We start from the raw sequence: 71760 nt of genomic DNA, 5'->3' as shown, positions 1-71760 counted from the left end.
TCTTTCAAGGCACGCATGCTCTATCTTACTGCATAACTCTAGCACTTTTGCTGCTAAATTTTACAGCTGTTGAAAGCCAATTTTTTCTTCTTCTCTCTTCAAGGAGATGAGGCACAGGACTGCAGGTTCTCCAAATCTGGCTCTTTGGACTACAGCGAAGTCCCTCACTGTCAAGTCCAGAGAAAACGGAATGACCTGGCAGTCAGTCTTGATTAACAGATCATGAATATTACTCTGTTCAGGACATCTTGCTGAAGGTGAGATGACTTGCAACAGTCAGTAAACGCTGCGTGAAAGACAGAACATTCAGCCTGGGGAACAGGAGCAGCTAAAAATCGGGAGGAGGGAGGCCAGTTCCCTACATATGCAAGGCAGAGGAGATGACAGGAGAGGGCAGAGGCTGGGGAGGGGTGGGGGGGGGAGAAGACGCCCGGGCCGGGAACGCCGCGCTCCAGGCACCGGCGCTCCGGGCTCCCGCCCGCCGGACCGTTGCCCAGCAACGGGCGCCCAGACCTGCCTGACAGGGCTCGCGCGGCGGCGTGTCGCCTACCACCTCCCCCCCGCCCCGAGCCCCGCGCGCGCCTTTCTCCTCAGCCAATGGGAGCCTCTGGGGCTGCCGGGCAACAAGCCCCGCCCCGCAAGCGCCTGAGGAGAAAGAGCAGCGGTGCGAAAGCGCGGGCGGTGCCGTTGGCGCCTGAAATGGCGGGTGGTGCGCGCCGCCGGCCTGAAATGGCGGGTGGCAGCGCAGGCTGCAGCAGCCTCGGCAAGGTGAGTGGCGCGGGGGGCGAGGCTGGGCTGCACGAGGGCCGGGCCACCAGCGCCAGCCCCGCGGCTTCCTCGCACGCCCGCCCACCCGCCCGCAAGGGCCGAGCTGTGCACAGCAGCGCCTTGGGCCGGCCACGGGGCCGCCTTGGCAGCTGCTCGCGCAAGTGCTGCCGGCTCCTGCTGCCAAGCTGCCTGCTCTCTCGCAGCCAGCCCCACTCACTCTCTGCTCTCCCATCTCCTACAGGCCATGGCTGTGTGTCTTGTTCTCGTCCTGGCTGTGCTGGGCATCGTCCAGCACCCGCTCAAGGTCAGTGACCAGGTGGATCTGGGCACGCAGGAGCGGGTGCAGCGGCGCGTGCAGCACCTGAGGCACGAGATGGCTCGGCTGCAGCAAGAGGTTGAGCACCTCATGCAGCAGCAGCAGCAGAGCAACGTCAGCCAGGAGGAGCTGGTCTTTGCTGCCAGCTCATGGTGCTGCCCTCCTCCCGCACCTGCAAGCTCCAGCTGGGAAATGCCTCCGGGAGCACCCTGCTCATCGACATCCTCTTTGGCATGCAGCAAGGCAACCTGGGCATTTTCTGGCCAGCTAGCGAGCCCAGGCTGACCTCTCCAGAAGTACAGCGCTGCTGCAGAAGTGCACTGCGCCACACAGGCTCTTTTGGAGGCGCACGACCACGCATGCCTTGCAGGGCACATGCCACCTCCAGCGTCTGCGCCGCCTCGCCTCTCTCCTCCACTCATCGCTGCTTTCCCCCTTCCGCTTGAAACAGCTGGAGATACACCTCTGCAGGCTCCTGCCTCTGCGGCAGCACCTCTCTGAGATCCCCGCATGCCTGCATCGCTGCCTGCTGGACACATGCCTCCATGGCTTCCACTCAGGCAACAGGAGGGTGCCTGTGGCGGTCGCTGAGGTGCTGGCTCTGCGACGCCGGGCACCTGCAGGGACCCCTAAGCAGCCTCTTGCACTAAGCATGCTGAAAGAGGTCTTCCTGCCCAGAGATGCAGTGGCAGGCTTCACGCCACCAAGCATCCGGAGCCCTGCAGCCAGAAACTCCCTTGCCCAGGGCAGCAGCACTGCTGCCACTAGCCCAATAAAGGAGCTTTTTGCAACAAACGCCCAGTGCCCAGAGTCTTTCTGCAGCTGCTCTGCTAGCAGCCCTCAGCTGCCGACGGGGCAGAGCTCCTGCTTAGGAGGGCAGCCCGCAACCCATTGCCAGGGCTGCACTTGCCAGCAAAACCTTACTGAAGCTGCTCAGTAACAGCATGCTTCTTGCTGATGCTTGCCTCTTCCACGTTGGCGCTCATCATGAGGCCGTATGCAAAACCCGCTGGCTTTAAGACGCGCACCCTAGCTGCGCTGCCAGGACGCAATAGCAGGCAGCTGATGCCCTCCCGCCGGCACGCATGGCTACAGGGCTTGGTGACTCCTCCTCCTGGTGCTTCAGCTTGCTGCGCCTTGAGAGCTCCCTGCTCTCTTTTTAGAACTTACCTCTGCGTGCAGTCTAAACCTTGTCTGAATCCAGTCCTGGTCCCACTGAAGTTAAGGGGAGTTTTGTAACCAGTTTGACTAAGTCTTTGGATTTTATGCTACTGAGCATCTTCTCTTCTTAAGAAGGGAAGAGCTGTATTTTTTTTAAATGAAAACAGCTGTTTTCCCTTTCAGAAATGTACTGAAATGGTTGAAACGCATTGAATGATTTTCAAGAGGAAAATGTTCTTGATCTCCTTTAGAGATTTACCTTATTAGTGCTTTTTTGGGAATAACAAACTGTAACTGCTGGCTGGACAGGCTGGCTATTAGAGCCTTATAGGTGTGAGGCTGAAATGGTGTTTTTCTGCTAAGAAAATATGACCAGCAGAAAAATTCTTAACTGTTTATTTTCTGTGCATCATTCTGTAAGACTTAAACATGCAAAATGATGTAAATTATTGTAGTCTTGTAGTCTAAGTTGTCAGTGTGACCAACTGTACATCCCGAAGTTCCAGTGTGTTACAAACAAAAGCAGGGACTGTGTTATCCTTCCGAAACATGGAGGCTTGTAAAGCTAATAAAGGATTTTTAAATGAGAAGCTGAAATTGCAACAATCCTGAATGATATTCAGGATCCTACACAAAGTGTGCTTTTATTACTCCCTAAAAAGGTCAGCTTTTTATGTGAAACGCGTTTGCCTTCAGCAACTCTGAGTTCTAACACTGAGTATTCCAGATGTGCAGGACTATGTCCTGTCATGCACGATTTCTGCACAGGGAAATGAGGATTGTCTCTTTAAAGCAGAGAGTATAACATGGTCCACATATTCCAGAAGCCCAGGGGCACAGGAAGCTGACGTCTACACGATGTTGCACTGGACCACACGTGTCCCTTGCACCCATATAATTCCTCATCAGCTTATACGAATCTGCAAAACATCTGCACCTTTCACCGCTGTACCCCCACTTTTCAGCTACCTAAAGTGGCAGAGGTATTGCAGAGATGTGTTCCCCCACTTCCCTTAACCGAGAGCTTTGCTCTCTTTCTTTGTAAGATATTTCTGTGCTTCTCCAGGAGCTGAACTAACAGCCCGGTGATTGATAGCAGCTAGTTATGATGTAACTCAGTTCGTGTGCAGTGCCACTTTGAGTGGTTAAAATACTGCCTTTTAAATACAGTGTAATCACTAATTCATCAAGGCCAACGCTCAGTTTTTCTGAGCAGCTTGTGAAGACACAAACTGCTTTTATAAATAATTCAGAGAGTTTGTTATTAGGTGCTTTTACCAGCTGTTTATATGTAAAAGTATGCACTTTTACAGACAGCTGCTAACACGGAGCAAAATGAATCTCTAATCAGGATGGTCTGTACATGCCCCCTTCTATAGGGATAGAGGGTTTTCTCTTTCTTTCTTTCTTTCTTTCTTTCTTTCTTTTTTTTTTTTAAGAAAAGCCCCAAGAACTGGTCAAGGGATGAGAAGAGAAAAAAATAAAGATGTTATTAGCAAGTTATCCGTAGCAGAGCCGTTCTGACAGGGCACTGCGAATGAACTCCCCCAGGATCACCCACTGCACCCACGTGGGGAAGTCACAGCGAGTCCGTCGTAACTAACATCACTCTCGCACGCTGCTGCCTTGTTCCAACAGAATTCATAACAATTTCTTACTTACTAAAACCTCCTCCAAGGCCTTTTGACAGGAAAGTTGGGGGTGGGGGGGGGAGAGCAGGGGGGAAGGACAGGAAATAAGCCAGAAGAGAAAAAAAAAAAATCCCTGCATCACTTTTTTCAGTCCTATCGCAACTTTTTGCTTTGACAGCCTCATCCCAGCTTCGCTTGCACCACCGCTGGGAGCCCTGGCAGACATGCCCTTCTTGCTAGGGCGCTGCAGCCCTCCTTCCCAAATGCGTCCTAACACCAGCTCCAGCCAAGCACCAACTTGGGCTGCCGGTCGTGGCAAACGACCCCTCCTCATGGTTTCCTGGCACCGAGACTCCTCACCAACTTAACCTACAGGACCAAAGCTGACATGAAATGTAGGCTGGCCTGTTGTCATCATCTTTTAGTTTTAAAGAAAAAAAAAGAAAAAAAAAGTCAAGCCTTCACTTTGCCACAGGGAAATAAGAATTAAGTTGAGCCACAAATCAAGTGTATTTAGGCCCAGCGATTTACCCAATGGGCTAACACCCTCTGCACTGGACAGCAAATCTGAGAATTATATTTGCGGCACCCTTGAATGGTGAAAACAACCACCCCTTTGCCCCCACATCTGCTCGTTCAGGCAGGTTTCTGTGCAAGCACAAGAGGCAGCATCAGTGTGGTCTTCAGACCTCTTGGTTTCCTTGCTCTGTGCAGCCTAACAGCAGAGCCACCCTCTGGCCATGAGGCTTTCAAAAGCCCAGCCAAGGCACAGCCAAGGGAAGGACAGAGCTTCCCCGCTGCCACCCCTCTGGGAAGGGAAGAGCTGAGCAGCACGGGGCACATCCACAGCAGGCGAGGCTGCAAGCGAGCTAACCAGCTTACAGACGTAAGCGATGAAGTCGCTCAGCCTGGCTTGGTTTTCTTCAGCCTGTGCAAAACAGCTCGTCTTTGGCTCACTCACAGCGCAGGGTTGAACTCCACGCTCATTGCATGCTTCCTGTATCTCTGTGGTCTTAGCCCAGTCCTGGTGATCACCTTAGAGCACAACTGGTCATCTCTAGGAGCAAATCTTCACTACCGTCCTTGGTTCACTTCCATGCAAGCAGGTGCTGTTCTTGCAGCAGCAATACCATTGGCAAGACAGTCTCAAAAAGCCCAATTCTGCTGCCAAGCTGCAATTTGTTTAATGTGAGCTAGTTAGACTGAGGTGACCTGGGTTTAGAGGTCTCTGTAGAGGGAAGAATCAAGGCTGGTATTTAAATATATGGAGTTTAAACTTTGGACCTTAACTCGGTAGAACTGATGTAATTGCACTGAACTGTGTAGAGCAAACTGGTTTACTTCGGAAAAACCCAGTCCGACAGATGCTAGAAGTCCTGTGCCTTAATGGAGTGCCATGTAAAGTCATGTGAATTTAGGTGGTCAGCGGAAGAGCTCTACCTTTGAACCTCATACAGGTTACCAGGCAAGCACCTGGTGCAAAAGTCAGATCACTGAGAGTCTTTCACACCCTTAAGTGAAGGCTGAAGGCCACACTCACCCCAGTTCCCCGGATCCTCTGCGTTCCTGGGATGACACAGAGTTTAAAAGATTGCAAAGGATCTGGAAAAAGTCGAAAATAGAAAGAGATGAGAAAGGTTTGTGCCTGAACAAGTAGGTCTTTTCTTCTGTACTGGTTGAAAAGATGCCACACATGCACCTTGCAGAGAGGGGAAATTACTGTCCATGCCCATTATAGCCATTGCTATAACCTCTAAGGGCATGCACACCAGAGTCTGGTCACTCCAGCAAGCAATGCTAGCTGCCTGCTCAGGCATACAGACACACAGGGTCCCATGGGCAGGGACATGTCAACACATTTAAGACATGCAGGCAAAGTCCTAGGCAAGTCTCCTGAGATGATCTGCTGTGTGTTACTGTCTGCTACAGCAACTTGCTGCACATGCATGCCCCTTGAGATCGACTTTTCATTTCAGTGAAGAAGGCTTCATGTTAACTCACTAATCTTATATGTACATTTACTGCTTTGCATTGCAGTAGGCACAGCTGTAACTCTGGGACTGGCCCAGGTCCTGTTCGTGAGATGTCGCTAGGCTCCAAGAAAGTTGGAGCTCTTTTCATGCGCAGTAGCTGACAGTGATCTGGGCTACATCTTTCTGTGCTAACTGTTCCCAAATCTCGCTAGGAAGAGTGAGAGGATCCAGGAAAAGCACCTGGGCCCCAACCTCACCAGGACCTATTGGTATAGTTGCCTATTGGAATAGTGCTCTGAGTTTGAGAGTCCACAAAGGTAACAGTGCACAAGAAAGTAGCATTTGCATGGAGTTTGGGACAATGCCAGGTAGTGTCTGAGGAGCCTTCAGCCCAGGCTCAGCACGGGGGCCATCTGACCGTCTCAAAGCAGAAGTTCCCATTTCAGGTACAAGATTCAGTTTTTAAAGACAGCTCCAGACCTTTTTTTCTCCCTCTGGTCTGCTCTCCGAAGACTTGAGGGAAGAGGATGAGTTAGTGATGGCAGTAGCATATTGCATGATTTTGTCAGCAGCTGAAAACTTCTCCAAGCACAGAAAGATAATCTCCACTTAATATCTCCATGGTGCAGAGGGAACGGTGAACAGCATGTTTGCTTCTTGTGCCTGCGTGATGAAATGACTCTTCCCAGAGTCTGAGAGCATGGCTACTTCAATCACACAGCAGGGAATATTTTCCTCTAAGCCTGATGGCTGTAGTTTTCAAGGGGACATAAGTACCCCAAATCCATTCAATTTCACTGCACATCCTGAACCAAGGATTAGCACAGAGTTTTACTTGTTTGTCATAAGCATGGAGAGAGAGAGAGAGAGAGAGAGATAATGTCTCCCCAACTCTAGTATGCATTTAAAGTAGTTCTAAACAATTTGCACAGCTCCTAACGTGGTTGCCAGAGGATGCTCACTACACAGAGACCCTGTATAATCCAGTTAAGGAAGAGAGGAAAGAGTAATATCCATGGGAATAAAATAGGTAGAACGGAGGTTGTTGCTGGTTTGGAGTACACTCCTGAGCAAATCTGGCTTGCAGAAAAAGTACCAAGTAATTTCTGCATTGAGGAAAGCAGCAAATGACAAGTCAGAGGTGAGAATCAGATGATGTGTCTGGAAATAACATTGTCTTCCCGCTCAGGGCTCATGACTAAGCCAGTAGTTTGCAATGGAAAGATAACCTGTAGTCAGCTGGATGACCTGCTATGAGTTGTGGTGCACAGAGCACTGAAATGGATGTCTGCAGTGCTTTTCACCTTCCAGAAAGTTGAGTGAGGACAGGTCAGTTACCAGTCCTCATTTCTCTCCTTAATGCAGGCTGGATTTGGACAAAGGATTTAGAGGAAAGGACAGATTTTAAGGAGAGCTCGTTTCCCTTTGAGGATGGTGAGGAGCTCACCCTTCCCGCCTCGTTCCCTGAGAGAGGTGTCAAGCCTTCCTTTCCATGCCACTGTCCAGGACAAGAGGGACCTCTGCCCACTCCCTTTGGCTGAATTCGCCATGGGAATTATGGGAATTATTAATAGCCGGAGGCTAACCCAGCGACAGCTGGAAAGTCTGCTGCTGTTCAAATAACAGCCTAAAGCCACAGTTTGCAGGTGGGATTGACAAGACTGCACACCATCTTCCCTAAAGTTCAGCTGAGACTATGTGGGAAAGAGTCACTGGTCGCTTTGATCCCCACCATATCAAGAGAGAAAATAAAGCGGTAGATTGCAAAGCACAGCTGGGGTGAGAGAGGATCGCATCTATGTAGAAACCTAGACCTGCAGAATAATTCAGCTGGAAGGGATCTCCAGAGGTCACCTGGTCCAAACCCCCTGCTCACAGCAGGGACAACTCAGTTCGGTTGCTCCTTGTGCAGTGAGATGAGAAGATCTCCAAGGATGGAGATGCTACAGCCTTGCTGAACCCTTCTCTCGGGAGGTGAGCCACCCTCCTGAGAAAAAAATTCTCCACTGGTCCCCTGGCAATGCCCCGTGTTGTGACTTGTGTCTGTTTGGCGCTGTCCCTGTGCACCTCCTGGAGGAGTCTGGCTCCATCATCTCAGTGCCCTCTCACACGGGAGCTGGAGAGAGCTAGGGGAGCTCCCCTTCACCTTCTCGTTCCCAGGCTAAAACCAAAAGCGTTTCTGTCTGCCTCTCCTTGGACATGCCGTGCTCCAGGCCCCTCCTCGTCTCCATGGCCTCAGCTAGACTCACTCCACGAGACAGTGTCTGCCTCGTGCTGCCCTGAGGAGCCCCAGTGGGACACATGACTCCAGAAGTGGGGGGGCTCAGTGGGGCTGAATATAGGTTGTCCGTAAAGGAGGTTGCTGCTTAGTGTTTTCTTCTCCTCTGAGACAGGAGGTTTGGGGTGTGGCGGGAAGCAGCCTAATGTAGGGGTTCATATTGAGTTTCAGAAAATTCATTCCATAATTCTTAGCCATCTTGTGCCCTTTTCGGAGAAGAAATTCCTCATCTTGAGCCTGCAGGGTGGTGAAACACGGCATGTGAGATGACGGATTATTTCTCCCTGAATATCGTGCCACTTTAGAAAAGTCATCAGCACACTCAAATCTAGCCTGAGGAGGAGCGGCTGGAACAATAGGAAGAGGAAATAAAGAATGAAAGAAATAGTTGTTAGGTGGTTTGCAGTTGTCCGAGTTTCAAGTTGAGAGCTTCAGAGCTGGCAAACAGGCAGCAACTTTGAATTAGACCCGTTCTTGTACAGGCATCACATACCATCGACAAAAGGGCCTAGGAATTTCAGGAAGTCAGAGACTCCTAGGCAACCCTGAAGGTGCTCCTCCAGGCGGGACAGAAGGAGTCCACATGCACGTGCACAGCCCAGACACACATGCTAGGAGCCAAATCACTGCACAGCTGTCACGGCTATCCATGTATTCCTAGGGCTCATTTCCACTGTAGCCAGATAGAAAGCTAGTTAAAAAAACCCTCTCCAAGGTCAAAATGTATCTATGATTTCTCAGAGAAACAAAAGCCTGGTTTGCCCTTGGATCCCGGAAAGCACATCTTGTAAACAAAGGAAGGGGCTTGCCAAATCACACAGCTAAAGCCGTCTCTCACTGCTGCAGATTCACTCCACTGCAGCAGATTTGGGGTTGAAGGAGCCACAGGATATCCAGGAAATTTTCAGTAGTCCACCCTAGCTAAGGCTAGGACTAGAAAGCATTATTCATGGTGCTTTCATGATTGCTTATTGAAAGCTTCAAGGTCCTCACAAACAACTGCGAAGCAGACCCTTCCCCTCCTCCCCAGTCCAGGCTCCTTCCGAGCTTTCCCATGGGCTTGATATTGGTGCTTGGGCTCATCCCTATGGGTTAAGTTGCCATGCAGTCGCTCTTCCCTGTTTCAGTTGGCAACACCTTCCCACCAAGCAGCTGTACGAGGTTTAGCCCAAGGGGGCTCTCACCCCCAGTGGGACCTTCCAGCTGATACCACAACACAAAGTTAAAGTATCTCACACATGCTAATTAATGGCAACTCCAGTCTAAAGAACTTGGTCAACGTATGCAAGGTACCCGGAATATCTGTGTCGATGGGAATTACAGCTAGGTTCTTCCAGCAGGCTTTCAAAGCTCAGGATTTATATTTCTGCACCAAATGAGGTTTTCTCCCTTTCTATCCTTCAACTCTGCCTTCAGCTGGTCGCTTCAAGGCAAAAGACATGCCTTTCTAAGGAAGCCAAGCAGCTACCCTGCAGCATACCCTCTGCAGCAGCGTTTTGTTCAAGGGCCAAGCTGACTGCCAGCCAGTGATGACACCAGCCTTTCGGGGACAGAAGGGCATGCAAGAGAGCAGGCCAGACAGCATGGGGCCATTTTTCACTTTTCAGGCTCATTCGGATCTCTTACAGCAGCAAATGTCTCACACGTGCAGACATCTGCTCCTGAATCACAAGATGACAGTTTTACTCCACCTGGACACTTGGGACACCAATTTTGTTTTGTTTGCACTGGCATAATTTCAGACCGTTATACTGGAGTTACCAAAGGTTTGATCCCAAGAGGCTAAAGTCAAGTCCAAATCAAGTTCTCCCATTGCCTGAAAGTGCCTTATTTTCACTGTGCTTCATTGCTCCTCTTGGTGAGGATCAGAGTCAGTCAGTCAATACCGGTTTGCCTGGCAGAGTACAGCAAGGAAAGCCATATGTTTCATACCCCCGCAGATTCCAGCAAAACCAGGACTCCAGGCTTGTACCTGAAGAAGAGGTAGTTGCTTCTGGCATCCTGAAAACAGGGGCAGATCAAAACTAACAAACACTCAGGCATTATTAAGACCCCGTGACATTCAGAAACTGGGGGAAAAACAGCCCTTACTTCATGATACAGCTAATATTCAGCCACTAGATATGCACATAAGCTAATCTGCACTGAATCAGCCAAAACAAAGCACTTCTCACAATTGTGAGTGCCCTGCGTCAGGTATCTGCAGACACTTGTTTGACTGGCCACAAGTCTAATTTGCTCCGAGCCAGCGATTTCACTCATCAAGACCATCTGAAAAGCAGCTTCCATTTTCAGAGTGAAATAAATTCAGACTCCCTGCTGGGAATTTTCACGCCTGTATTTAGACTTCCCCTTGTCATTGAAGACCTAGACTACTACAGCCGCAGACTTCTTAGAGAAGTCCCTTGATTGCAGTCACTTGTGCTGCCCAAAACCTCCGGATTGGCACCAGCCAGCCAGCAGCACAGCACCTGCCACGCAGGCCAACAGCGCGTTAAGCCGGGCTCGGGAGAAGCTCAGCAGCGCTCCTTAAAACAGGGCTGAATGTGGTCCAGGGGAGTTTTAGGTAAGTTTTGCGCCCTGAGCAGGAAACCATTTCAGGTCTTGGGAAGGCGTCTATTCACATCTCCCAGCCCTCTCACCTTGCCCACGGGCAACAGCTGGGGCTCAGGTGACGCCGAAGAGGGCGGAAGGTGCCACCGACGAATGAAGAACATTTCATTCTGAGTACTGTTGCTGCTGAGGATGGCTGTGCAGAACAGCTTGCAGGTGGACAAGGCTGCCCTTCCAGAGACAAAAATGCATCCTTCAGGAAGCAGCCAACTCCAGGACAACCACCGCTGCAGCTGACTGTCATGAAGAGGAGGGGGAAAGATCACTGCAACACCTTTGGACACACTGGCTGGTTGGTTTCTGCGACACGGCCGTTTGGAGCATTTTCACTCTGACCTGACATCTGCATCGCCCCGAGCTGTTCAACGCTATCACATCTGCCTCAGGAACATCACGTTGAGGCAAGGGTTTTGAGGCAAGGTCCCTCACCTGCGACTTGTGAAAAAAGGAATGGTTTTTTCTGCCTAGTAAAGGCAAGTCTGTGACGAAAGTATATTACCTAGGAGAACTGCGTTTGATTTTATGGTCTGTGCCATTTCATTTACTGCTCCTCCCCGCAAAATCCCAGCATAGCTGGCAAGGGTTGCTGTGACGTGTCTCAGCTAGGTGAGTCCCCCTCCGCTCCTCTGCTCCTCCATCTGCTGCTCCCATGCTGCTCTACGTCTAGTACTGTAGCACTTACACTCGTATTGTATGGAGCTAATGAAAAAAAGCAGTACACTAACAATACAGGTTTTTTCCCTTTCCGATTCTGTTCCAGAGCAATGAAGCAGTTTAGATAACTACTCTACATTGGAGAGGTATGCCAATGTTGGTAATAGCCTAACACACGTCTCTTCACCTCACACACATATCCTTGTCTTTAAAACACCTGCACCAAGCCAGCAGGAACCACTGAAAAAATAATCCGTTCTTTCACTATGTAATGGCCTATATTCTCTTTTTAGCACGTTGTCATGTGCCTCAAGTCTCTGAGTTGAAACCTTTTGTCACATACCCTTTAATACCCATTTCTACTAGGAGTCCTTTAACTGGTATAATCAAACAGAAATGGCCAATATCAGGAAGATTAGATACAATTTGCCTAGGAAAATATGGCATTTCTTAGATTTCTCTGGGTACCTAATGAGTTTTGAGCGTAAGACGCAGAAACAATCTGCACAGTGAGAACCAAAGATTAGAATCGAAGATTATGCAGAAGGGAAGTAGATTAAAAAGAGGTTTTAAATGGGAGAAGTATTCAAATACCCAAACACACAAACATGCACCACACACACGGAGGCTTGAGGCAGCTGTTGCCGTGCCCTTGGTTCCCGTGCGAGTACTCTTCACCTAGTGTGATGGCATACGTTTTAAAGCCAAGGACGCTGAAAGAAATAATGCATTTGCAGCCCCAGACAAAAGCAACAACCCTGCACGTAAGAACAAAAGCAGATGGGACACATCTGTGTCTTTGGGGATTAAGTGACATATGGCAGTGAGATGCTTTACGTTCTCCGAAATCTGCAAAATACACAAACTAAGGTGAATGCTTTCTTATAGCTACCAAAGCAGTAAAGCACGCCACGTTTTGGTAAGAGATACTGCAATTTCAATTATTTATGCTGATGAAGTTGCCTGTGAAATAACCTGCATTTTCAGTGATATTACCCCTGTTACTTCCCCCCATAATTGCTTATTGCATATAGTGTTTATCTCTCTGTGACCATTCCACATGCATTCCCGAAGAAATAACTAAAATCCCTGTAAGAGTTCAGTGATAAGCTAAGCAGAGGTAAATAATAGAGGGTTAGTTACCTCATAAAAGTCTGCAGGTTTTTAGGAAAATATACGAGGTTCTAGGAGTTAGACAGCTCTGATACCCAAAGGTTTTCCTCATGCTTTTTTGCTGTGTAAATGTTCCAGTCATACTGAGATTGTAGGCATTCATTATACAACGAAACATAATAAGATCTATGAGTATAAGGACACTGGTTTTCAGAAAAGGCCAGAATTCCCCTCAATTTCCTTTAGGAAACAGTAATAAAAAAGAAAAGAGCAGCAGGAATGTGGCAAAAGAACAGTACAGAGAGAGAAACAAAGTATGCAGATGTGGTGGAGTATCTGCACAAAGTGCAAGGGGAGTGAATAAGTACCACAACAATGATATCACAGGAACTGAGGAACACCATGAACAAGAGAAGGAATGATCAATAAGTACAGTTAATGTTGCTCAGAACATCTTGGGAATCCATGCCCTTCCACCCAACCCCCTGGTGACGTTGCCTTATTTAATAAATACTTGTGTGCAGCAAGCCATTTTGTGAGCCACACCAGTGACGCTCAGTCAAGGAGCAGACCACTTCTGGAACGAAACTGGGAAGCTGGCAAGAACTGGACTTTTGCCCCAGGGCCCAGGGAGGTTTTTATTAAAAAAAAAAACAAAAAACAAAAAACAAACCAACAGAAAAAAACCACCCCAAAATTGATTTTCAGCTGTGCCGCCAGATCAGATACCTGAGTCGCATCAAGATCATCATGCCTAAGCAAGCCACAAAGCATGCAGGCCAATTGAGACAGCTCTCCTCACCATCACTGGCATCAGGGCATGGGGAGTTTGGTCCAGACTTGAGCTTGGGCACGCCCAGCTGCTGACTTGGAGCTGACATCAGCCAGCTCCAGCTTGACCTAATTAAACTGCACTGTCTCAGAGAATTCAAAACCCTTCATAGATAGCACGAAGGCTCAAAGTCACTGTGAAAAACTACCTGCGCAAGCCCCATCAGAGACACCTCTCTCCTTCTAGTTACTGATCCACACTTTACCCAAACAGCTGGATGCAAGTATTAACCTGCTTCCAGGTTTGCTCTAAGGAGGTCTCTGCAGCTCAGCTACCAAAGCTCTGCTGATTTTTTTTAAGACACAAAGATCCCACGTTTAACTCTTCCTCTCTTTGCCTAACCCTGGCTGGACATTGCAGCATGTCCGCATTTGACGAAGATGATGAAATCCCCTGTGCAGACCAGGCATGTGGAAGGAGAGACAGCCCAGACTGTAAGCTAACAGCAAGGTGGCTTGCTTTCTTTTCTGCCCAAATAATTCAAGACAGGCATGATGCAGGGGAATGAAGGAGGAGAAGGACAGCTATTCACAGGCGTGTAAAGCAGGAGATCTGCACCTCAGAAATAAGCCCACAGGGAAGCTGCCACCTCCTGCTTCCTTGTTACAAGTTCATCTTCCCTATCACAGGACTCCCTGATCCAGCAGAGGCCACAGCAGCATCCTCCCTGCGAAGTTCCCTGGTCTCACAGTAATACATTTGGAGGGGCCAAAATTTACCTGGTAGAGAGGAGAAGGTAGCATACTGCAATAGAGAAACAGTTCCTAGGAGGTTACCTTGCTGTGCTACTCACATCAACTCCGTGCTAGAAAGAAAGACACAATTCAATAATAGCATGTGTGCCCAAGGGATTTTGAGAGCAGTTTATCGATCATGTCGCTCAAACAGTGGGCATCACAGTGTGGGCTTCTTGCAGACTTCTTTGCAGGAGAGAGAGAAGAGATTCGAAGAGGTACCTAAGAAATCAGTCTGCTCCATGACTACCTCTACTGTTCATAAAGCTCTTCACACAGCTGTCTGGGGACCCCATGCCTGCCATGGATTAATTAATTGGCCTTGTGCCTTCCAGTTGTCTGCAAACTGTAGGAGCAGTTTAGGGGATCCACCACTCAGGTTAATCAGAGAGTAAAGCTGGAGGGACCTGATGCGCTGCCTATCTCAGGCCATTGCATGTCACCTAATCACCCCATAGCTAGTCCAGCAGCTTTTTGGTTTAAGCAAATTCTCAAGAAAGACATCCAGCAGCCCTGATGTGAGGACACCAAGACGGAGCAGCCCTTTTTCTAGATGTTTGCTACATTTTCTGCTAGAAATGAAATCTGTGCTTCATGTCCAGCTTCTTTTTTTTCTTTTTTTTTTGATTTCAGCTCCGAGCCACAGATGGCTTTGATGCCCTTTCCACAAAAGTAGAGAGCCCTTTAGCATCCAAAGCACATTACTGCAGAGTCTGTCAATACTTGCTATTCTTCCCACTAGAAACAGAGCTCACCTCACTCTGTGACAGGAGGCCACTTTTGCACATGCTCATTACCTCTTAGACTTACTATAAGCAAACTCTCTGAGGATGCCCTCTGCCTTGACACCACTGCAGCCACGCTGGCCATGTGTTATTCTGAGCACAGCTCCTTCCCCAGGCTCTCTCTGCCATCAGCAGGCTCATGCACCTTATGCTACCAGGTGTCCAAAAGGAGTACAGCAACAATCACCACCTTTGCCCAGAGAAAGATAACAGTAGGTAGAAGCCTTGATCAGACTAGATTTGTTCCTACTGAATGGCCTTCGCTGCTGCGATGTTCACAAGCATTATCCAAGAAAAAGATCTGTATTAACAGTCAGTTATTTCTTTATTTTAGGTAGAAGGTTACAGGATTGGGTTTCCACCCCGATGATGTTTTGCCAGGGGTCACTCTAGTTCTTCATCTTCTCTCTTTCAATTTCTCTTTACGTGCAACTTGTCAGACTTCAGTAAGCCAATGCTAATGAATCCCTCCGCTGCAAGGCCAGGAACTCCAATGTGCAGAAGCACCAGAACTGAGGCGACTCCCATGGCATAAGGCTAGGAGACACCACCAAAAGAAAATTTTTACATAACCACAGATTGGCTGAGGTTGGAAGGCAATCCAAGGCTCTTCCAGAGATTGCCTAGTCCAAACGCCATGCTCCAAGCAGAGGCAGCACGAGCAGGTTGCCCAGGGCTGTGTCCAGTTGGATTTTGAATATCTCCAGGGATGGAGACCACAGAACCTCTCTGGACAACCTGTTTCAGTGTTTGATCACACCTACGATAAAAAAGCTTTCTTTTCCCTACGTTTAAATGGAATTTCTTGTGTTTTGATTCATGCCCATTGTCTCTTGTCACAAGCATCACTGAGAAGAGCCTTGTTCCATCTTCTTTATATTCCCCATCAGGTATTTATACACATGAATAAGTTCCCCCCTAGCCTTCTCTTCGCCAGCCTGAACAGTCCCAGCTCTTTCAGCCTCTCCTCATATGACAGATGCTCCAGCCTCTTCACCATTTTCATGGCCTGTCACTGTGCTTGCTCTGCTGTGTCCGTATCTCTCCTGCACTGAGGAGACCAGCACTGGACACAGTACTCCAGATACGGCCTCACCAGTGCTGAGTAGAGGAGAAGGATCACCTCCCTTGACCCGCCGGCAATGCTCTGCCTAATGCAGCCCAGGATGCCATAGACCTTCTTTGCCATGACTGCACATTGCTGGTGCATATTCAACTTGTTTTCCCACCGGGACTCCCAGGGGGGCCCCCAGCAAGTACTGGTGCATGGGGTGATTTCCCCCCAGGTGCAGGACTCTGCACTTCCCTTTGCTGAACCGCATGAGGTTCCTCTCTGCCCATCTCTCCAGCCAGCTGAGGTCCCTCTGAACGGCAGCACAGCCCTCTGGTGTACCAGCCACTCCTCTGGGTTTTGTGCCATCTGCAAATATGCTGAGGGTGCCCTCCGTCCCATCATCCAGATCACTGATTAAGACGTTAAACAGTATTGCCTCTAGTATCAGCCCCTGGGGGACACCACTAGTGACTGGCCTCCAGCTGGGCTTTGTGCTGCTGCTCACAACCCTCTGAGCTTGGGAGTTAGCCAGTTTTCATTCCACCTCACCACTGTCCATACTTCATCTCTTTGTCAATGAGGATGTTACGGCAGACACTGTCAAAAGCCTTACTAAAGTTAAGAGAAACAGCATCCACTCCTCTTCCCTGAATTTTTAATGAGATATAGTTTTTTTTTTCCTGCTGATTCAAAGCTAATTCAGCAATAAGGGGGGCACTGGCTGAAGCTGTGGGTCATAAGAGGCTCTCTGCTCCTCAGGGGCCTGCATCAAGCAAGCATTGCTTGCTAATGCCCACCAGCAGTTATTTGCAGGTAAAGACTCTCTCACAACAGACCTAGGCAGGTAAGTCTGGCATTGCTTTTGGGAGACTGACTTGGCAACCTTAAAAATTGGCTTCCAACTTCCAGCCTCGTTTAAAATTTCATATCAGGCACCAGGGAGCTCACAGTGCCAGGGACTGAGGTAGAGATTTCTGTGGCTGGGGGGTTGGCAGCAGTAATGCTTATCCTGTCGCTGCTCCCGAGAGGCCTCGGCTTCCCCATCACCAGCAAACACTCCACTTAGCACTCAGAGATGTAATGTCACAAAGCACTAGCACAGGCATTAGAGGGATAAAAAGCAGGAATCTCTCCGGAGTATGAAACACTAAGCATTTTAAGATTGAAAGAAGTTTATAAAAACACAGTTTTGACCTGTTGCCCTTCTCCATTCCTGCTCCAGAGCCACTGCAATGGGGATATAGCAGCCTGATTAGACAAGCGAAGCCTTTGCAACACCAACAGCTGCCCCGGCAATTTGCCAGGAGACCACAAAGGCTCCACCGCTTCTGAACCTACGCAATTTTGTAAACAAAACCAAAGAGCACACAAACATATGGCAACGAGCACCAGCTCAGCAGGCTCAGAACAGATCAGCTGGACTATGTTAACAGTTTCAGATACAAGAGGTCACCAAGTAACAGGACCACGCTGCAGAAGGGAGAAGTGAAGAAGGGGTGGAGGACCGGGTGCAAACATCTCGTGCTGGGTTACTTCAGCTCGCAAGGTTTATCGGGGCAAGGGGCCCGGTTACAGCACGGCTGGAGCACACAGCGCAAAGTCAGCTGCCCGGGGTACACAGCAAAGGGTTGTGCCCAAATCTCCCCCGTCAGCCCCCTGGGGTGGATGGTTTACTGCACATCGTCAGCGATGGTACCAGCTGCAGCGGCGACCTGAAGAGCCTGGCAAAGGGCACGTTTTGATAGTAAAAGCTGAGGTAGACTGTTTCAAAGGGAGGTTAAAGGTGAACACGACAGGAGTGCTAAGGATGAGGGATGGTGCAGGTGGTCATCCTTTCCCTGAAGCACAGCAACGTGACATGGTGCAGGGAGAGAGAGGGCAGCGCGTTGGCTCGGAGCATGGGCCCTCTTTCCAAAGGAAAATGTGATGTGATCTTCACCGGTCTCCTTCCCACACAAGGACCTTGCAAGGGAGGCAGGGGGTTACATACTAAAATTATAACAGAGGATCTAAATAATTTCCTAGCAGGGAAGTTTGCCAGAGCTGGTGGAGTAGAGAAACTGTGGCCAGGGCTTGTCTTCAAAGAGAGTGAAAATGTTGGAGCAGCTCTGTTACATCTGCTTCTCTGGTTCTCCATGACCATATAATATATTATTCAAAGGCATAAAAGGCCCATGAAGATGACATGTTGGTATAACTCACCAAAATAAATAAAAATACCCTCCCTCCTTGCTAACTAGGCACCGTCATACTGGAAAGCCACAAAGATCCCTCCAGCATCAGGAACACTGAAGGGAACACTAATTAAAGACATTTATAAACTGAATGATATTATTAATTTTAAAAGGCGTCGCTGCTGTGGTGGAGAGCAGCCTGCCCCAGGTTGCAGGGCTCGCTGAGCACATCAGGGGACCGGGGAAGGAGGAACTGGTTGTTACAGTTTGTGTGGATTGTCAAAAGCTATTCATCTCACCACTGTTAGAAGAGTCCCAGGGTCACTGTGAAAAGCTCTGCTCACGTGTTACAAAAAAGTCACACACAAGACTCTAGGAGCTGCAGCGCATAAGAAAAAAAAAAAAAAAAAAGCTTTGTTCCAAAGTAATAATAATACAAAGTGCAGATTCCTTGGCAGGGACAACTCAGGGAGTACACACTCGTGCTGGCAGGATGAATTTGGCCTCAGCGAACATGCAGCCTCTGAGCCTCACCCCGTTTGGTGCAGCTCTTAGGTAGAGCCCGGGTAGTCACAGCCCAGAGCATCTGCACCTGCACCCATTTTGGGGACAAACCCTTGCTTCCTGAACATGCACGGAGAAGGGCTCCAGGTACTAACAGGACCTGTCAGTGATGCTAGGTAAACACAGGGTATGTTCAGGTAATGACACCAGCTCCGGCTCCGTGGCAGCTGGTTTCTGGAAGCAGCAAATAAGAGCCCTCTGGCCGCTTTCCAAGAAGGTGCCCTTTGGCTTCAGAGCCTGGTCTCCCTGCACCATCAGCAGGAGGGTTCCCGGTTGAGTCCAGTTTTTCTGTGTGACTGACGCACGACAGAAAAGCTCTGTCAGCACCCCTATGGGCAGAATTAGAGATCCTTACTTTTCAGGAAACCGGTTTCAAGTTAAAAAGACATTCAGAGACATTTTTTCAAGCAAACAAACAACATGGACTGTGTGACCATCTGAATGACAGATGTTAACCATCTTTCTTTTCCCTTAGTCTCTCAGCAGGGTGAAGGCCAGAGACGCTTGTACAGAGATCTGCTGAGAAACTACAGTCGTCTTGAACGACCTGTGGTGAACGACTCCCAACCTCTGGTAGTTGAGCTTCAGCTTTCTTTGCTGCAGATAATTGATGTGGTAAGTCCCTGGCAGTTCTGCTCTCTATTGCACCCATTCGGCGTAACAAATCTCATCTCTGGTGTAAAGACCACGCGTTTCCTCTTGGCCAGACTATCAGAGAGAAAAGCAGACTGGATTTAGCCAAGCATCCTCCCTAAGCGCTAGAGTACGTGCTTTGACACTTTGGAGGAGTGAATATCCTTCTAAACTCAAAGCCATCTCTGATACAACATGAGCTGCAAGCAGATTAATTATGTAGTTTTTCCATTCATTTTAAACAGAAGAAAACCCCCAAACCATTTCAATAAATTAGAAGCTATGTGTTACTACAAATTAGTAATGGCATGTTATTCCTAGAACCATCCAGGATGCAATAACTGGAGACTGCGGGCAGTCTTCAGAGCTACCAGCACTGCATTTGCACCTTTTCATTAGACATTACAATAGTGCTGTCCTCTTCATCCATCACACCTTTACCATGCACTGCGGTTGAAGGAGCCTGCCCTGAGATGAGGTTAGGAATCACAAGAGCGTGCACAGAGCAAAATCTGGAGGCACACCCTGACGATTGTCTTGACTGATGCCTCTGCAACATGCTTTTGCAGAACTGATGATCTGACCCAGGGAAAATTTTAACACAGTGATCCGAGCCAGGATCCCCTTTTCATCACAAAGAGGATTTTATATGACAACTCATTGTCTTTAATGGCATTTCATTCATATACATGCAAAAACCAATCCAGAAGAACAGGTTTGGCCACCTTTAGCTGTCAATACAACAAACTGCTGAACATCTCTTTCTCCATCTTACCATTCCTGCAATCAGTGGCGTAGGCTCTTTTCCCATGCAGTCTCACTGCCCAGGAGGGAAGAAGGAAGAGAGAGAATAACTTTCCAACTTTTGGACAGCTTCAACCCCATTTGACAGAGGACCCAAAGTTTTAAATTTCCTACAATCTTTCTGAAAGTCTGTAGGAGACCAGATGCTCTCCCCAGAGGGGAAAGCTGGCCCCTAAAAATGAAGCTCCCTAGCACTGGGTAGAGATGCCACGTGAGCACGAGTGGCAGGACCAGCTAGTTGTGGTTCTCCTGGCAGCAGGCAACAGCCACTCAGGCAGGACAAGAAGCTTTCTGCTTTGAAATATTAGATATCGCATGGAGCTGGAAGAGAGAAGAGTGCAGTAGTCCCAACCGAAGTCCCTCACATTCATGGCAGGAGCTCACAGTCCTCGACTTGAATGAAAGAACAAAGAAACCCCCCAGCCAATTTTAGGTAAATTTCACTGGGTCATTCCAGGGTTAGCAGAGGCTAATCTTAAATCTCAGCTCAAAAGGTCTTCCTCCAAACTCACTGTGGCATTTTCCTTTTTTGCTGTTATCTTCATGCAATAATTTGAGGGCTGGAGTAGTGTGGAGGGCTTTTTACCATTAGAAACGGGACTATGCATTTTCAAAGTCAGTTAGGAGGAGGAAAGAGCTACATAAAACCCACTTTGGGGGGATGCTATGCTGGATCTACAGCTGGGTTTTCATGTTCCCGCATGAAATATTTCCTTTCAACAGACAGCATTTTTTAAGCTCTTTACCTCCTTTACGTCACGGTTGTCCGTTCCAAAGAATTAGATTTATCTTCTCCCTTTTGGTGATTCAGAGTAGGAAACAGGTCATCTAAATGGACATATGCACCTGCAACAATGCTTTGCTCCCCTCCACCTCTGCACACACCACGGATGCTAGAAGTTCATCAGCTCAAAGCGGTAATGACTCGTTCCAGACTCATGGTCTTGCATACTGCGGTCATGGTGTCTTTAAAAGCCAGCTGGAGTAACCTGGGATGTATATCTTACACTATGTAAAAAAAGGTGCTTCTCTCCTCAGGGCAGTGACAGAAAATCCTCTGTATATGGGCTAAACTACAGCTTCCTCCTTCATGCCATACAATAGTAGTTTAATAAGGAGCCCATACCAGGGACACTTCCAGTCCAGCACAGGTTGTTCAGCATCACCTGAGCTATATGGGCACATTTACAGGGGAAGTGTAGTGTCCTGGACAGCTGTCTGGTCTGGTGTGGGACATATTTTAGTTTGAGGCTAACTGAAGGACACGTTCCTCTCTCTGCACAGGGTGTTGCACGGGCTCTTTCTCCTTGTTGCCATCCCAGCAGGTGCACCATGCACCAACTCCAGCAGTGGAAATGTTGTTCAGGACATTTGAGCCAGCGCTGCTGGCAGTCAGTAATCTCTATTAGCTGACAGACGGGGAGGGAAACCAGACGGACAAATTTTCAGACAGACACAGATCTGAGGCAGGAGCAGCAGCCTGCGGGCTAAGTGTAGGTTGGGCAGAACTTTTCTGAATTTAACTTTATCAGAAGCAGGAACAAACAGAGTTATGATGAGGGTAATGGTTCAATGTGGAAACAAACTGCTATTGCCTGTCTAAGGAGGCACCTTCTCCAGATCCTACCTGTGTTCCCCAGCACTGCAGGAAGTCATGCAACTGGGGAATATTTCCTGGTGGTGCCAAGGAGAGCGTTACCTTGCAGCACCACAACAGCACAGGGTGCTGGGCAAGGTCCCAACCTTATGGGACTTCACGCACCATGCCCCCTGGGGAAGGAAAAAAGAATGCCACACTGAGGGGAATATGGATATTAAGGTCTAAAGAAGACATGATATTGTACAACGTTACTGCTGGACTCACGGGAACGTTTTACAAGTACTCACCACGACAGGTGCGAAAAAGTGAGGCCTGGACTATTTCCCTGTGAGAGGAACCAATATAAAGAAGAAAAACGTAAAGAAAAAAAGCAGTCCCTGCTTGCACAGAGGGACTCTCTCTTTTCTCTTCACACAAACAATCACTCTTTACTCTTGCCAAAGTCTGAAATCACATCTACCGTACACAAATCTAGGACAGGCTCCATGAAGTGGCTCCATGAAGTCTGTTTCCTAAGCATACTGTCTCATAACCTAATCAACTCTGAATTCATCTTCTGCAGCCAACCAGCTGAAAACAGCATTTATGACAATCCAGATTCCTTTTGCTGCACAGAGAGGGAAGGTACCTCTGAGGTCCCTGTAGTTTGCTGAATAGCAATATCTAGTGACATTACCTAAAATTCCACCTCCTCTTCTCCCCTCCATTCAAAGCAAATTTCCAAGCATGGCTTCCTTAGGTTACGTTTCCTGCTGGCACCTGCCTGTATTGGCCTGCATGGGATCCTTTTTTGCTTTTTAGTGCTCAAAGCCAGCCATCACACTCAAAACTTTGAGGAACAAGTTCTCTGCTTGTCAGATAGACCCTAGACAAAAAGGGTAGATGAATGGTAGGTGTCATTAGAGGTAGAATTGTTTCCAAAATTGTCTTAATTCACAACTAGAGCCAAGACAGAGCTCTCACTTCCAGTAAGCTCAGGGAACAAATGAGCAGAAGGGGGGCCAGTATGATCAGCTCTGCCAGAACTCCCGTTTCCAATTCCTGCTAGATACCATGCTCCAGCTCTTGCTGGAGAGGTATGTTTTAGCCAAAGCGTGTGACAGTGCGAGACACTTGCATCCCATTGAATAGCCTTCATTGCTACAAGAACTCCTGCCAGGTCACAGAAGTGCAGAGGTGTGCTTTTTTTCCCCCATGCCTTAAGAAAGTATCTAGACAACGATCCTCCTTTTAAACCCCAGCGGCATATGGGAGCAGACACACAGAGAGCAGAAATGGCTTGTGGCAGTCACCCCACAGCAGGGCTCAGCGCAGTTTGCCTTGTCCTCTAAGCATAGGTCAGCTTTGTCTGGAGCTGTCTCACGCGTACACTGTTGCTGCGGGCCGTTTTTGCCTAAGGTTTGTGCCCTGCCCCTTCCTTGCCTGAGCAGGGATTTGCCTGGTGGTCCCTCCCAGAGAGCCCCATTGAGCCCTGATGGCCCCAGCAAGTGTGCAGCACCTCCAAGAGCACCAGGAATGGGACTCCTGTTCTTGCTTTGAGAGCCGAGCCAGGCCATCAGGCTGGAGTAGTCAAGAAACGAGGCATGACAGCAGGCCATTTTTCCTTGGCTCAGTGTGATAGCAGCCTGCTAGGTAGCAACCATTCGTCATCATGAATGATGGCTTGTTTGCTCCTCCTGACATTTGTAGGGGAGCTTATCTGAATTGGTTTATATCCCTTATGTAGAATCACTAATGAGGAATTAAAAAAAAATACAGTTTTCATTTTCCAGCTTTCTTTCTTTTAGGGATATTATTCACTGTTACCTTTGGGTCAGTGCCTCAATAGACACCGCAACAACAGTCTTACTGCCCTTGATTCTCCGCAGGAGAAAGTTTGACTAGTTTTCAAGGCCACAAGTCTCCCCAAACTGCAAGCTTAAATCTACAAAGAGAAAAAAAAAAACCAACCAGCCAACCTACAGAAGAGTATCAAGAATAAAACCCCAGCCTGACTGTGAGTGTATCGCATGTTTTTAAAGACCCCTCTAAATAAAGAGCCTAATTTTAAGAAGATGGCTGCACCATGCTGCAGAGATAATAAATTCCTGAAAAGCCCTTTCCAAAAGCAAACACGTGGCTGAGGTTTCCAGTAATTGCTGCACTGTCAGTGTTGCAGAGACCATACTCTGACAAGCATGCTCGTTAGCCTGGTGCCCTCAGTGCTTGCAGAGTTCAGGGACGAGGGCAACGCCATCTCTGCCCAGCAGAGGTGGTGGCTCCAGGGCTTGCTGTGAGCCCAAGCACAGGTGACATCCCCCGCACCTCTGGCAGCCGGCCCTTCACCCACGGCACCTCGGCACAAGCTGTGGCTGCCGGTGTCAAGAACCGCTCAGCCAGGCAGCGAATTCGGGCACAGGGTACCTTGGTGCCACCAGCGGCAGGAGCACCTCTGGTGCGGGAGCTGGACCTGCTCAGGGGTGGGAAATCTCCGAGGCTGAAAAGTGGGGTGGGCAGAAGGGAGAGCTGAGGGCACAACTGGGAGAGGAAGAGAGAAGTATTGGCCTGACAAAATCATAGCAAAAAGGGGGCTGAGAGAGGCGACAGGCATCAGCAGGCGTCCAAGCGGATGCAAAGAAAAGGATTCTGCAGGTGAAGAGGGGACTGCACAGAGCTTATTGCAACCCAGAAAGCCCCTGAGCAACCTGAAACTGATCCAGGAAACACGAACCTGCCTGCAGAGACACGGCGGGTGAGAGGAGATTCATTCATAAACCCTTTCTATTTCTGTCCTCTCTCAGCTGGTCTCTTTGAGTTCTCTTTGGAAAGATTTATTCCAGTTTATATTCTATTGAGACCTGCTTCTTTGAGCTTGAAAGTCCTTTTGGTCTATTTTGCTCATGAGACGGAGGAGGCGTGGGCAGAGCCACCCCAGAGGTCAGGTTGTGCATCTCCCCTTGCACGGCTCAGTCCCGTAGCGCTCTTCTCCTTCCTGCTCACCTCCCACCCCGCTGTACCCCAGCGGGTGCCGGGCTGCCCAGGTACCTAACACACCATAGTCGTTCAGGTGCTTTTGTGGGAATTTCCTCCTGTTTCAGAGGGAATCACAACTACAAAAAGGGACTGCAAGTCCCCAGTGGGAAGCCACAAGAATACGGGGGGGAAAAAAAAACAACAAAAAACAGCCACCCACAGTAGGTCATTTTGCACTTCCAGAAGCCCAAAACCCCCCCATTATTTTACTGTAGCAACAACCCCAAGGCAAATGCTATATCTGGAAAATTCAGCGTGCACTGTTTTGCTTTGATTACACAGTGGGTAACATGATTGCACATCCTACTGACACTGGGATTATCTCAGATGTGAGATACAAATCCCATTTAAACTGCAGAATTTGTCTCTGTGGTGCGTCAAAGCTCTTGAAAGGTTTGGAAAGCGGCAAGACAAACTCACGGAAGAGTTGACTGGGACAATGCAGAGCAAAGATTCGATCTATCTCCTGAAAACCAAGTCTTTGCATTGCCGTACAGGGAATCCAGCAAAAAAGATCTGCGCGTACTTGCCCTAAGCACGCAGGTGCGGTCATTACTGTTTTAAGCAGACTACAAGGTTAGCTGGTCTGACCCAGTGCAGCAGCCTTTATCTTCTCTACCAAGAACTTACCAAACTGCTGGGTTCAAGCTTTAGCTCACACTGTTTCTCCCTAAATCGGAAGCTACAGCTCAGCCTTGCAGGGTTTTTTTTCTTTCTTTTCTTTTTCTAAGGAAGCGATTATTGGGGGGACCATTTTTCACAGCAGGCAGCTCTCTTCGTCAGAGGCGCCTCACTTTGCCCGCTGGGCTTCCCAGGCGACGTGCTGCTCGGTTAGCAGGACCCTCGACCCCAGCCCGGGAGAGCTGGCGAGCAGCAGCCTCTCGGCTGGAGCTTGCACGATTTGAATGAAATTTGCCAACGCCGAGGGCTGCCGGTCGGCAGGCTCTGTGCTGTGGGCTATGGGCCTGCCCTCTCCTCGAAGGCGAGCTTAAGAGAGAGGTGAAAAAGCAGGGGGAAGCGCAGGCCACACGCGTGGTGCACACAGCCCCGGTAGCCCCAGACCACCCAGACCATCGCTGAGAAAAGAGAGAGGCAGAGGGAGAGCGAGATGGAGAAGGGTCCTGTTAAATTCAGCTGACTTTGGAAAGAAACCCGGCCTGTTCATCGGAAAATGGGTTTATTCGTTACGGAAAACATTAATACAGAGCAGGCACTGGGATCTCTTTTCAAAGTGTGGCTGCAGGTGAGAGCTACTGTACCGCTGCTGGGTATGTTTACGTACAACATTCACCCTCAAAACGATCCTGTTCCCTAGCACACGGGTGTTTTAGGGATGGTATGGCATGTGAATTGAATGACCAAAAATTTCAAGGGTTAAATTTTTGGCTCTAATTCTCCGTTCCGTTCCTAAACTGGCTTTACAGCAGCTAGGTCATCCTCCCCGCCGCCCCCTCGCCCCTGTGTCCTCACGTGTCCAGATCTCTGCACTGGACATCATGCAGCAAGCCCATGTCAACACACAAGTGATTCGGAGAAACAAATATAAATATGCCAGTACATACATGCAGCCGTTCACGTATTATTCCCAATATAGCATCGCTATTCACTAGATTAAACCATAATCCTTATAGTACATCCTGTACAAATCTTTTCTGGATTGATAACTTCCAAAACGTAAGCTTGACTACTTAAGATTGAAATACACAAAGCATGTGAAAGAGACATAATAATGCGAGGATTATTCTTATAGTTATTCTATATTTTATGTATTTTTAAAGTATTGATGAGTGACAGGGAGATAAAATGACTCTTTCAGCCCTTCTGGATTAAAAGGATCTTTCATCCCACCCCCACCCTCCGTGGATGCCCCTGCATTTATTTGTGGGTTTACTGAATAGCCTTGGAAGGTATGTTTGCTCTGTTCCTCCTGGTATGGAACTGCCTCTACCAAAACACGTTTCTCTTTCCAGAAAGCTTTTCTCCACCATGCATTGCGTTCTTATCCTGCTATAAAGCAAGAGCAAATTCGCTGAGACCAGAGCAATGAAACTGATGCAAACCGAGATGGGAACCGAGATGGGAATCAGGCTGAATATCATTACATATTCTGAAAATCAGTAATTAGTGATCACTAGAAATAGTTATTAAAATTTCAAGCAGAAAAATTACAGAAAGGTTGACAGACCAGTAGATTCATCAAAGTTAAATCCCAAACTCTCTCTCCCTCTCATAAAGTTCGCTTACTGTGACCGATTTGGAACTCTGGGAAAAAAATTTAAACCAATTGGTCCCTTCATTAGCATGGAAGCAGCTTGAAAAATGGGAATGCTGGCGCCGACTGAGTCATGAATTATTATTTTGGCTGCCTTCCAAGTGTCAGTGTTATCAAATTTCAGACCCCCTAATAGCTACAATGTCTCAAAGAAAAGGTCACTGGAATTTTTAAATTTGTATGAAAATATATTTTTCCATTGCTGAATTCACTGAATGGTTTGTGTCGCCTAGAATATCCTGACTCAAAGCACTGGAGTCTAGCAAAGTCACAAAAAATTGGGAAGGACATCCTCACAGTGGGAAATGTCACGGGGTCCTGACAGCACACAGTGGCACCAGCCCTGGTGGTGGTATATAGATCCACATCTTCTCGGTGGTACCAACAGAGCATTGCGCAGGGATTCAGGAGGTGGCCGTGCCTTCCCTCCCTCCTTCCACAACGGGTTTTCTCTCGGCATTGGGGCAAGCAAGAGCATTGCCTTGGCAAAGAAAGGAGGTGCCCAGCCATGCATGCACACGGGGCAGCAAGGCACATGTCCTTAAGCTGCTTCTGGTGAAGCTCTCTGTCCCCAGCACCCCAAAAACCTTCTAGGGTGGCTGAGGGTCCTTGCCCTGGCAAAGCCAAGCTGATGAGAAGTGAGCCTAATCCCGTGATCCCTGGCTGTCTGATGTTCTCAGGATGCCTGAAGGAATTTGAGAGGTGTTAATAATGCAAGTGATATGCACATACCAATCTGACTCAGTGTCGGTGAAGAGAGGAGGACTAACAAACGCGGTGTTAAAGAACCTTGGAAAGCTGAGGAGAACAAGGAAAAGTCACTTCTACTGGCTCTTTTAGAATGAAAGGCCTATGAATAACTCTTTTCAGGCTGATCACAGGCTTTAAAAGCTCACTGGAGTTTTGGGACAGGCCTATATCACACTACTTTGCTGTGCTGTCATAACAGTACATAAATGCAAGAAAAAAAAGCAAACCAATTGCAAGTAGACCAGGAGTTTGTCTTTGATAAGAACTCAGGGCTGACCTATTCAGGACCTTTCTTTGCCTTCCTCCCGGTGCTTTGCCTGTGATTTTGAATGCTGAGAAAAGCAATGAATAATGAATAACTTGGAATAACGATTTGAGTCTAGTCTTCTTTGTTGAAACACCTGCCAATTGTGCTCAAAACACATGGATGGCTATTTCAGGATGAGACCTTCACCCTGGAGAATATGCAAACCACCTACATGCTATGTGCAGATGACTTGTGACTTTAATAGAGGACTGAGTGATTTTGGACTGTGACATAACACCCCTTCCCCAAGGGTGCACGCCAATTCACCCAGGCAGTCGATTAGAGAGCAGCACTGGGCTGGAAAGCCTTGCGAGCCCTCTGCCCCAGCTTGTGAGGTTTCCTAAAGAAACTTACGTGAAGCAGCTGAACAATCTGGTGGCTTCACAGCTCTCCCCAGGACCCTGTACTGGTTTGGGGAGGAGGGATCCACTGAATTTGTGGGTCTCTCATGAAGGGCTGGAGGCCCAACAGACTCACAGCCAATGCTGGAGACTGTAATGTGATGTACTTCATATCAGTCTTGATCTGCAGGCACTGCTGAGCAGCTGCACCCCGGAAAAAGCCTGAGGATCCTGAGACGGGCACCCGCAGCCCTGTGCTGTAGCTGACGGTCATGTCACGTGTGCAGGGAGGAAGCAAGTCTGCGTGACGTGGCCTTTTTCACAACAGTACCAGTGAAGACTGGGAAGAGCAGGAGATAAGGGAGACGAGGCAAAAATCTGCAGGCTTGGCAGGCTCTGCGCTGTGACCCAGTGCAGAGGCCAAAGGCAGGTTGTGCTGTGTGAATGTGGATCACCCTTAGGTGAAAAGCACTTATGAGAAATTGCCTACAGCCCTTCATAGCAGAAAAAGCCCAAAGCAACAAAATGCGAAAAGTGGGAAGGAGTTGGTGTTCAGCCATGAGCTCTTAACTAGACCCCTTAACTTGACCAAACCAGCCCCTCCACATCTCTGTCCTGATGGGTACAGAAATACTCCACAGATATCAGTGGATGTTTGCTTATCCTTTTTTATGTCTGTATCTTTACCAGTCCCTTTGCCTGCTCTCTAGGCTATCCCCTCTGATTCCCTTTTTCCTCCTGAAGGTGCTTTGTTAACGGTAGTGAGATGAAATGCTTTAACATCAGGTATCTCTTCAAAGTTGATGTTGCTATGGAAGCATGCATTCCAACTTTTTAGACTCTTTCAGGCAGCAAAGCCGTAAACATAAGAGTATTCATATTTAATGAGACCCCTGAAATATAAAGGCTGTCCAGCCATGCTGACTAACTGTTACCAGGGCAACCCAGGTTTTTCTGAAGATCTCTGGTTTTGTGGAACTTCAACCACACGATGCATTAAAGCTGAGTCGTCCCTAAATATTTAAGTCCTTTGGGTCAGGGGAATGTTTTAGTTGCTCAGCTCCAGGCTGTGGCCAGATGGGTGCTTCAGCAAAGGAAAGGACTGCATGATGCAGACACAGACTGATTCTGCAAGTATTTCAAAGCCTCACCCATTGCTTTTGATTTCCTTGAGCAAAATCCAGTGCAGAGACTAGTGTCTCTGCCAGCAAATCTTCCCGAGAGAAAACCTCCAGGTCAATGCAACCTCTCTCTTGTACAGCAGAAACCTTGAGATATCCCTTCTATATGTTCAGGCACATTGGTAGGGTAAAAAAAACAAATAAACAGAAAAGCAAAACGGAGTAACCACAGATGGCCTTTGGTGACCTATGATAGTCATCTGTCCAGTCTGGGACTTTTCAGCTGAATATCTTCCAATAAGTCGGTGACTAAGTCAGCTTCCAAGGCTATAGCTCTGCAAGAGGGCAAGGATTAATGATGTCGGTCAGTCACCTGTTCACAGGTCCCTTGTTACCGCGATGACACGTTACCATATGATGTGACTACTGAACCAGCAAGGGCTTTGTTTCTTTTTGTCCGTGTATTACGGACCCAGATATTTATGTGGCCAAGGGCAGTCATATTTTATCTGGATGGTGGTGCAAGCAAGGGGAGAGTCCACTGGCAGAGCCTGGTGCAAAAGGAAGGTGGACCTGCGCACACTGTAAGCTTTGGACTGACAGTAGGGAAAATAGAACAAAACAAAAATATTCACATGTTCCAGCATGTGCACTGGCTTCTCAGCTGGAACAAGCCGGAGTAAGTTTCTTGCTCTCCATGGGTCAAGGGTGGCTGTAGGAATAGGTAGATGTCCAGGGCAGAGGATTAACTGGGGTGAGGATGGAGACAGAAAGGGGAGAAGGTGACCAAGATAAGGAAAGGAAGGATTTAGAGGACAACCGTTGCACTCGCTACTGACAACAGCACTAGCTTTTCCAGCTTTTGTAAATACCAGCAGCAAACTGATTCGTTTGGGCTGAACATTTACAGCCCGAGGGAACTGCCAGGGGAGTGCTGGGAAAGCGGCTCCGGGGAGCTTGCTGTCTCCAGTCTCCAGCCTCACCTGGGATCCTGGCGGGGACGGCTGCAGGCTGCAGTGAGGGGAGGGGTTGGAGAGGGCCTGCCCGACGCCGAGGGAAGATCATCCTGAAGCAAAGTGCGACAGAGAACTGGTAACAAAACACACAGTGCTGCGATTATTCAAGCTTTCTGCTGGGAAGAAAGGTATCCTGATGACTGACCTTAAATCCCTCCATATGAACCCAGGACACACAACGAGGGAACCTCCTCCAGTGCTTCCCAAGCTGGAAAATTAGCTTTTATCTAGGCAAAGCAGTACTTTTATCTAGGCAACCAGTGACTTCTTGGGACTGGGTAAGGCAGATCTGCTCTCAGGGTTGTCTGGAAGTACTTCTGTAAGAGACAAATACAGCCCACTAAGCTGCCCACATCATGCCCAGGTGTCTCAGAGATGCTGATGGCCCACAGCTCCTGATAAAGAGAGCAAGAACTGTGATTCCTCTGCAGCTCTGAAAAGGACAGGCAACCAGCCCCTTCCTTCCAGACCAAACCATTTCTTTACAGGATGCAAAGCTATATGGCTCAGTAAATCACCAAACCTCCAGAAATGAGAAGCTCCATAAGCACATGAGCCCTTAGAAGGCCCTTGCACTAGAAGGCAACGGATTTCCTTCTCTGTGAATCTCATATTTACTATCTTTAGCTATGCTAAAGGTCTTTAGCGCAGACCACAGACTTGGGAGAGTACAGTATAAAGTGTGCTTTGCTCTTCCTGCAAATCAGGCACTCCGGGCAAACTCAAATCCTTCATGGGAAAACTTTCTGTTTCACCTTAACCACCAATAGGAAGGACCCAGCAGGCTGCATCTGTGCTGTCATCTGTGTGTTGATTGGTGCTGAATATAGAAATAACATTTTCTGGGCCTTGCTGTCCGTAAAGCCAACTCCCTTTGAAAGCTCAGCAGCCTGCAGGCAGGAATGAGAATAGACTCTGGATAGCCATGAAAGCAGCCTGAAGTGACATTTCTTTCCCCCCAAGGCTGAGAAGATGTAAGAAGCCCAAAGCCCTGCTTAGACTTCGTGTTCTTGCTGACTGCTGTTATTAAAAGGAAGGCAGAAAGACCACGTAGGGCATGGCTACACTGCAGATAAACCTGTGGCAACCCTAATAGAAAAGTTCACCTTCGACTGCAAAACGTACCTAAGAAGCAGGACAAACATGGTGGGTCTGAGCACAAGAGTGCTGTGACAAGGAGCCAAATAGTACCAAAGACAATGTGTTTAAGCTACCTGAAATATCCATATGCTCTGTGGTGACTGATGAATTGTTTGCAGTGAAAGCTGATTATCAGGGTCATTAGTTTCTGAGTTTGAGCAAGGAGCTCCTAGAAGTATAATGGGTGAGCAGTTTAGGGCAATAGACTGTTTTGTGAACTACAGAAGTCAGTCTTAGGTGTTTTTATTTGCAGGCATGGAATCTGTCAAGTATAAAATGCTTATGTGGGGTAAAAAAGGGGTTTTCCTTGGAAAACAGAGCCATGAGTAAAAGGCTGCTGACCAGAGGCCTCTCCACATGCAGGAAAGCCATGAGCCTTCCAGGTGTACATTGCACTTTAATGGATCCCCCAGAGACTCTCAGGTAGCTAAAGAAAAGGGAAAGGTCCCCTCCTCCCCTTCCCCATGAGGTGCAGTGAAGCTGGGGAGAATCCTTCCTTTTGCAGACCTCAGAGAGAGGAAAGACCTAAGTGTCACAGCTCCTCTTTTGGGTCACCTGCGGCTCCAGCAAGCCAGGGAGCTACCTGGGAGGGAGCATGCCACAGACAAGCTTCATGCTCGTTCAGCAGTACCAATGATCCAGCGTCCTCCTTGTCAGGGAACTGGTAATTAAGAGGCTTCCCCAGACAGCTCTGCTTCATCCATTAGCCTTGGAGTCTGCAGTCATGCAGTGGTTTCTGCATGGCATGCACAAGAAGTAAACCCACAGGCCTCACAAAAGAAAACACTCATCCATTGACGGAGCTGAGCATGAGATAAGGCAGTCTGCTTTTGAGCAGCTCACATCTTCCCTGGTGATTAATGGGTAGCTGCTTTGCCTATCTGCTGTGGGGGTAGTGCTGGAGGGGGAGAGAGAGGGGAGACCATGAATGCAGCTTGAGGTGGCTAGACCGACAATTTTTCCAAAATGAATAAAGCAGTTCTGGCTTCACTCCTTCTGTTAACCAGCAAATACTGCAAAAAGTAATATAATTAAAGGTCAGACCAATCCAAAAGCCCAGACTACTTCAGGGATGTAGTTTATCTTGTGCTTGTGGAGGCTAGGCTTTTTGGATGTTGAGCACTAATGAAGAGTACAGGCGGCATGGACTCTAGGGGAGCAGGACAGATGGTGGTGTAACATACAGCTTTGCATACAGGACTCTGGCAACCACATGTACACTTATTTTTTACATGTCTCCAGTAAGCTCAGTCAGCCTCTGCAAGCTCCAGAGTATCAGAAAGAGCCTCTGGAGCTCTTTGACTGTCTCTAGACTCTCAGATCCAGTCACCTACTGGGTCAAGGAAATGTCAGCCAGCTCTAGGAAGATCCCGCCAAAAATGGAGGCATGCCTTGAGCTGGGGCCAACAGGAATGGAGCCCACAGATACAACAGGCAGGCTGGTGTCCAAGCTCAAGTGGGTGCTCTAAGCACCCAGTAGCAGCAAACAGAGCTTGCTGGAGATACTACTGATCAAGAGCTAGTCTGGGAGTTGACTGAGACTTTGATAGCCCTACCTACCTGCAGGACTTGACAGATGCCTCTGAATATGACCGCAGAGCGCTTACATGCCCAGGGTGCTCTGTAGAGTTTAAATACCTGCCAGTCTTCAATGCAGTGTCTGCCACCTCAGACACTGCAGAGGACCAGATGTTCCTAAGAGCAAACACATACAGACTCAGAGGACTAGGGCAGCTAGGAACCAGCATGACAGGACGATCACCATATACCTCTGGAAAGTAACTTCATCAGGTGAAAGCCTGGCCCCAAGGAAGTCAGAAGAGATCTTCCTAAGAAATTCTATAGGCCATTCATGTCTCGGTGAAGCTCTCTGCCTGACAGTTCTTCCTGTACTCCTGTTATGAGTGCTAGCTACTGCATCCGATTGGTGACTCCACTTGCGTGCACTGATATATTTTTGCGTTGGAGCCTGAGGTTTGATTGCTGCAGCTCACAGTGTTTGCCACAGAGTTTCACAGCAGCTTTGTCTGGTGCTAAAACATAACTCTCTGCTTCAGTGATCTCTGCATCTTGCCTGTAATGAAAATAACCCCTCTGCTCTCTGCATGAGCTCTGTGTTTGATGCTTCTCTTTGGCTGCAGGAGAATGGGAAGAAAACAATGGAACATAAAGATTGTCTCTAATTAAAAAATAGTAGGTTTCAGGGGGCAAGAAGGTAGTTTATTCCAACGTATCGGTAGGAAGGGGAGTCAAGCCAGCGTGCAATGGGGTAGTGGTCTGAGGACCGCAGGTAGAAGGTATATGCCTTTGCTGTGGACAAGTGATTTCCTGCCTTAGCGGTGCCTTCCAGCAAGTGCCCAAGAGAGCTGAGCTGAGGTAGAGGTGGAAACTGCCTCTTTTTGGGCCTTTTAGCCAAGAATCCGGTTTTCCCAGAGTGTGGCTGCATTGACCAGGCCTGCCCCTAGCTGCGGCATCAGGCCCAAGCATGAGGATCCACTTCTGCCCAGACTGCATTTCTCTCTGGAGAGGGAGGTGGATCTCACCACATTAATCACATTGTCCCACCACAGTAGCTGGGCAAGGCTGCTGTTTCCGTCTCTGCTGTTGTGGTCACTCTCCACCTGCAGGCTGACGGCAACACAGCCAGGCCCCACAGCCATCCCCGCATCTTCCCCCAAACTGCTCTGAGACCGACGAGGTGAGGGCTTCTTCATTTCTGGCACCAGTCAGAGCCACTTCACTGCAGCCTCCACATGCTGGTGTCTGAACCTTCAAAGCTCCTGCTCTGTACAGAGCCAAGGCGTCTACATGAGCTCCCATCAGACAGTGTTTGCAGTCTGCTGCCATATACTAGCTTTTGCCCAAGACCAGCCTTTCCTTTTCAGCATGAGCTAAGTTACATAATGCCGAGACTCTAAAGGAACAGCACCTTCAGCATCCTTTCACTATTGTTTTGCAGCGGTAGCCAAGACAGTGGAAACGCTCTCCTATTACTGTATGCTGCATAGTACTGGAAATCATCTTGTTTTGCCCATCTAATGAAAAAGAAAATCTTGTGCATTTGGTAAGGAGTCTCCAGCAAAATAACAGCCATTATCTATTATTTTCACTTCTGATGTTGCTCAGTTACAACAAATGCAGGAGGTTTGTAGGATTTAAGGATCAAAGAGAGCGATAATTGTCTGGGTCATGTGGCACAATTCAGTGATTTTGCGCTGACCTCACAGTCTACTCAATAGAGTTTGCATGCATTTTCTCCAAGAATCAGGGTTTTGAAGGGAACAGAGCTGTGATGCGTCCACCTGTGATTAAACTCTATTTTGAGGCTCATCTCTTTTTCTCTTCTCTCCCCTTCTCCCTTTTGTTTAAAGGATGAGAAGAATCAGGTGTTGATCACAAATGCTTGGCTGCAGATGGTGAGTAACCCGTGTCAATAAAGAGCAAAAAACCTCCTTAACAGTAAGTCTGCCGCTGGCCCTGTGTGGTTACAAGTATGGTCTGCTCTTGTGGGAGCATGAACTGATCTCCTGAGCGACTTATGCTCTGTAAAGACGTAACTCAGGAGCAAAAAGCTTGGGGGAGACTTGAATGACTGAGCTAATTCTGCTATGACATTAGCAGCCAAACATTGCATCATGTTAATGGGCACAGCAGAATGGGCTGCTTCTTCCTCAGCGATCTGCTGGGATTTGCAACAGAAATGAGCTTTCCTACTGCAAAAATCCAGAATTCAGACAATCCTGCAGGACTACAGGACTCTGGGTGTCCTGTCCCTAGGAGAGGCTGGCTATGGTTATAGCACCAGTGACTGTTTCCCTGGTAGCCCTGCCACAGAGGTTTGCTGCAAGTCACAAGGTTCAGCACAAAACTTGTACCTGTACCTTTCCTGAACTAAGTGTGTGTGTTGGTGTAGGGGGGAAGGGGGATCAGAAGCAAGCCCTTGAGATACAAAGTCCACTTGCTTGCCTGTCATAGCGAGGTGGTTATTAACCCCCCGTTCCCAAATCTTTGTAACAAATTGACTTATTTCCATCAGAGATTGCCAGACAGTGGTCCACATACCACTAATGATAGCCAAGTTATTTCAGACCAGGTTGGTTCACCAGCCTACTACCAGAGTTTCTGTCAATCCATCAAGAAAAGGTTTGAAATATCTGTATTCAGGTCTTACGGTGGTGGGGTTAGACAGTAAATTACAATATAATGGCACACAACATCCAGTCATCACTTTGTAAATTCTTCAGGATACAGGCCAGCCTTCTTTAATTGTTAAAGCCTATCACTATAAGCTATGTAACTATTATCACATTACTGCATTACTATTGGTAACAGCCATTCTGTTCCCCTAATATTAAAAAATAGGTTAGAAGATTTTTCCCAGCTCATATATCTCATATATGTATTTTCCAACAGTACTGGGTTGATGTTTACCTGTCTTGGGATCAGTATGAATACCCAGAGGTGCAGAACTTGCGATTTCCAGCTGATCAGATTTGGGTGCCAGATATTCTTCTGTATAACAGGTAAGCAGGATATGTGACAGCCTACAGAGACATGGAACTACAGCACTAGATGCTGGAAATCAGCCACGCTCCACTAATACTCGGGCTTTTCCTACCTGGGGATTTTGCCTCCTTCTCTTGAAGCAATTAAAAGAAAAGAAAACAAGTGCCAGATAATAGTTTTTTTCTAATACCCAAACTAAATCTCCTTTGCTATAGTTTTGTGGATGTCTTCCTTCCATTTTCACAGTGGATACAGAGAACAACGAACCCATATTCTTCCTGTAATTACTGTGTCTCTCCTGGAAAATTATTATCATGTTTCTGCCTTAGTCTTCCTGCCTGGACTAAACAAGGCCAGTTTCTTTGTGCTTCCCTCATCATCCACATTTTCTAAATCTCTTTCCATCACCGCTGTTCTCCTCTAAACAGTCCAATTTGTTTTTTCGCCAAGATTGGATTCAGCACTCTAGCCGAGACTTCTGCAGTGTGCAATGGAGTGATATACTAATCTCCACACCTGCCCACACGTTTCCTTTAACATGTTCCTGAAGGAGGGTTTTCTGCTTGTATGCTCACTAACATCTAATTTCTGGGCTTACTTTTTGATCCATCATAAACTCCAGACCTTGTCCTTCAGACTTGCTGCCTTACCAGGTTTTCCTATGTCTGTCTGTCTCTGACAGTTTTAAGGGGAATACTTCACAGTCATCCGGATTGAATTTCATTCTGTTGGTCTCTCCAGTTTGCCAAGGTCCATTTTCTGTTCCAAGCCCTCACTCCAAGGTGTCTGAAGGAAACTTGCAGTCACCTGGAAATTGTATAACGGTTATTCTTTACGTCAGCTTTACTGCTCACCATTCAACTATGAGCCCATGATAACAACTCAGCGAGATTCAGTCTCTAACCAGCAGGCATTTAATCTGTTCCCTATTTCTTTAGTTTGTTTATAAGAACATTATGTGGCAAAGGCTTTCTGAAGTCCAGACATATCTCCTGCCTCCTCTTAATCAGTAAGTCAGTCCTGACAAAGAAGAAAATTAGTCTGATTTGATGCAACTGGCCCTTGACAAATCCATGCCAGCTGTTATCACCTTGTTATCTTTGAAGTTAGGCTGATGTGTCTATAACTTCACCCTTTAAAAAAGATCATCTGAATATTCTTTGATCATCTCAAGTTCACTACGCCCTTTCTTATTTTCCATGAGCTCTCACAGATAATTGTTAATGCTTCAGGGAGTATTTTGGCCAGTTCCTTCACTACTCCAGAGTAAATTTCATCAGCTGTGGCAATGGGAGTCTGTTGTATGCACACTTCTTTAACCTGTTCATCCCCTGTTCTGACGTGCACTCATGCCATTGTGTCTTGCCGCCTTTTATGTCTCTAGCTAGTTATCACCTCAGCTTTTTCAATTTTATGCCCATTTGTTTGTGCTGTTTCTTTTATGCTCATCTTGAGTCATGTGCTCTTTTCCCCATATTTTTGTGATTCGATTTTGTTTTTCGAGCCCACAGAAAGCTCCTGACAGAACTGTCATTGTGCTTCACTCTTTTACATTAGAGTAGCTTAGCACTGTGCCCTGAGTATAGTTTCCTTCTCCTACACTTCTTTTTCTCTTTAGGCCAGGAGCGTCTACACCAGCAGGCCATTTTCCGCTCACCAGCACAGTTTGCCTCACTTTCAGCCTGCCCCCATTACTGTCATGTGCAAGGACTCCTCGGACATGAATAAAGAGCAGGTCACAGGGGGAACAAAGGGTCCAAATTTTCCACGCTGCTGCGTGACATCTCCTGGGAGCCCCAGGAGTGGGCTACATCTATGCCCAGCCACATGATGGACTCATGTCTGGCTGTGACACAGGACGTGCCCAGTAAAACGTTGGAGTCATGCTCAAACATGACCGACCTGCATATAGCCGTGATAAGCAAGGGGCTACTGTGTAAAGCCTTTTTACAGGCTATAGGAATGCTCTGCATTTAACCTCTTCCCAAGAGACCCTCTGGAGCGAGCCCCCACGCTTGCTCCCTTGAAGATGGCTTCTTTACCTCAGAATTGCTGGAATCTAAAGAAATGTTTTTTCTTGGTCCCTTTCACCTGGTTTCTGCTCTTACAGTCTCAGTCAGTCTCCCCATATAAGCCCCAGATCCAAAACAGCTTCTTGCCAGTGCTTTCATCCATTGCGTGAAGCAAAGTGCTGGCCCCACGCATCCTGAAAGACTGCAGGACTGTTCCCGCAGACCTGGGTAACAAATAGCTTAATTTACACTGTGAGCTGCCCGATTCTGACAGAAGTCCCAGAAAAGATTCGTCCTCCCGACTGTCTGGTCTTTGGAGACTCCTGGCGGGACACTACCCCCGCTCCCTTCCCTTCTGCCTTTGCCCTGAGACATCACCAGCTCTGCCTCTCCCTTCCTCAAGGACGTTAGGGCAAGCATCCAGTGTACCCAGGCACAGGCCAACAACGTCTATGAGAAGGTGAGCTACTGATGGGGGTGGGCCCTTTGCCTAGGCGTAAGACAGCCCTTAATTCAGACATCCTGTACATTAAATTCTGACAAAAGAGTATTGTTCTGTTGAAAGCTACTACATCCAAAGTCATACGTCTGTTGGCTCTCTCTTGGTTTTGTTTTGTTCTCATTGTGTTGCAGCGCTGATGAAAGATTTGATGCAACATTTCACACAAATGTGCTGGTGAATTACTCTGGATCCTGTCAATATATTCCTCCAGGTATGCAGAACACATTTGTTTGCTTTAAATCAATGTGTATCTTTGAATAATTACAAACAGTTTTCCTTTATGAATGAAATCCAAGCATTTGGAAGCAGTCTGTGGGTAGAAATTTTGCAAGCCATCTATTATGGGACAGACCTGCTGAAGTGATTTAGGTCCATTATTAGTGGCAGATTTCCACTTCATAAACGAATAAATGTATTTCCTGAGCAGTTTGCTTCCAACATTCAGAGCCCAGCAGAGGTACCATCTAAAGCAAGGTGGTGTGCACCCTCACGGCACATTATCACAGGGGGAGGTTTTACGTGCAACCCGGTTAGCTCTTTCTTGCGAGTGAAGAGAGCTGTGACTACAGGATGAGTCACAGGAGCAGCACTGCTCTCCCACCAAAGCCCTCTGTGTACTGCAGTCTTAGGCTGAGCCTGTAACTCTTGAAAAGAGGAACTAAGACCAGTCCAGAGCTGGCCAGACTCTGGTCCTCGCCTGCTTTCCAGGCATATTGCTGACTCCAGTGCTCGCAGGGTCCTGGCAGGTGTGACCTACCAGCAAACACCCAGGCTATTCCCACAGTTGCTTGCTGTGGTGGACAAGAAACACCCAAGCTTTTTGAGGTAGCTGTTGGCAGACCGACTCCAAGCATATCCACAGGTTCATTGGTGATCCCTATCCCTGAGATGACTTAAAGCACTCATGTGGTTTCTCTGGGACAGATCTGCGGGTAAGGCTGTTCTCCAGGGAGCAGCAGACAACATGAAAAAGTTGGCATTCACCAGGGCAGAGCCTTTTCCATGCCCCCAGGGTCTGTTTAGGTAGATCATGCAGGTGGTGCCTGTATTAGGCAGATCTGGTGCCCTGCTAGTCTCTTTTCTGTTGATGGAGTAGGAGAAGCGGTACCACGTATGCAGACTGCATCCAGAGTGAGCTGCAAACTCCATGGTGGAGAACTGCTTACTTAAGACCCCAAGGAAAGAGAAGCTAAGGAATAAGCAGTAAAGGAAATCTGTTATGCAAAGCACAGGAAATCTTTACTTACAAGAATTTAACTGCTGGTAAAATAATTTGTCCAATCCATTTTTGAAGGAAAATGTTCATAATCAGCCTACTTAACAGCACCAAGAGCTCGCAGAAGCAGCTAGATTAACTGAGACATGGGAAAATACTGCAGAAGGGAAAAGAGTGTTCCCAAAGCTTCATGAAAGTTTTATTTCCCTTGACTCCAAGAGGAGGCTGTACTCACTGTTGCTGTCCATTAGAGAAACAAGCTCCAGTACATATGGCTAGGCGGAGAAGCGGAGATGACGGACAAGAATGGGACAGCAGTCTGTTGTTAAGGAAGGGAGCGGAGCCGAGATTCATGAGAAAATGGGAGAAAAGACTCCCTGCAGCCAGTCCAAAAAGGGCCGTGACAGCAGGAGGGAAACCCGCCTGAGCATAAAGGAACAAACCAAAGGAATCCAGCCACCCCAGAACAGCACTGTTTGTGCAGGGAAGCGATCATGAACGACATCCTCAGCCTTTGCAACAGTAGACGGAGACAATAACAAAGGACCTCTGCTTTGGAGATTTAATTTTCAAAAGGCGCAGCTTGAGCACTTACTGAGGAGCACGAAACTCTGTTCAGTTATATGACTTAAAAGTGGGATTCACATTAGTTGGTGTTTTAGGGAGCAGGCAGAAACAGTTATTCCAAACAGGTAGGGTCAGCTCGGCATTTGAGATAATTTTCTGATGAAGCAGAACTGCCTCTTCTCTGAGCTTGGCAAGGCATGGTGAGCATGTGAGGTGAGGTGAAGGCTGCGGAGCAGCAGGCCCACGAGTGAACCAGACACATCCAGAGTTAAAACAAAGGCCCAGATTAGCGTGTAGAAGATAAAGGCCGCCAGTGAGCAAGGTTTAGCATAAAAACGCATGTTCAAAGGGATTGTAGGTCTAATTCAGGGCTTTTGAGCATGTCAGAAATTGAGCAAGCCTTAAGGAGGAACCCCTTTAGAAAGCCTGTCCAGGTACACCCAGCAGCACCACTTGGACACCCATGTACTCTGTACCCCTACCCTGTCCTCCCCATTTGATGGGCTGCACCCTGCACACATTTGATTCCACATATTTCTATCTACAGGCATTTTGAAGAGCACGTGTTACATTGACGTCCGCTGGTTCCCTTTTGATGTGCAGAAGTGTGATTTGAAGTTTGGCTCCTGGACCCACAGTGGCTGGTTACTTGATCTGCAGATGCTTGAGGCTGATATTTCTAACTACATTTCAAATGGAGAATGGGATTTAGTGGGTAAATTGACGGGCTAAAATCTTCCATAGTCTAATTTTCAAAGGCAAAACCCAAGTACAGAGAAATGAGCAATCCAATTGGGAAGTTTGAAATACAGGTGTTAAACGCTCTTATGTAAAAGTCAGCAAAAAAAAAAAAAAAAATCACTGATCAGAGAGAATTTTTCAAACACATTCATTCAAACGTGTCTGAAAACACTGTGTTCTGCAGCAGCAGCATGAAACTCAGGGGAACCTGTACGTAAATGGAATCTGTTGGTCCTGATGTGTTTGAACAGTTTGTCAGTACTAAATTTGGATCTGTGTCTCATACAGACACACTGAGCATAATGTCACATCTATTCTAGCACATCAGCCAAAAATTGATTGGGTTTAAAAACACTATTTCAGCGAAATTGGAATGAGCTTTTACAGAAATGAATTCCTCTCGCCCAGAAAATGATCAAAGTGTCTATCAGTTCCTGCAAATAACTGCAGCTCAAGATATCTCTGTTCTCTTCTGTGCTTCAGAAGACACCTGTGTTTTTAAAAAGAGGATCCTATGCCCAGAATTAGTTATTCAGAGCTAGCTCCTAGTGCCTTATTATGAACTCACTGACGTAAGTCTAAATCAGAAGCAATGCTATGGAAATCAACAGAGCTTAGACCACCCTACAGAGAACTCAGAGACAGGATCTTTCATCTGCTAGTCCAAATGCGTAGTCAAGGAGACATCCTAAAATCAGTCCATTTCAGAGCAGTCCTGGCTTTCACATACTCCTTTATAGTGGCTATTTCTGTCCGGTAGCTTTGTGTATCTGATGAAGAGACTGGCTTTTGATTTATCTGTCTTCCTCCCAGATAAGGCACGGACAGAGCTGACCCTTAACTAGCCCATACAACTATAGTGATAGTTAACACCATAAGCCAGCCACGGCCATATCCTTTATGGAGCTTTTGCCACACTCCTGCCAGAACAAACACGCCATAGCATCTTCTGTCATGTGGGCAGAAACAAAAAGGAGGTAAGCAATGGTGGCAGGAAAGGTCTTCCAACTTCCCCTGACATTTCCTGTGCTGCTGCTGTCCCTGCCAAGCAGAGTCTTAGATGTCCCTGCCAAGCAGGGTCTTCTGCAACCTGGTCACTTTGGCCAATCCACAGTACAGCTGTGCTGGACAGCTATGTTTCTTAACCCTCAGAGGTGACAGACTTTAAGCTTAACTCGACACCCCTTTTGAAAACGGAAGTCATATCATATTTGTTTTTCCTGATGAAACAAAGCAAGTACTATATAAGAGAATGACAGAAAAATAACCACTAGCGGCACCTGTCCTGCAGAAAATCTGCTGCATGGGCTAGTGAATATGACATCCTCCCTTTGTCACCATTTGCTTTCTGCAGGGAGGCAGAAGGTATGTTTTGCTGCATTATCCTTTGGCTACTGTTTGCAAATCTTTCCTTGTTGGGACTGGGATGGTCAGAACTGTGTTTATTCAGCCCAAATGAGTCTCTGTGGCTAAGCCAGGTTCTGAGTACTCAAAAGGCATGAAAAAAACCCTCAGAAAATGCAGAAGCAGGATTAGGAACAGCAGGAATCTTGCACAGCTGCCTCAGAGGTTGCTGAAGACACTGACATACTAAGAGTTACAACAGCTGGTTTAACCCTGTAGTGATGTATTTCAGCTTTCAAACAACTTCGAGCTGAGGAAAAAAAACATACTTTGTCCCTTCTGCCCCTTAATCTGTTCACCATGTTTTCATCCTTGTGGCCATAGTGTTAGAAAATGACTTTTGCCTGGTGACAGCCTTAGGGGTTTCTCTTCTCCCTTCTCAGTTGCCACAAGACACTTCAAAGCACTCCTGGGTCTGATATTTGGAAGTATTGAGCAGTAAGAGACCCCACGGAGGTTGAGGTGGCGAGAAATCCCTTCCATTTCCCTCAGACTGAACCTCAGGAGTCAGACGAGATGCCCGCTCAGGTCTGAACCTAGACTGTCTGGAGGTAGTTGTAGCGTGCTCACACCCCTACACTAGATCCTCTGTGAGGGAACAACTGGTTCAGTGGTCAAGACAGGGCTCAGTTTGTCTCCTTTTTCTCACCCCATTGCTGGCTTAAGACTTAAAGCAAAAAATACTGAAGCACCAAGGTGGCTGTTGCTGCCTGTGCCAGGAACATCCTCTGCAGGGCTGGATCTGTTCGTGGTCAGGGATAGACCACGTGGTCCCTGAAAGTCCTTCAGCTCTGGTGAGAGACCACACTATTAGAGGTGCCATAAACCATCATGTGCTTGGCCCCTTTCCAGGGATACCTCTCCCCACTGCTCTGATCTCCCCTCTCTACAGGTGTCCCAGGAAAGAGGAACGAGATGTATTATGAATGCTGTAAAGAACCATATCCAGATGTGACATATACCGTCACCATGCGCCGACGCACACTCTACTATGGCTTGAACCTGCTGATTCCATGCGTTCTGATATCTGCCTTGGCATTGCTTGTTTTCCTCTTGCCAGCTGATTCAGGAGAGAAGATTTCTTTAGGTAAGTGCTAAAAAATTCATTTCCTTTCTAAGTCTTCTCCATAAAATGGGAAATAAATGGTGCTTGATAAAAAAGATTTCCCTGGAGGAGCAGCTGAAGCACTTGTTTGGTTGGAGAAACCAGGGTAACAGCTTTCTGTAAGACATTCACACATACTGTGCTACGTACTTCTACTGACATCATCCTTTTGATTTTATCCTGGGATGAGGCAAAACTTTTCGCTGGCACAGGCAGCAACGATAACACTCTCTCCCCTGTCGCTCTTTTCCTTAGTGCATCTCAATGCATTTCACAGCTGATTAGCTCCATTTTTCAGCTAGGATGTACTAAGTTACGGAGAGGTGGAGTGGCTCTCTGAAGGGTCACGAGCAGCAGTGACTGGGCATTGGATTCTCATCTTCCAGGTCCTCAAGTCCCCAAACCACCAAGCTATGAGTTCCCCATAAATGCAAAGAAGTGACAGTCAAAGAAGAGTTAAATGTGATTTACTATTATATGTGCTTCCAAGAGTAGAAGACAGGGGAAAGCAGGAAACACACAAAACTGGCCCAGGTGAGATCTTAATTTTTATATTGTGCACAAAACTGGTCAGGGCAAAGACATTCAGAAAGGAACAAGCGCACTGAGGGTCCGTAGAGCAGTTGGAAAACTGAGTGGCCTGGCTTCCATGAAGCAAAACAAGAACTAAGGGGAATAGGACTGCTGTCTATAAAGAAGAGGGGGAAGTCAAGAAAAAGAATTATTTGAGCTAAAAGGCGATGCTGACACAAAAAATAGGGCATAATGTTCGTGCAGGCTGTGAAACAGAAGGTGATTTCTCAGCACCAGAACGGCGAGTTTTTGCAACAGCCTTTCCAGAGGGAGCAAATAAACAAAGAGCTACGTTTAAATCAGGTTGCAGCTGTACGGAGGGCATTATACAATGAGCAACAGCCAAAGATTACTTGTGACTGTGAAGTCTCTGGAAGCTCTTAAAAACTGGCTGGGCTTTGCTTGAGCCCAGTTTTGCAAGAACAGCACAGTTTACAAGTTCTGCAAGCTTCATTTCATTCAGCAGCAAAGACTTCTCCATCACTTTAAGAGGAACAAGGTTTTGGGAGTAATTGAGACAAGGGGAAAGAGAGCGGCTAAAGATGCATCCAAAGATACTCTCACTTGGCAGAAGCTCTCATTTGTCTTGACAAGCACAAAGCCATGCATTTGGCTTAGCTGTAGATCAGGACAAGGTTATATTTATCAGCACAGACATCGTAAGAGGAGCTGCAGAGATCACGTTCCTCATCCTTCCTCTCTATTTTCATTCCCTGCAGGTATCACTGTCCTGCTGTCCCTGACTGTATTCATGCTGCTCGTGGCTGAGATCATGCCTGCAACTTCTGACTCAGTCCCACTGATAGGTAGGTTGCTTTTGTCGCTCTGTGCACACCCTATGATACTTCCTAAGAGCTGTGCAAAGCCGGTTTGAGGACTGAATCTTTTTTTAATAGAATTTTGCATTTCAGCAGTGTCAGGAGTAAATCTTTGTCTGGGCCTTCACTGTTTGGGCATATGAAGAGAGCCTACATGAGGGTTGCAAAGGGGCTTTGAAAACATCAGATAAGCTGGTAACTGCAAGGTGCAGGGGACATAGGACTAACACAAAACCTGGAGGTTTAGGTGGGCAAAGCTGAAGACCCAGCACCTTCAGGGCACAGGCACAGAGTGAATACTGGAATAATACTCAGCCCTGGCTCTGGATTCGTTGCGCCTGGCTGTAAAGTTGCTTCGGCAGCTTTTTGAATGAAGCGGGTCCCACACAGAGCTTTTGAAAATCTCAGTGTTGCTGGCTGGAAAAAATTCTTTCCTTGCCCACATGACCTGCCTTCCCTCCTTTTATGCATCTCTCCCTGCCAGTTCTCCTCCTCCTCTCTTCTGTCTACCCCAAGAGCAATTCAAGAGATTGCAGTCGAAATTCAAATACATCACTGGTGTGGTGGTGATTTCTAACATTTGATGAAAGCTATTGACCAGATTATCTTCTTGGTGACTTCCACTGTAACTACCCTGGAAGACAATATAAGAAATCCAAGCTTATGCCATATAAGCCTTTTTATTATAGCCTAAGAGGTAGTCATGGAAACATCTAAAAGACCTTACCTGGACTCAGAATGGTGGATTATTACTTTTATTTTTACCGTGGTGCTATCAGAAGGCTCCAGGTGAAGGCCCATAATACCAAGTGCTGAACACACACATGCCCACACAGTAAAGGACTGTGTTTGCCCCAGAAAGCTTGCAGATTGAGCAGATAAAGCAGACATGGATGGGAAGGGTAGAGAAGGAGCTGGAAGAAATATCATTCTTCCCTTTTTCTAGACAAGGAATGAAGCTGTGAAGGATTAAATGATTTTCCCAAAGTCATATGGGAAAGACAGAGTGCTCTAATCATGTGCTTCATTAGTTTGTTCTTTCTGGAGGGTCAGATAACGAGGCAGATGAGGGATTCACTCTTGTTCCACAAGATAAACTGAGGCATCAGGAGAGACTGATTGCCTGTTATGGGGCTGTCATACCAATAAGCTGGCCCACAAAGATGCTGGCTGGGTATTATGAACATTGCCAGGCACAGTGAAAATGCAGGTCTTGCTTTCATGTTGTTTTTGAGGTTTAGTGTGATACAAACTGCAGAAGGGGAAGGTCACTTCTGTGTGCAATACATACACAGCTCTGCAAGTCCACAGCAGCACGACAGGAGCGAGGAGAGATCTCAGGCTGCGGTCGCATCGGCGATGCACGTCAATGACTCCAGCCTCTGCCACATGAAATTCCTGAAACTGCTCTCTGAGAAGGATAGGGAGAAGTGAAAGGACCAAGGCAGGTCGGACTGCCAGCAGCTGCAGGTGACTCCCCACCTCTTCTGGCCTGAGGATGCACAAACCCTTCAGAGTTGGGACAGCTAAACAGGGCAGAAGGGGAAGGCCAAGCGGCAAGATGTGATCAGTAAAGGCACAGGCCTGTACGCTGCCTTCGTGTTGCTTGCAAGTGGGGCTGAGTGCAGAGCCTGAATTAGCATTGGCATATTCTTTAAGGAGAAGCCACAGATAAGCATGTCATGTTGGCGGGAGCAAAGCCAAGGATGACGGTCTCTTTCATCAGGACTAAGGGGGCCTGCGCTTGAACTGGGGAAAGCATCATTCCCTGGCCTCATAGCAGGGTAAGGAAAGTAAACCTGTTCTGGTTTAAAGAGTAAGCAAGAATGAACACCATAGGAAAAACTAGGACCTGAAAAATTATATTATCTCCTGAGCTAATGCCAATATTTTTGTTCAAATCATGACTAAGATACACACAGCGGACAGTAGAAATAAAAAATATATATATTCAACAACATATCTAGGTGCCGATGGAGGGTGTGCTTCATCATTGCATAACTAAAGCCTAGCATGAGGCATACCACAAAAAGAGCAAAATGACATTTAGTCGCACAACCTCATTATCTAACTTCAGGGAGTTAGATAGACCTAACAGTCGGGAAGGATGGTGACTCACAGGGCTATGCAGCATGCCCCTAAGCAAGAGTTTCTGAAAGCCTCCAAATAAATTGGGCACCTTGCTGAAAGTCAGCATGACTCTTTTACCAAGTAAGATGGGCTTCCAAAAAGCTAACAAGGCCCCTGCCATACATGTATCTAGGACTCCACAGGGGCAGCTACAGTTTCAGAGAAACTTGCTGTGTGGGGAGGAGAGACAAGGCATCTGACAGATCTTTACATAATTTTGCTTCACATAATATGTAACAAAAGCCAGCTGGAATTACTAAACGGATACGCTTGCCTATGTCCAGTGCAGTAGCTTTACTTAGACCAATTCCTCCTAATATAGGTCCCTACTAGAGATGATAAAAAGATTTGGACCAAAAAAAGCTATGAAGAGTTATGTATTATTACAGATTTTCATGCTGGAATAACAAGTTTCAGCAAATTACTACCTAATCTATTGCAGATGTGTGGACATCAAATATCAGCAGGGTGGTGGGGAGGTCTATTGGGTCAAGTCCCCTTCTCCAGGTGACTGTTGGCTGCTCAAGTATTAGGACCTCTCACACCTTTTCATCATTTTTGGATCACAAAGCCAAGAATATGATAAGGGACTCTCTTCTCACCACTAGTGTATTAAATATGCCTTCTTGGCAGCCTGTATTATTGCAAGTTTTTTCATGATTCAGAAATAATTGGAGCATATCAAATGTATTAGAAATGCACCTATCAAAGTTGTCATGTAGGTCAAAGACAGTTTGTTCCTTTCATCTGTTCATTAAACAAATTTCACACTGTAAAACACTGTAAAAGAAAAATTATAATACATGGATGGTCTATTAGACCCTGGAGACTGACTTGAGCTATCCAGAAAAGGGATGTCTAAAGCAAACCCCTGGCTACTCTCACCTGATGCTCTCCTGTTACAGCCCAAAAGCACACTGAGCCTTGACTGGGGTCCACTGTGCAACCAGGCAGTCTGGGCTGGTGTGCTCTGAAACTTGGCAATCCCCCTTTAATGGGAGCTCCTGCTTCACAGGATCACAAGATAACTCATGTTGGAAGGGATCAGGGGAGGTGTCTAGCCCAAACCCTGCTCAGGGCAGGGTCAGCCATGGGGTCAGACCAGGTTGCTCAGGGTTATTTCCAGTCAAGACATTGTCCCCTTTCATTTTATTATAGAAGACAATCAAGTTGGTCAGGCCTGATTTATCCTTGATAATTCCTGGCTGACTGTTCCCAGTTACCATCTTCTGCCTTAAGTGCCCAGAAATGTTCTCCAGGGACTCGCTCCCTGATTTTCCCAGGGATCGAAGGGAGGCTGACCTGCCTGTAGTTCCCCAGATTGTTTCTTTGGCTTTTCCCAAAGGCGGGTGCAACAACTGCCTTTCTCCAGTTCTCAGGGATCTTCCCCAGTCTCTGTGGCCTTGCAAGGATACCAGCCAGCCCTCTCAGCACCCGTGGTGCAGCCTGTCTGGTCCCATGGGCTTGTAGGGGTTGTATGGGTTGAGACCTGACAAGTAATCCCTGACTTGATCCTAATCCACCACTGGTAGTTCTCTTTCTCCTTGAACTCTGTAAGCACAGAGACCTGGGAGACCTTGACAGTGAAGAATGAGACGAAGAAAGCACTGAGCACCTTGGCCTTATTTCTGTCTGCTCTCACTAAATCATCCACCCCATTCACCAGTGGGCCCATGTTTTCCTTTTTGAGCTTTTTGATGTTATTGTAGCAGTAGAAGCTCTTCTTGTTGCCCTTGATGTCCCTCGGCAATCTCAGCTGCCGAGCTTTAACTTTCCTAACACCAGTCCTGCACGCCCAGACAATGTTCCTAAATTCCTCCTTTGCAGTCTATCCCTACTTTCACCCCCATCCCCCATATGCTGCCTTTTCGCATTGGAGCTCTGCCATGAGTTCCCTGCTTAGCCATGCTGGTCTCCTGATGTGTCTGCTTGTTTCTATGAGTAGCGAGAAAGATCTTTCTTGCACCTGGAGACTGTTGTCCTTAAAGCCCTGGCAGCTTTCCTGAGCTGCTTTAGCCTTCAGAGCTGCCTCCTATGGGGTCCCACTTAGCAAATCCCTGAAAAAAGTGAAATCTTCTCACCTGAAGTCCAGGGTATTTACTTTGCTGCTTTTCTCCCTCAATCCTATCAGGATCTTGAACTCTATTATTTCACTGTCACTACAGCCCAGGCTGCCACCAGTTATCATGTCCCCAGCCAGTTCGTCCTCGGTAGTATTAGCAGATCCAGCTGTGCACTAGTTCTGGTTGACCCATCTTGTTCCTCCATCCAGAAGCTACTCCTGGCACTCTCCAGAAATCCTCTTGACAGCTTGCATTCCACTCAGCTGCTCTCTCAGCAGATGACAGGGAAGTCCAGGTCCCCTGTGAGAACCAGGGTCTGCAACACAGAGGTATCCCTGCATTGCCTAAAAAGGACCCCATCCACTTGCCCACAGTGATCAGGTGGTCTGTAACAGGCTCCCACCACAGTGTCACCCTCACTGGCCTCTCATCTGACCCCAGCCCACAAGCTCTCCACCAGCTGTCACCTGTCCCGTAGATACCCACCATAGGAGCTGCTCCTGCATGTAGAGGGCAATGCACATCGTCTTCCCTGAAGGGCTTGTACCTCTCCATCAGAGGACTCCAGCAGTGTGAGCGTCTGGTGATCTCCACGTCTCAGTTATCCCAGTTATGCTGAATTTTTGTGACTGTACACAGGACTCCAGTTGCTCCTGCCTGTTTCCCAGGCTGTGCAAATTTGTGCACACACTCTGGAGGTGGGCCCCCTCCGCTCTATGCTACCATTGCTGAGGCCTTTCTTGTTCAGCCCTCCGTGCACCATTTTCCTTCCACCCCTCTCCACTATTGCCCCACTTAGATGTGGGTTGTCATCTCTGTCCCAGAGCGTGCTTAGTTTAAATCCCTACTCCTAACTCCTAGCTCTACTCCAGACACCAGCCCAGACAAACAGGGCAAGACCGCCTGCCCATTTGGCTGCTGGATCTAAATAGCCCTTGTTCAGCAAGTACTCACTGTTGGGCTGTATGGTATAGACAGACCTTGAGCTCTGAAAGCCTTTTCCCTACTCCAGTGGGGAAGCGCAGAATAATCTTCCCACAATGATATTGCAGGCGATCCCAGAAGGGGTATAGCAGGTAATAATTGCAGTTCTTCAGCATGATCCAATTCCAGCTGAAAATCCCTAGGGAGGAAGTGGTGGACCCTTGGACAGCTTGTTCAGTTCTTGGAGAATCACCATGATTAGCACCAGGTTACAGGAATAAATGAATCTTCTAAAGCATGCGGTTTAAAAAGGATGCAAGCAATTCGATCCTGAAATAGAAAGACCAACTGCTGGACTGCAGGAGAAGTCACTGTTGCTCGTCTTCATGTCTGTGGGAGCAGAGATGCTCTGACCCATACACTCTGAAAAATCTGCTTTGTATTGTTAGGATTTGGGTTTTTTAAAATTAAACGTGCATCCACAGCCACCTGGACCCATATGAATAGTCCCACCTTTTGCCAGTCCAACAACACTGGTCCCTAACATGCTGTATATCTTACTTTTCTCTGCCTTTTGGCCTCAGTTTTAACTATTTAACCATGAGAACGTGAGAAATTCTCAGAGCTGCTGCTTGCAGTCACTCTGTTAAGGGGGCACAGGAAAGCTGCTCTGATATAACATGAGGAAAAGAACCGGCTTCTCATGTCTGATCTGTTTGCAAAGAAATGAGGAAATGGTATCTTGATTCCTCTTAACTGAGGCTAGTCTCTCTTGACCTCAACTAATATTTACAATAAATGAGGCACTTTCCAGCCTAAGTAAGCACAGGGAAGCAGGTGGGGCAGGATGCCTGCTTTTTCCTGTTGTAACCTGTCTGCAAAACACCTCCTTCCTTTCCTTGGCACATCCTTTGCACTCTCTCTGTTCATAAAGCTGCCCAGAGTGGACTTTCTCTTCCCCCACCACGTGCAACTTCTCACATGATGGACTCCGGTTTTCTAAGCAGCCCAATAGATGCTGTGTTAATACACAATAACAACAAGCAGACTTTTTTCATCTGTAAAGAGCAAGTGGCAAAGCTTGGCCTAGAAATCAGAGGCAGGTTGCTCAATGCCTTTTAACACTGGGACTCTTCTGCTTCAACACACTGCGGGGTGATGTGTACTGAAGCTTTTTCCTCCCCAGTGAGCCAGGCCCTTTCTGTGCCAAGAAATGTTCCAGCTAGGAGTCTGGGTGACTGCATTTGTCCCCCTGCTCCTGTTCTCCAGAAATTTCCCCCTGTTTGGGGGAACAAGATATTTCCAGAGCCCACTTTTCAGCAGCATTGCAAATGTGCCACACAAGGCATTGAGATCTTTCAAAAATTAAAGGGCTGCTCTTCTGCAAACTCATCCATGATGCTGAAGAAAGGAAAAGTCCAGGAACCAGAGCAAGGATGCCTCTGTTTATGTTTAAAAAATTAAACACCCATAGCAACAGAAACCAGCTCAGTCATTTGGATCGAGAGTATTTACGTCCCATGGCATTCACAAACACAACGGTTCGGCCAGAATTCAACACAAGTTGACTATACGAGCAAGGCTTGCTTCACTGCTGGGCCCTGGAGGTCCCTCCTGGCACTGAAAGCTCTGGACTGTGGCTCCTGAACAGACTTTCAGACCATGATTACACGGCAGCAACTGTGTCCTAAACTTACGCACCCCGGGAACGGCTTCATCCTGCCTCACTGGCAGTGTGTCTGGCTGCACTCATGATTTGACCTACTTTTAATTTCTCTCTTTAAAAAAGTTTTTATAAAGAGCCTGTGTAGCTAGACAGCTGGAGATCATCTCATGAGGAAAAACCACAGAGAAATGCACAGAACTCCAGACGTGTTACACACCTGAAATTACTGGGCTGGCTGCACTATCACTGGCTGAAATCCTAAAGCCTGTGTCATACAGCTCAGGTGTATGGTAACAACTGCCCTTTACGTTTCTATAAGCCTATTAACTTACAGACAGATTTGTCTCTCACTTGAAAAGCCAGCAATTCCATGGAGATAGCCTGCTCCTAATACATAGTACACTTGTGCACCAACTGAGGGCATTATATGAGGAGGGAGATCCATGTGGATGTGTAACAATCCCAGTTCAGCGACCAAACTGAAATTACACAAATAACATAATTTGAAATAGAGTTTCTGTAGAAGTTCTGGATCTGTCCATTCAAACTAGAGGGTCAGGTAATTCATCTGGGAACTACATCTGAGACATCCAGTCATAAACTGCAAGGGCTTTTTTATTTTGATAAAGACAGCATGAAACATATAAACAGTACTGGATAATCAAGTCCATTTTGGCTAATGGTTTTGTGACCATCTCTGAAGAAAGGATCAATCCATTCCTTAGGCAATAGGCATACGCCTGAATTCTCTTTTCTAAAGAGCATCGTGCCTCCCTATTTGCAGACTCTGTATCCCTGACCTCTTTCATTAAACTCTATCATTCATTTGAAAGCAACCTTGCAATTAAGGGTAGCAAATCATGCATTAAGAAGTAACTAGGAAGGAAGCTTCTCCAGATCAAGTCAGATTCCTAACTGTAACTCTGCCCCTTCACAATTATCCTTTAAGTAGAGCCTCCTTAAGATTATACAGCTGGTGGGCATGCTTACGCACTTCCAACAGTACCTGATAAAGCAATCACCAGGATCTCATTAATCTTGCATTGCTATAGGCATGTTTTCAAGAATCAATGTCTCAGGATGGGCTGCTGGGTTGGACTCACGGACTAAATACCTTAAAAAATTCAGCTCCTAATGTAATGTTTAGTTACCTAGCAAAAATCAACCCGTTTTTCAGAAAGACAGATCAATCCACAGCCCATTGTAGTCAGATATGGCCAAAAGCAACGGCCCTGGAAAGTTCAAGGCAATGCAGTTACGGGCATAGCTGGCACTGCTTCCCCACCCTCATATTCTGCTGCCTGCGATATCATCTCGGGGGCAAAAACACTCTGGGCCACACGGCATGCCATGGAAAGGGTTCAGAGGGCTCCGCTCTTCCTTCCTCCTCTGTGATCCTGGCTGCTTCCAGCCTTAGATGATTCAGCCTATTTCAGATGTTTTATTCTTAAAGAAACACCACCAAATCCCTGCCTGGCCCTAGTCAGGGCAGGTTTGCCTCTCCTCCCAGCGCAGCGTGACACGGGCTCTGGGATCCCCGTCCACCCTCCTGCATCCACCTTGACTGCATCTCCACTTTAGCAGTCCCATGACTGCAAGAAAAGGGCGATAGAGTGCAGAAGTGACCCTAAAATGTTTACTTAGCGAACCTCGCCTGGCTGTTTCTTCCTCTCGTCTTGATCCAAAGCTCACTGCAGACCACGAGTCCTTCAGATCAGGCCCCAGGTGGCAGAGAAAGTACAGCCACACAGCGAAACAGCCAGAAGCACCCGCAGCAGGCAGATTCCAGCTTGCGGACAAGGCTACAGCAAGCTGAGAGCTGGCTGCTCTCCCTCCGCCCCAGCCGGTGCTCACAGGAAGTATTGCTTTCAAAGTACTTTGTCAGATCAGATAAGGCATGCTTCTGCCCATAAGCCAAATCCTAAATTGAAATGTTCAGACCTCTCAAACCAGTCAGATGATTTGTTTCTCCCACAAACACTCTTCTGGCCCGGAACTTCAAGGCGTCCTGCTGAACATGGGAAGTGCTCGACCATTTTGGATTTACCATGCGCTATATCTCAGTGCAGAATGTCTGCGGGGAAGACAAATGATTTTTTTTTTTTTTTTCCTCCCACATACCCAAGTAAACGCCAAGGCAGTGCAAATCATTATTTTCTGCCAGCTCTCTTCAGAACAGTACCATCACTTTTGGGTCTAGAACCTGTATTTTGCTCTAAAAGGTGTTTTATTGCAGAAAGTGTGGACCACTTGAAAAATGGTATGTTCACAGAGTGTATGAAAAACAAAACTTGGGACTCATAAGTACAAGGAACTGTCACTTCCTCAGTCCATATTAACATCCACACGATGCTTGATGCCTTGGCTGGACATATCAAATGCCATGCAATAAAATTGAGTTATCGTCGCCTCTAGGAAATATAAACTGCATTTCCCTCTGTCCCCTTCTTTCACTGTGCTCACCTGCTTGCCTGTTCTTAATGCACAATAAGTACTTGCTACTCAGGGCTCTACTAGCCTAACATATTTACAGCCTTGTCTCCTTCTTGCTCTTCTTTACCATGCTTATTTTATTTCAGTAAAGAAGAAGGGTGTAAGCTGTGAATAAATATGTTTGCACCAGATGCTCGGGGTGATTTCTTGCAGTTCAGTCATACAGCAAACAAGGCTGCAAATTGCTGAGAGAAGGAAGCAGCACAGTGCTTTAACAGCTCCAAGAATTACAGATTGTTCTAAGTTAAGAGCAAAAGCCATTAGTGGTTCTGACTAGATGGAGAAAACGAGATTAATCTCCTATTACATTTTCTGTCATGTGCCTGTATCTCTTCAGCTGCTGCCACTCTAGCATCTGCCCTTTCATTTTTCTCTGTCTCTTTTTGATTTTGCTGAGTGCTTTCCCCCCCGCCCTTCGATGCTCCTGCCTGGCAGCTTGCTGACTCCAGGCCTCTGCTCAGCTTCTTCCATGCAATGGAAATTCTCAGTCTCAGCAGCTCTTTGCAGTTTTGGGCTCCGTGGTCAATGGTGCTGTTCCCAAAGTCTCAAGCTTTGCAACTTTCTTTATGAAAAAAATACAGCTGTTCTTTTTCTCAAATACCTTGTTCTACTCCTCAAAAGCGTGTGGGAGAAGAGCTTGAAAACACTGACCCTATGCCCTCTACAAGTATCATAACCAAAAGGTAAACACAGAGTCTAATCCTTAGATTTCTCACTCTCTGAAGACATTTTCTGTTTATGAGGCATCAGCTCACAGTTCAGGAACATGACGATGCTCTTTGCTCTCTAACATCAGTGAGAGGTAATGGATGACACATGGTGGCTCAGCTAGAGCAGATCTCATCAGTAATGGACATAATTTTCCTGCCCACATCCTTTTCCTTGTTTCTTTGCTCTCTGTGTACAAGGGTAAATCAGCTAGGAAGGGAATCCCTCCTTCACCTTTCGGTGCCCTGGTGTCTGAGAAACTCTGCACAAATGGTGGGCCATCAGCTGTTGTGTACTGGGACCCTGTCTGCCTGGCACTGGCCCCAGTCTCTGCCATAGGAGGAGAGAAACAGGACGGCTGGAAGCCCCTGGGATGGTCTCTGAGGTCTCCTGAGTCCTCCACAGGCTGCAACTTATGAACTGGAAGCATTTCCAGAGGTGCAGTGGTGCACAGCTCATTTGGTGCATGTTTTGAGACATTTCTCCCATTTCCTGAGAGTTCAGTGGAGGCATTCAACACCAAATGGTTGACATGACCTGACTAGTAGCAGCTGTAAACCACTCCAGCATTTCAGGTGCAGTTACTGACGCTTTCTGCGGAGAAGGAACACAGACTCCAGTGGGATGCATCCAGTTCAACCACTGTGAATACCTGAGTATGACATTCCCCTTCCTCCTCCTCCATTTCATAATAAAACCAGGACTGTAACTTGCCGCAGTGGGGAAGCTCTGTCTTTCCATGATTAACTGGGTTAATAAATCTGGATAATACACTGATTTTCCTGTCAGTATTCAGTAATAATTTTAACAAAGCAACGCATCACTCTGGGATCTTCTTGCCTTTCTTAGGGTTTCTGCTTTATTTACCTTGTTCTATTAATTAGTCTTAAAGTTAAAGTTAATCCAGTTCCACTCCAAAACATTTCTAAAATAATCTTAAGGTGCTTCCCTGATGTTGGGTGATGTCACAGAATGTCCTAAAATGGTGCTGGAAACTCCTGAAGTTTTGGATTGCAAGTCAAGGCCATCCTTTTGATACAGGTTTTACTCTTTAATGTCAGAGGATGTCTGCAAGAACAAATAGCTATTGTCATCGCTGATCATTTAAAAAGACTTACTGGGTCTCTGTGGCTGTGTCAGATCAGTATTTGTTGTGATTACAGCACCTGGTCATCTTCTAATGGTGCTGAGGCTGAGCCTGACAGCTCCCGATGTTAAAGCAGCTGTCCAGGTAGCGTGTTACATCATGCCCCCTCTGGCAAAGAGAGGGAAGAAAATCAACAATGAAAGAGCAGACACCTCATGCCTGAAAGAGATCAGCTCCTGTGCACAAGCAGCAGCTGTTTCATTGACACATGACTGCTGAAGAAAGCAGCATGCAGCTTTGAAGTCACATGAAGAACAGCTAATAGCGACCAGTGCAGACCTCCGCATCCCTGGGGAGCATCGCTATGCAAGGCAGGAGCATACGGGGGCTCCAAACGCTGGTGTCCCAGTCCCTTTTCCTGCCCTGTGGCAGCTGTCCAGGACAGAAGAAGAAAATGGGAGCAGTTCTCTTCCAGAGCATGGTAATCGCATCCCAGCTCTGCCTCAGAGCAACTCACAGCCAGCACCCAGGCCCACGCTCTTCCCAGTGCACTCTGGACTGGGCTGGCTGCTCCTTCACTGGGGGCTGACACTGCCTGTGGCTGGGACATTTATTAAAGCCTCCACGCAGACCCATTTAGCCTAGAAAAGATCTTGGTAACCAGGAGCTCCAGGGTAAGATAAGACAATAACATGCTCAGTGACAGATATTGAGTATTCTCCTCGAGGTGTTTAAATGAAATGGGCTGAGCTTCTTTGTAAAATCAGTTTCACATTTGCCCGCTGCTGACAGATACACTTGGAAGGGAGAGACTTTGTGGGAGTCTCAAAGCCCTAATTGCACCTGTGCTGTGGGCTTTAGGATGGACTCTGAAATACTGGGGCAGGGGGGAGGGAAGAGGACAATCCTGTGGCTGGATTGCAGCTGTTGAAGCTCAGTTCTTACTCTGTTGCTTGTTCCCTGTACCACATCTGACGGATCAGCATCTCTGTTCCTGTGGCTGTGCTTGGCAATATCAAGAGAAGCCCAGGAGTGGAGTTGGTTGATCATGTGGGGCCAAAGTAGGGTGAGTGGAGATGGCAGTGCCATGGCTCCAAGGAAAGTGGTACCTACGTGCCTTGCAGGTTGGTCCTCTCAGCAGCTCTGCTCACAGGGTTGCTGGAGGAGGATAAGAGAGCAGTGGTCATGGCAGAGGGGGTGGTGGAGGTGACAAGGGACCGCGGCCCTTGAAGCTTTTGTCAAATGATGGGTTTGATCTGGCTGGGGTGAGGGCTAAAGACTGCCAGGGACAGAGATGCCAGGCCAGCAGACTGGAGGAGGATTAAGCCACGCTCTTGGGGAGGTGTGTGAGAGACAGCACGAGAGTCTTTCCCACCAGAGCTCTCTTGAGAGCTGCAGGAGGAGAATATTCTTCTGCTGCAGGGAAAGAGGAGATGTAGGAATAAGCCATGGAAGGGAAGACCAGGAAATATTTGAGGGGGTAAAGCTACTGTTTCAGAGTCAGCATCAGTTTGCCTCACTCCTGAACCTGCTCAGGACTGGAGGTTTTCCGTCCCTTACAGGTGAACTGTCACTGATCCCAGGCCTGGCTCGGTCTCAGCCACCCCTGCCCGTGGCTCTGCCCTGACGCAGGATCCGTAATGCGAGCACAGAGCCGTGTTTTGGAACCAAGAGACCCATGGGCAGAAGCTCTAGTAATTACTTTATCAACAGTGGCTCTCAGGTCCACCCTATCTTGCCACAGGAGAGTGGGCAACAGTCTTCATCATATCTCCTCCTAGCTGGACTACCTGCCAGTTTTCATTTCACAGATACACTTGTGACTTTTTATCGCCTGAAACTGATAACACAGCTGAAGCACCATGCCCTCTGTTCTCCATCCTTACTCTCCAACTTAAAACTTAACAGTACCTTGGCCAGAAGGACCCAAATAGAAATGCAAGTGATGCACACCCAGCCATTTCTTCCTTGCCCACCATCAGGCAAGAACAGATAGCATTTTTCTTTATGGCACCACAGGTCCCCTACAGTTGCCAGTCTCGGCTTGAGAGAACTGTTTTCCCTGTTTACTCCAGACCTCCATAGCAATTTCCTGCCCTCTGTTCTTGGGATTACAGCACAAGAAACTAAGAATGTGAATTCCTCAGCTAATCCTTGGCTGGGATTTTCAAGAGTCAGGTAATACCAAGTTCCTTTCAAATTCAACTGAGAGGTTAATTTTCCAAGGGTCTATGAAAAATCCTAACCAAAGCCATTTTTAATTGATCACTTCAGGCCTGGAAGTCTTATTGGTGGCATCTAAATGCATAGAATTTGCTGCAGGGTTTAGTGACTTATGGCACTAATTATTCTAGTGGTGTCAACATGCCTGTATTCCTATTATATGACTCATTTTGGAGTCAGATCAGCCACCTTCTCTGAAGCCTGAGTTCATGGTTTGTTCTGTTTTTGCACCACCGTTGCCTTTATTCTTTCATGAGTAAGTGTAACAGAGATCTTTCAATTCACCTTGCCCTCAGGAGTATTCTTCTAGTCCAGCTGCATAATTCATTTGGCCGTGGAAAGCTATGCCTGCCTCTTGAAGCAATTCTAGCGTTGGTTTCAGGAAGGCATCAGAACCTCATTATTATGAATACGCTCTTTGCCGCTAAGGCAACAAAAAGAGGTGTTAGGAAACTGAGCCTGGCACAGAACTTGCCTTGGAGTCCTTATTAAAATCCTTGACTTTTCCTGCAAGCTTCGGCAGGGAGGGGTGGGCATAGGAAGAGGTTATAAGCTCTGGCAGTGCCACGCGTTGCCCCATGTTGCTCCCTGTTATCTGACTGTCACACTCCCTAGTATTTTGCCATAGCAAACGTCACTAGCTCTGTGGGCATTTCTTTTTCACACTCCAGTGCCTCAACCTAACTCCCGGCATGAGGAGGCTGTGCTGGGCCTTAGACTGGTTTCAGGTCCCTGCTCTGGCTTCAAGGATCTCGATTTCTGTCCTGCGTGGCAGGCTTAGATTTAGCAGTAAGGCGGAAGCACAGCTAGGACCCAGAGGAGGTGGGCTTGAGGGCTGAGGAGGGTGCTGAAGAAGATGCCTAACCCCTGTGGGCAGTGATGGGGAGAACAGGCAAGAAATGGTGCCGTGGTCACACTTTGCTGAGGGGTCCAGTGACCCAACGAACAAAGCATGTGCCTTTGGCACTGCTGCCGGTACCACCAGGAGGCTCCCAGGACCGGGGCCTCGTGACCAGCATCCTCGTCAGCTCCACAGGCACCATGCCGTCCCTGCAGCGGGAATAAAAGCAAAGCAAATACGCCTTTCACTGGTTCTAGCCCTCCCCTAGGTGGAGGCGAAAGGGCTGAGCAGATGTACTGAAAACCGCAAAGGCCTCAAGCAGTGTATAGTGTGGATGGCCAGAGGAGAGGATGTTTGGATGTGACACAGGACTGCTCTCAGGGCCTGGCTGAGGAATGTTATTTGCCTTTTCTTTTTTTCCTCTCCTAACCAAATCCTCCTTTCAATTGCAGCTCAATATTTCGCAAGCATCATGGTCATCGTTGGTCTGTCTGTGGTGGTAACGGTGCTGGTTTTACAGTTTCACCATCATGACCCTCAAGCAGGAAAGATGCCCAAATGGGTAAGCAGCTTTGGCGGTAAATATTCAACAACCTACTAAAAAAAAAATTACAATTTATAGTGAACTAATGAGGGGCAGAAGTTGTTCTCAATTAATCCCAAGTGCCAGCTACAGACAGTATGTGTGACACTGCTGTGTTTGCTGCCAGCGTAAAAGAACGAATATACTAAATTTGGGTTTCCATTAAAACCAGCATATATTATTTGGGTTTTCTCTTTAAACTTAAACCAGGAGACAGCTTACTCTGCACCCACTTTGCAAGTGCTGACCCCAAAGGCAACAGCCTTGATTTCTTATCCAGCAGTCGCTGGTGCTGATAAAACTTGGCGTTTCAAAGCACTAAGCAAACACCTACTAGTCTCTGCTGGGCAGTTTGTCTGGCATGTTGCCTTGTAGAGGTTCATACTGCAGTCACTGGCAGAGCTGTAATCTCCCAAAACAAGGACAGGAGGTCCAGAATTCAACGCTGGAGGCAGTCCGCATTTCCACTCTTGCAACTGTCCCAGCTGTGAATGGCTCTCTGAGTTGCTGGAAGACAGTACCCACCACCGCAGGGCACCAAGGGTCCTGGATATAAATCCAGCTGTGCTTCTTACAGCTTGCAGGGTGGCTGACTGCTTTTCTGCATCATCAGCAGATGGAGTCAGGCTCAGTCTGGGCTCAGTCTGGCTGTGCTGAGGGACCCCTGGACTTTGCTGGGAAATCTGCCCTCTGCTGAAACCATATCCACTTGTCTGCCTGGAGAAACAATTTTGTCTGCTGGCATCTGATGACTTCTCAGTGCCATAGTCTGTGGACGCTCTTTTCTCTACAACAGAAGAGTCTGTTACGCCAGTGAGGTCCAGTACCAGCCCCAGTTAGCTTTCAGGAGGAATGTGTTTATTTTAGATTTTCATGTTAAAAACAAAAGCATACTTTTTTCTCTCTCACCTTCCCAAGAATGGGTTTTAGAATAAGCAGGGAACACATTGCTGCTACAAAAGGAAAAGTAATGAAGCTAAAGCAGATACCAATAGTCGCAGTCATCTGCTCACCCTGGTTTCTAAGAAGTCTGCTTTTGCAGCGTCCTCTATTATCTCATTCACTTTATTTGTCATGCTGGACAACTATCGTGATGTGATGTGAAATTTCACATGGCTACCAGTGTCAGCTTGAGAAACAGAACTGATTTCTAATTTATCTTCTCTAAAAATAAGTTGCAGAGTCAATGCAAATTAAAAAAAATAGATCAGTAGATATTAAGCATAGCTAACAATCACTTCTTAAAATGCTGTATAAATTAAGATCAGCTTAGTTTCAAGACAGCACAGCAGGTGAATTCTAGACGAACCTCTATGTCAGCAAGACTTGAGGACACCAGTCTGGATAAACATGCTTCAGATGTCCAAATGGATAGAGTATGCAGCAGCACAACAGCCCCTTGGGCAATTGTACTGTGTCTTCTGCCTTCTGAGGAGTCTGGGCATGGGTTGAGGTGTCCTGTTAAATATGCTCACAGACCCTGCCAGTCAATTCTTGCTCCTTGCCAGCCCATCAAGATGCTCTCTGAGGCCACGTCAAATATTTTTGCTAAGGAAACTTCACTATGATGATGAGACATTAGAGGAAATTATCATTCGTGATTCTTTTTGAAGTTTCCTGGGAAAGAGGACAAGCCTAAGAGAACAGTTCTGCAAAGCCCTGTAACAACTGAATGTTACATGTTAAGACAGGACTTCTATAGCTGCTTCTACAGTACGTCCAGATTTAGCATTAGGCCTAACCAGACACATGAAACCAGCCCATTACCACACGAATCATCCATTCTGCAAGACAAAGCAAGCCCTGAAGAACTGTGCTCTTCTGTAACAAGCTATCAGACCTGGCTTGTTGCTCACTCTCTCAAACCTCAGAACACAGAAATGGCATATCTGAAAACTATTGGACAAAGGATTTTCTTCTTTCATATCGGTCATCTGGAGCTCCCCGGAGCTCCTGCAAGACTTGGAGCAACCCGACACACTCCCATTCACATCCTGGAGAGCTGAGAGGACTTCCCTCCCGATGAGTGAATCCAAGGGACCCATAGCGAAAAATGCAGTAACAAATTAAAAAAGGGTTGAGCAATCACGGGATCTGGAGAACATCCATTTCCCCGTAATATGTTTGGGAGAGGTACACACTTTGGTCCACTTCTGGAGCAGTTGTAGAAAGAGTGGATTTTCTTTTGCCATTGGCAAGAAAATTTGTAGGAACATATTTGGCAAGAGATTCCTGGCTAGATGTAGAGCAAAATAGGGATTGGTTGTGGGAAGAAATGAATGGAAGTATCTAGACCTGTGTATTGAAGCATGCTGCTGGGAACTTGTTCCCCCAGCACAGACCTGCTGCTGTTTCACTCAGAACCACAGAATCACAGAATGGTTGAGGTTGGAATGGACCTCTGGAGATCATCTAATTCAACCTCCCTGCTCAAGCAGGGTCACCTAGAGCATGTTGCCCATGAGCATATCCAGATGGCTTTTGAATATCTCCACGGAAGAGGGCTCCACAACCTCTCTGGGCAACCTGTTCCAGCGCTCTGCCACCCTCACAGGAGAGTTCTTCCTTATGTTCAGACAGACCTTCCTGTGTTTTAGTTTGTGCCCATTGCCTCTTGTCCTGTCACTGGGTACCACTGAAAAGAGTCTGGCTCCATCCTCTTGACACCCTCCCTTCAGATACTTGTACACATTGATAAGATCTCCTCTCAGCCTTCTCTTCTCCAGGCTGAACAGGCCCAGCTCTCTCAGCCTTTCCTCATATGAGAGATGCTCCAGTCCCTTACTCATCTTAGTAGCCCTTTGCTGGACTTGCTCCAGTAGTGCCATGTCTCTCACATTGGGAAGCCCAGAACTGGACACAGTACTCCAGATGTGGCCTCACCAGGGCTGAGTAGAGGGGGAGGATCACCTCCCTCGACCTGCTGGCAACACTCTTCCTAATGCACCCCAGGACACCACTGGCCTTCTTGGCCACAAGGGCACATTGCTGCCTCATGCTTAACTTGGTGTCCACCAGCACTCCCAGGTCCTTCTCCGCAGAGCTGCTTTCCAGCAGGTCAACCCCCAGCCTGTGCTAATGACTGGCATTATTCCTCCCCAGGTGCAGGACCCTGCAATTCCCTTCGCTGAACTTCATGAGGTTCCTCTCCGCCCACCTCTCCAGACTGTCCAGGTCTCTCTCAATGGCAGCACAGCCCTCTGGCGTATCAGCCACTCCTCCCAGTTTGGTATCATCAGCAAACTTGCTGAGGGTGCACTCTGTCCCTTCATCCAAGTCATTGATGAATAATGATGAATATATTGATGAATAAAACCCCCATACGGTCTGTATTTGACAACGTCTGGACAAAGAATGACAGGTAGAAACTACAGATAAGAAAGACCTATCTGAGTACTCTGGGTTCTTGCCACAGACCTGCTGAGGTCCACTATTTTTTGGCTGAAAACGTTGTGTGCAGGGGGTCGTCATCCTTGAACAACAAGGTTCAATGGCCTGCCAGCTGAACTGCCATACACTTAAAAAAAATTACTATCAGGAAGCAAAGACTGTAGAAGGCATTACTGGAGAGTGCAGATGATATACTGTGACAGCTGTAGCACAGGCAAGCAGGCAGGGCTGAGCGATCTCAAGACAAAAGGGGCAAATGCCAGTTGTGTGGGAAGAGGCTGGCAGCCCAAGAGTGGTCAGTACACAAGTTCTCTGCAAGTCATAGCCATTGCTCAGTCAATTGGATTTATGGCATAATCCCCATTGATTTTTCCCTGCCAGCATCTTTCCGGGCCCGTTTACCTTTTTTTTCAGAGACATCCATACAGCTTTTTGCTGAATAAAAACAGGAACCTATTAAGATGGCTATCTGCAGAGAGGAGGAAATTGCTTACCTGAAATTTGTTCTCTGCAATCCCAGTCTCAGCAGATCCTCCTAGAACTACTCACTCCCCACACACCCCTCCCCTTGGCAGAGCCAGACATCCATGCATTGCAAGGCTCTACCCCTAATTAATTGTTAGGGGATGTTTTTCCACCTTTGATGGAATTGGCTGCTGGAGCGAGTTCCAGGGGAAGGCGTGGGCTTTCCTTGGGAGCACCTCCAAGGTAGAGGCAGAAGCTCTCCGGCTCTCTGCTGTGCCTACATCAGGTTGTTTAGTTTCAGGCTTCCCTTTGGATATAATCCTGGGCTGGCTGATGCCGTCGGGCTGGGGCGTGCAGGTTTGCCGGGGAGCTGGTGCTCCTTGCAAAGAGCGCTGTAGCTACAGCCTTGTCCGTGGGCTAAGCGGTGGGCAGGGGTTCACACCCGGGCTGTTTCTAGACAACCTCAACCAATTGGCATGCCAGGAAGAGACTGATGCCTGAACGTCTGTGCTTTCTAGGGAATATGGCATTAGTCCAAACACATGAAAAGCTGCGGTGTTGTCTTGCATGTATTTAATTGTCTGTAGGAAATGGGCTTGTCTGTATCTGAAATTATAAATGTAAATTCTCCAAAGAATAAGCACACCATCTTGAAAGAAAAAGTAACATTTCTGCAGAACAGAGCTTTTCCCCTTACATCTCCTTGAAGACCCAGGGCAGACATATCAACATTTTCTAATAAAGTTTGCCTGGCCTAGTATTTTGGAATTTCACATTATGTGAGAATGAATTTCTCTCTACCCTTGCCACTGACACTGCTGAAATATTGTCAGCAATTAAAGCCTTTATATTGTTCCATGATAATATGCAATCATTGTGTCCATAAGCAGTCAGAGGACATTTTAATTAAGGAAGTTCAATTAAATCCAGGATGGATTTTTTAACCTGCTACATTATAGTTTTGTGTTTGTCTGTGGTGACCAGGGAGGAAATAGTGAAACATTTAAAGCCACCAATGAAAGCAGAATAATTTGAAACTCAGGAAAATAGCTTTTCAGGGTGAGGAATAAAAGATTCGTTAGAGGGAGTGAAGCAGAATGGCCCACAGGGCTGCGAGCCAGAAGAACTCTCACTGTAAAACTTAAAAATTGTATTACCATCTTCCACTCGTCTTGGCTTTTGGGTTTTACTATTATTACTCCCTGCTGTGGTAATTAGCGTCTCCTCCATTCTGAAATTACGCTTGTCATTACAGCAGCCAAGCAAAGCGCGAGCTGTAATTCGCCCACCTGCGCATCTGCCCTGTGCAAACGCAGGAGATGACTCCACCTGTATCTGAAACCACCCTACGGACGAGGGGTGGCCCTGAGGCATACAGGGCCAAACCGACAGGAGCAGCATCCTTCAGGCGGTCCTGGGCACAGGGGTGAAACCAGAGGTCAGTTCTGCTTTTTCTGCAAGCAGAGCGAACCAGTAATTGAAGAGGCCACCTATCTTCCAAGAGTGACTCTCACCAGCTCCTTGCGAATGTCCGTTCCTCTATACATACTACTTGAAGGACTCTACGGCTACAAGATTTTACTGACTGAGTTTGCTGCTGTCTGCCTTCCACAGCAATCAGTACTAAAAATGGGAAATCCGGCAGGCTCAGAGTTCAGACAAGGGATCTGAAGATCAGTTCACAGGGAAAAAAATGCTGGATGTACCCTCCTGAGTTAGCTCACCTGACAGCCTTAATAGGAAATATTTGCCCCACAAACGTCCATAGGCAGGTTAGAAAGCTCTCGCGAACTGTCGGAGCAGTTTTATACCAGAGCATGAGGAAACGACAGCTGATAATAACAACATTCAGATTTCGAACTGCCCAATTTAACTGATCAGCTGCTGTTGTTTTGAGAGAAGGCCTGCTGTGTTATGTGGCTGAACTCTTCACCAAGGATTAAAACAGGATTGCAACAGCTTTCAAGTAAAACAACACAAGGCTGTTTATATAGACTTAAACAGCAGGGGTTGCGGGGAGGGTATATGCTAAAAACTTCAGTTAGTCTGTCCTATAGTCTAATTCAGCACAATCTAAACATTTGCCCCCCAAATCTTTAAGAGTATCTCTCTCCATATTAACTGAGAAATGGTTGTAAAAGAATGCAGCCAACTTTGTGCCTTCCGCTCAACCACAGAGATCCAGGATTGTTTGCAAAATAGGGGAGTTCGAGAATTGTTCTGTGAAGTGAAGATCTTAAATCTCCTTTGCTCTCTAAGCTGGGTGGACATGGAACACCTGTATGTTCAAAACATGTCTGAAAAATGTCATTTTTGGGAAGGGCCCAGATCCTGAAAAACTCCACTTAAAATCAGATAGTTGGAGAACATAGCAAACAGCCAGGCTTTCTAATTGAACGTAAGGACTGATGACAGTAGCCACCAAATGCTTCAGAAACAGTACATTAAAATGCTCAAAGGCTCCCTTTATTCATATTCTGATCACTCTCTTTCAGGTCCGTGTCATCCTGCTGAACTGGTGCGCTTGGTTTCTGCGAATGAAGAAACCTGGGGAAAACATAAGGCCCCTCTCTTGCAAATACAGCTATCCCAAGCACCCTCCGAGCGTCAACAGCGCTGAGTTGAACGTCCTGCCCGGGCACCAGTCCAGCAACGGCAACGTGGTCTACAGCTACCACGCCATGGAGAGCCCACGCTGCCGCCAGAGCAACGATCTGGGTAGCAAGAGCGGAAAGGTTACTTGCCCCTCGCCAGAGGATATCGAGCTCGCTCAGAAGAAAGCTTTCGTGGATCACCTCCCAGTGATCGTGAAGATCCTGGAGGAGGTTCAGTTCATCGCAACGCGCTTCAGAAAACAAGATGAGGGTGAGGAAATCTGCAGCGAGTGGAAGTTTGCGGCCGCTGTTATAGACAGATTGTGCCTGGTTGCATTTACCCTTTTTGCCATCATCTGCACATTTACAATACTCATGTCTGCTCCAAATTTCATAGAAGCTGTTTCAAAGGATTTTGCATGAGGCTTTCAAAGATGAAAACAGTAAGGAGAAAGGTAATTTAAAAGTCAAGGTTTCCAGTAATTTTGCTAGGTATTTTAACTCAAAAGAGAGAAGTGTACTTTTCTGTGCTAACATACGCAGAAGGAACCAAAATTAGTTTCAAGAGCTAATTTATTCCTGATGTTTGTGACTGTAATTACTGAATAGCACACATGTTGAGTATACGTGTTGTTATTTATTTCTTAGACTACTTCTACATGTAATTATGTCATGATCTTGTGACCATCAGATAGACAAGACAGACGAGAATTCCAATCTACAATATATTTGTTACAAGCTAACACTAGTATCAATACATTACAAAGCATCTGTGAACCTTTAGCTATTTTTATGTGGCTTGCTATAAGCTCTTCAGTACTTTACTGTTTTCAGTATCTTTATGTTTTGGGGATTTTTTGTGGCTCTGATACTCACTTCTCAGGTTTGACAGATATCTCTTCGCAGTCTTATGACGCTGTATTGCATTTAACAAACTAAACTGTCATCGTGTTAGCTCTTACTAGTGCAGTGACTGGAATGTTTTCTCAGTGAATATGTTAGCAGAATGTATTTTTGCCAGAATGTAACTTTTTAGTTTTCATGTAGGAAATATTGGTTGTTGAGGAATGAAAGAAAATTCATCCTCCAAAATGGCAATCACACGTACTGTTAATGGTGCCTCCTTAGCTCTCCTGCTGCATCACCGTTGCTGTCATGTTCTAGCTCTGCTTAATATGAAACATCTCTGATCGCTTGGATCACAGCTGCCAAACTAATAATGATGCATTCTGTGTAACTAGGGCAAAAATCTTGGTTCCACACAGCCTGTAGAATTTTTGTCACTGGTTTCACTGGGGCCAGATTTCACATTTAGAGTCCACAGCTTACACAACAGCACTGAAGTAGGGGGTTTTTTGTGCTAAATTCTGTTAGCATAGTCCACTTTCAAACTTGGTCAATGTGGCTTGGTTAAAAGAGTTGTGTAAAAGAATATTTTTGTTTTGGTAAATTTTAACGTAGCAATATTTAATCTCCATTTGTACCATTTTGTTGTCCACAAATACAGTAATGTAATGTCTATATATTAATAAACAATAATCCTATTATGCCACTTCCCTGGAAGAGAATGTCAGAAAAGCCCCCTTCTCAAAAGCACCTCCTTTCCATTAACTATGCGAGTGGAAACCACACCTTTCTCAGTGTGATTTTATTTTGCCAGCTGATCACAACAGACCTACAAAAGGCTGTGATGTGAGGTAGGCATCTTTCCTCTCTGGGTATCACAGCACATTTCTGAATGTCTTCTAAAAGAAAACACCACCACCTTATCTTCTCTGACTGTCTTCCAGCTTGATTTTCTTCCAGTCAGTGCTAATGTACCAAAATTAATGTTTCCCGTATCTGCTTGATGGATCCCTCCCATCATCACTCCTGGAGAGGAAGAAGCAGATCATGGAGCTATTATTTACGGGAAAGCATTTTCATTTAAAAAGTGATGGTGAAGCTGGTAGCTCCACAGCCTGAAGAACCAAGCAGCTGTTTCTTTTAGGAGAAGCTGTGGGAGCTTTTTCGCTATTGCTCTTTGTTAGGAGGTGGTGGGTCCCTTTAGAGAGAGACTTCACTATGATGAACCTTACCTCTACAGCTTTGAGATCAGATCATCACACTAGTGTTTCCTACTTGAAGTTATGTCCAGAAAGCACCCGAAAGCTCTTGGTAGTCCTGACTATAGTGACCTGTTTTGTATTTATCATAGCTTTTGTGCTCTGCGCTACTTGTTATTTCTTCAGTTCAGCTCAAAGTGGCAACAGTAAAAGACCACCATAACGAATATTCATTGTATTTTTTTCTGAGAGACCTTGCTGCCCATCTCAGTGTGCTAGTGCTCTAGGTAGCTTTTGCTGCACCAGCAGCAGAAAACTGCCAGGAGCTCTGCTTCTGTCCCTTGCCCATTTTGCTGCTTCTGCTCATGGAGCTGGCCTTGCTGAGGTGCAGGGTGCAATTCAAGAGCGGTTTGCCCTACACAAACTCTCAACTGAGCTGCAGGACTGCTCTGGGGGCTCAGGTCAGTGATCAGCAGGCTCCGCTCCTGGGACGCAGCAGAAGTGCTCACTCTAAATTATTGCTTTGGTTATGGGGACAACAGATGTAGAAAATGTCTAAATATCCATTTATTTCTGCAGTTTGTGATGCAGGATGCTATATGACCTTTAGAACGCTTGCTCAAGGACCACTAATATTTTTGCTTGAAAGTCTCCATTTTTGAAAGTAGTCTCCAGTGACAGGATAAAAGGATAAAAGCTAATGTTAAACCATACAGTCACAGTAACTTAACATCCTAATGCAAAGCATGTTTCTTTACATGAAACACAGTTATTATATGAGAGTATTTTTAACTGGAGCAGGGATGCATAAATCTTAGGACCAGAAGGATGACAGAAACTGTCCAAAAACAACAATGGAAAAATAACCTCAATCAAATATTTAGTTTATGAAGTCCAGTAAAACTAAAAAATTCCATTTACAGATTACCATTTTTTACTTCTATGCCACCAAGGGATGGGTCCTCTCTTATAGAGCTATCCTAAGACTCAAATTGTGTTAATGCTATGCAGTTCACAAAACCTTGTACTGGACTGAAATTGCGTTCTGGTTACTTGTTCAACTGGCAAAGCGAGGCAGATCCTTTTGACATCTGGTAGTCACTTGGCCTTTTGGAAGGTAATAACACTGTTACCACAAAAATTCTGGAATGACCTAGTTTGGAGTGAAAGAGGAAAAACGGCCACTGTACAGACAGAACAGTGCAGAATAAAGCCCCGATGCATTCAGGGCTTTCCCGAGAACCGCAGCGCAATTGGAAAGGCTGATGCGTCATCCCACATATATACCAAATCGCAGCCTTTTGTCGCACCACTAGTTAGTGTCACACAACGTCTGTCAAGGCATTGCGTAATTCCAAAAGACAGAAAGTTTCCAAAAACAATCAGAACGGCCAAATGGCAACAATGAACTAACCCACAACATCCGTCTTTTACAAAATCCGTGCACTTAAGCAGACGTTCCGTTAAGAGTCATGGCCATCTTATCCTCCGCAGGCAATGTGAACATCCTAGTAAAAATCCCGGTACTCTCTCTCTTGCTGAGGAGCGCCGTATTTCCCGGGAGGCACGTCAGATCTCTGGTGTGGAGGTATTCAGCGTGGGCTGTCGGCACCCTGCCCCTGCAGATTTTTGTTGAATGTAGAAAATTGGTGAAGAACTTCCTAAATAAAATACAGTTACAAAACTGATCTCATAGGCTTGTCTGACAAAAAGAAAATACTTTGGGAAGACCAATGTTTAAATGAAGGTAAATGCAAATACAATGATAATGTACAAGGAGGACATAATACTAGGAAAAAAACCAAGCAGTCATTCCCACGGTAAACTCTAAAAAGAGCTGTTTTTGCACAAAAGAGGACTTTCAAAGATTAGCATCTGCAGGATGCACAGTTATTTCATACAATCATTATATCTTTTTTTAAAAATTCATTTATCAGGGAAAGCAGGATCTAAATTTCAGACCAAGGACAGGAATACAGCAGTATGGTTTTGGTAGTATCTGTTTATATAGAAAATCAGTTTTGTCAAAATAATTTGCATGGTTGTGCAATAGACAAAGAATGAATGTATACACAGTATAATACAGTGAAGACATGTCCACAGAATTCTAATCAAAGTAAAATTTAAGGCCATATTTGTGGCATTCTCTCCTTTTACTAACATTGCACTCCGAACATTTCAAGGTACAACCATGACTTTTATTCAATGATAGAACATGCGTAATGAAAGGAAGGAGCACTTGGGAATCACAGTATCCTCTAACTGCCCACAATACATCAAGGCATAAAATAAATTTAAAATAAAGTAAAGATGCATATTCAGCTATTTCTGCAAGAATCAGTTATTTTTCAGTTAAAAGCCAACAAATAACACCCTTTCTCAGAACCTCCCCCCCCCCCCCCCCCGGCCAAAATAATGTTACCTTGTAATATTTTGTGTAACTTCTGAAAACAGGAAATCAGGATCTACGGTATTTCAGACCGAGATTTCTGAGAACTATGAAGTACAGAGTTACAATACACATAGATGGAACCATAACTCTGCCCTCTTTCAGTAAGTCCTCAAAGCAACTATAATACCGTTTCCATCCTTTTAAACAAGTGTTCTGCTTGGCCCATAGGTCCATGCTAAGGACTACATTGAATACTACAGTAAAATTAAACCACATTTACACTCATTTGTACTTAAAAACACACTTCTGTCTAACATAAACTTTCTTTTATCATCCAATAAATTTGGGGGTTCCACTTTTTTTCCACCTTGCTGCTGACCAGACCCCTGTGCACCTCCCAGTACAGCTCATGTGGAAAAGGTCTGCAGATTTTCCTCAGTTGCGCACAGCAGAGTTTCATCAAACCCAGGGTTAAAGGAAAAGCGTAAAGCCTCAGTGCGTTCGTCGTGTGGTAATTAAGTTTTGTCCCCGAATTATTTGCTTAGAACAAATCATTTCAGGGAAAACAGATCCTAAAATTGGAAATTGTCTGCACCCTTCTCTGTGCTTCTGGAAAGCCTAATGACTTGCATCCGTAAACATCCCGTGAACCACTACCCTGTCGGCAGGAGGTGGCAGCTGACAAGAACATCAGAAAGTGAAAACAGTGGCTAAAATGTCACAGATCAGAAAAACTTCTGCTCAACATGAAATACTTAGGTTCATCAAAGCAGAGAACAAGCCAAAGGCCGAGGAAACCCTAGAAGTAGACTGTTTAGAATTTTTCTAAATTTCATTTGTGTTAAAAAAATTCTGATGAAAAGCCTTCCATGTTTTTTACCAGCTCTAAAGAAGATACACATCCTGAAGTTAAGAATATATTTTTTATTGATTAGTATTGTAAGCTTTATTTTGTTTAGAATAAATTACTTTTTGATATAAAGACTCTTTCTTCTGTCAGTAATAAATGCCAAAAGTACCTCCAAACCCAGACGCCATTCTTGTCCAAACTGGCATATTTTTAATG

General features: G+C 46.7%; 1 protein-coding gene across 1 annotated transcript; it reads left to right on the top strand.

The window, feature by feature from the left end:
- Positions 1-14212: 14212 nt before the first annotated feature.
- LOC136995359 (neuronal acetylcholine receptor subunit alpha-7-like) lies at positions 14213-66680 on the top strand. Its single transcript, XM_067315979.1, has 10 exons — positions 14213-14291; positions 19126-19265; positions 35018-35062; positions 36060-36169; positions 38798-38877; positions 40997-41164; positions 43487-43681; positions 44992-45078; positions 59678-59787; positions 66159-66680. The coding sequence occupies exons 1-10, from the start codon at positions 14213-14215 to the stop codon at positions 66678-66680; spliced, it is 1536 nt and encodes a 511-aa protein (XP_067172080.1).
- Positions 66681-71760: the final 5080 nt, after the last annotated feature.

This window comes from Apteryx mantelli, chromosome Z (assembly GCF_036417845.1).
Source record: "Apteryx mantelli isolate bAptMan1 chromosome Z, bAptMan1.hap1, whole genome shotgun sequence".
Lineage (NCBI taxonomy): Eukaryota > Metazoa > Chordata > Aves > Apterygiformes > Apterygidae > Apteryx > Apteryx mantelli.
The sequence above is the reverse complement of the archived record's forward strand: the minus strand, read 5'-3'. Positions and strand labels throughout refer to the sequence as shown.

Coding starts and splice junctions, on each gene's coding strand:
- LOC136995359 (XM_067315979.1), top strand. CDS start 14,213: ATGTCGCTCAAACAGTGGGCATCACAGTGTGGGCTTCTTGCAGACTTC. Junction 36,170..38,797: donor GATATTCTTCTGTATAACAG/GTAAGCAGGATA, acceptor ATTGTGTTGCAG/CGCTGATGAAAGATTTGATG. Junction 41,165..43,486: donor TGGAGAATGGGATTTAGTGG/GTAAATTGACGG, acceptor CCCTCTCTACAG/GTGTCCCAGGAAAGAGGAAC.